This window comes from Amblyraja radiata, chromosome 3 (assembly GCF_010909765.2).
Source record: "Amblyraja radiata isolate CabotCenter1 chromosome 3, sAmbRad1.1.pri, whole genome shotgun sequence".
In the NCBI taxonomy this organism is placed as follows: domain Eukaryota; kingdom Metazoa; phylum Chordata; class Chondrichthyes; order Rajiformes; family Rajidae; genus Amblyraja; species Amblyraja radiata.
The window spans coordinates 78,273,876-78,345,964 of NC_045958.1; the positions used below are offsets into that span (position 1 = coordinate 78,273,876).

The 72,089-nt window shown below is 43.2% G+C and overlaps 3 protein-coding genes and 1 long non-coding RNA gene across 4 annotated transcripts; 3 read left to right on the plus strand and 1 right to left on the minus strand.

Annotated features, from left to right (window-relative positions):
* The first annotated feature begins 2,191 nt into the window (after positions 1 to 2,191).
* dnajc25 (DnaJ heat shock protein family (Hsp40) member C25) lies at positions 2,192 to 27,869 on the plus strand. Its single transcript, XM_033018173.1, has 4 exons — positions 2,192 to 2,542; positions 22,053 to 22,205; positions 23,633 to 24,103; positions 24,855 to 27,869. Exons 1-4 carry the CDS (start codon positions 2,237 to 2,239, stop codon positions 24,975 to 24,977), a joined length of 1,053 nt encoding a protein of 350 aa, XP_032874064.1. The 5' UTR covers positions 2,192 to 2,236; the 3' UTR covers positions 24,978 to 27,869.
* A 16,499-nt stretch (positions 27,870 to 44,368) lies between these two features.
* Positions 44,369 to 55,526, plus strand: gng10 (G protein subunit gamma 10). The gene is made up of 3 exons (XM_033018174.1): positions 44,369 to 44,652; positions 52,851 to 52,991; positions 54,638 to 55,526. The coding sequence occupies exons 1-2, from the start codon at positions 44,572 to 44,574 to the stop codon at positions 52,974 to 52,976; spliced, it is 207 nt and encodes a 68-aa protein (XP_032874065.1). The 5' UTR covers positions 44,369 to 44,571; the 3' UTR covers positions 52,977 to 52,991; positions 54,638 to 55,526.
* A 776-nt stretch (positions 55,527 to 56,302) lies between these two features.
* Positions 56,303 to 56,843, plus strand: LOC116970686. Its single transcript, XR_004411264.1, has 2 exons — positions 56,303 to 56,416; positions 56,563 to 56,843. It is a non-coding gene; the product is annotated as an uncharacterized LOC116970686 (long non-coding RNA).
* A 4,710-nt stretch (positions 56,844 to 61,553) lies between these two features.
* Positions 61,554 to 69,817, minus strand: LOC116971208. The gene is made up of 2 exons (XM_033018175.1): positions 68,728 to 69,817; positions 61,554 to 61,723 (listed from the first exon to the last, which is right to left on the minus strand). The coding sequence occupies exons 1-2, from the start codon at positions 69,776 to 69,778 to the stop codon at positions 61,623 to 61,625; spliced, it is 1,152 nt and encodes a 383-aa protein (XP_032874066.1). The 5' UTR covers positions 69,779 to 69,817; the 3' UTR covers positions 61,554 to 61,622.
* Positions 69,818 to 72,089: the final 2,272 nt, after the last annotated feature.

Consider the following 72,089-nt stretch of genomic DNA (forward strand, 5'->3'; position numbering starts at 1 on the left):
CGAAAGCTGGCTGACCTGCGGAGTGTTTCCAGCATTTTCAGTTTCGATTGCAGATTTTCAGCATTTGCTGTTTTTTATTCAGTAATGCCTCAGCTTAACATCTCAATGAAAAGAAAGCACCACCTCATCACTGCCGTTGGGAGTAGGATTGTCTATTAATTTTGTGCTTAAGTTTAGGTTTATTATCACGTGTACAGAGGAACGTAAACGGCGAGGCTTTGCATGCATGGTTTAAATCAAATCAGATCATTCTAATCATAAATACAATCAAGCCAAACTCAAGTACAATAGGTCGACCAAAGGGAGATACAATTCTCAGCATTGTAGTGCAATAATGCAAGCGATGGTCTTAGCACCATGTTCCATACAGACATTGTGGGCTGAAGGGCTTGTTCTTGTGCTGTACTGTTCTACTTTCTAGTTTCAGAGACAAAGTCCAATGTCCGCAATGAGGTAGAGGAAAAGCAGACTGTACCCTAACTTGTGAAAGGACCTAGAGTAACTCAGCGGGTCAGGCAGCATCTAGATGCCGACTTACTCTTCTTCTTCTTCTATGTAGTTTTATGTATAAACCAGCACCTGCAGTTTCTTGTATCTCCTATGTAAATGGTAATCGTTTTCCCTCACGATGGCCTGACAGCCGGCCAAGTGGCATGAAAGTGTAGGAAGGAACTGCAAATGCTGGTTTACACCGAAGATAGACATAAAATGCTGGAGTAACTCATTGGGACAGGCAGCATCTCTGGAGAGAAGGAATTGGTGACATTTCGGATCAAGACCCTTCTTCAGACTGAGAGTCAGGGGAGAGGGAGACCAGATATATGGAAGGGTGAAAACGACAGGTCAAAGCAGACATTGATCAAGGGCAGTCACGGTGGTGCAGCACTAGAGTTGCTGTGTTATAGCAAAATGCAGCGCCGGAGACCCGGGTTTGATCCCGACTATGGGCGCTGTCTGTACGGAGAGTTTGTATGTTCTCCCCGTGACCTGTGTGGGTTTTCTCCGAGATCTTTGGTTTCCTCCCACATTCCAAAGACATACAGGTTTGTAGATTAATTGGCTTGATAAATGTAAAAATTGTCCTGTATAAAATTGTCCAACTTCCAGTATAGTCCCTGGTGGACTATACTGGAAGTCGAATGGTTCATTGTTAATTGAGGGGAAGGTGACAATGAGGCATACAACCGCAGGAGATGCAACGCCTGTCCCTATACCTCCTCCCACGACACTCTTTGGGGACACCGACAGTCTTTTCAGGTGAGTCAGAGGTTCACTTACACCACCTCCAACCTCATCTACTATATCCGCTGGAGAAACTCAGCGGGTGCAGCAGCATCTATGGAGCGAAGGAAATAGGTGACGTTTCGGGCCAAAACCCTTCATCAGTCTGAAGAAGGGTTTCGGCCCGAAACGTCACCTATTTCCTTCGCTCCATAGATGCTGCTGCACCCGCTGAGTTTCTCCAGCATTTTTGTGTACCTTCGATCTTCCAGCATCTGCAGTTCCTTCTTGAATACTATATCCGCTGTTCTAGGTGTGGACTTCTTATAAAGGACCATGTGGTCTCCACATTTGATCATCGTTGCTGGTTTTACATTTGTCCTTTTGCATATAATAATAATAATGGATGGGATTTATATAGCGCCTTTCTAATACTCAAGGCTCTTTACATCGCATTATTCATTCACTCCTCAGTCACACTCGGTGGTGGTAAGCTACTTCTGTAGCCACAGCTGCCCTGGGGCAGACTGACGGAAGCGTGGCTGCCAATCTGCGCCTACGGCCCCTCCGACCACCACCAATCACTCACACACATTCACACACATTCTCACACACAGGCAAAGGTGGGTGAAGTGTCTTGTCCAAGGACACAACGACAGTATGCACTCCAAGCGGGATTCGAACCGGCTACCTTTTATTCTTTGTACCTCTTCATATCTCTAGTTTCTCTTCTCCCCTGACTCTCAATCTGAAGAAGGGTTTCTCGACCAGAAATGTCACCTATTCCTTCCATCCAGAGATGCTGACCCGCTGAGTAACTCCAGCATTTTTGTGTCAGCAAAGGCCTTTCATTGATCTTTCAGTCTTCCGGGTGTGGGGTTCGACGCATGCGCTCTGTCAACCCAACCGTGGGGACTTGGCGTGATGACGTGTCCTTCCGCCCACGTGGGCGGCGGCTTTGGGCAGAGCGGCCCCAGGCGCATGCGCGCGGCCGCCGCCGGCCAGAGGTGCTGACATGGTGTCCGTGGCGACACCGGCCGAGCTCCTGCGGCCGCTGCTCCGCCTCTGCGCCCTCTCCTTCCTCCTGCAGTCATGCTGGCTGCTGGACTCGGCGCACGGTCTCCTCGAAGGCCTCTACTGCGGCACCGTGTCCTGCTACGATGTGCTGGGCGTACCCAGGGAGGCCGGCAAGGGCGACATCGCCCGCGCCTACCGGCAGCTGGCCCGGCGCTACCACCCCGACCGCTACCGGCCGAGCGAGGCCCAGGAGGAACCCGAGGCCAAGTTCCTGCTGGTCGCCACCGCCTACGAGACACTGAAGGTCAGCAATAGGTGGTGATGGCAATTAGACAGGGGGCGGTGGGGTGAAGAGGGGATGGAAGAGGGATAGACACAAAATGCTGGAGTAACTCAGCGGGACAGGCAGCATGTCTGGAGAGAAGGAATGGGTGACGTTTCGGATCGAGACCCTTCTTCAGACAGGGTGGAAGAGTGGTTTGGTTAACTCTCTCCCACTCCCAACTTTCCTCCCCAATCTTTTCACAGACTCCAGTCTCTGCACTGACTACACTTGCAGACGCGGTGGTGATGTTGCAGTATCTGAGCACGGTGGGAGTGATGTCAACCTCAGCACGCCGGGGAGGGGGGAGAATTGGGGGACGGGTGTTGATCCAAGCAGGGTTAGAGGAGAAGGTTGAGTGCCGGTTGTGGGGTCTGAGCACTACGTGGCAGTGTCTTGGAGGAGGGGAAGGTGGTGATGATAGACACAATAATCTGGAGCAACTCAGCAGGTCAGACAGCATCTTTGGAGAAAAGGAATATAATGTGAATAAATGTGAGGCTATCCACTTTGGTGGCAAGAACAAGAAGGCAGGTTGTTATCTGAATGGTGTCAGATTAGGAAAACGAGAGGTGCAACGAGACCTGGGTGTCCTTGTACATCAGTCACTGAAAGTGAGCATTCAGATACAGCAGTGAATAAAGCAAATGGCACGTTGGCCTTCATAGCGAGAGGATTTGAGTATAGGAGCAAGGAGGTCCTATTGCAGTCGTACAGGGCCCTGGTGAGACCACACCTGGAGTATTGTGTGCAGTTTTGGTCTCCTAATTTGAGGAAGGACATTCTTGCTATTGAGGGAGTGCAGCATAGGTTCATCAGGTGAATTCCCGACATGGCGGGGCTGACATATGATGAAAGAATGGATCGACTAGGCTTATATTCAGTGGAATTTTGAAGGATGATAGGATCTTATAAAAAAGATATAACATTCTTCAGGGATTTGACAGGCTAGATGCAGGAAAAATGTTCCCTATGTTGGGGGAGTCCGTAGCCTCTTTTTACTCTGGTATTTTATTTTTACATGTTTAAATTGCAATGTTTTATTTTAATTTGTCTACTGTATATCATGTTTTTATCCTTGTGAGCGAAGCACCAAGGCAAATCCCTTGTATGTTTACATACTTGGCTAATAAAATGTATTCAATTCTACTTCTTCTTCTTGTAGGATTCTGGCAGTGTAGACGCTGCTAAGCGTATTACTGCCCTCCACAGGTCAAAGTTTGAACTAAATTCTTACATACAGTCCTGTAACTAATGTATTCAATTCAAAAGGGGTATGCCATTTAGTACTGAAATGAGGAAAAACATTTTCACCCAGAGAGTTGTGAATCTGTGGAATACTCAGCCACAGAAAGCAGTGGAGGCCAATTCACTGGATGTTTTCAAGAGAGTTAGATATAGCTCTTAGGGCTAACTGAATCCGATATGGGGAGAAAGCAGGAACGGGGTGGATGATCAGCCATGGTCATATTGAATGGCAGTGCTGGCTCGGGCCAAATGGCCTACTCCTGCACCTATTTTCCATGTTTCCAGGTGACATTTCGATGTTGAGACCCTTCTTCAGATGGTTGTGGATAATGTTAGAATGTGATGCCGAGCCACGTTCTTAATGAATGGCCTGATGACCTACTCCTGCTCCATCACTCTTGGATTATTCCTCTACACAACTATTCTCAGGTATTCATCATTTGACTCCGGCAACTAAAATCCAGCCTGTCCAACTTTTTGGCAGAAGACAACATCCCATTCAGCTATCATTCTAATAAATCACCTCAGTCATGCTTCTAACGGATTGCGATCCTTCCTCAAAAAAACGATACAATGCAAACTGCTAGGGTGGTATCTTGCTGATACCCTAGATATCTAAGACAATCTTCCAACTTTCATGTTAAGTTCCCCTTCCAATAAGCACTAACATTCATTTTACTTTCAGAATATCTTGTTGGACCTGCATAGTTGTTTATAAAGGATACCTGATTCTGTCTGAATCTCAGAGTTCTGCAGTGCCAATGTTAACCCTTACTATTTTTTTTTGGACAAAAAGATCAATTTCATATGTTTTGTGTTTTGCTACATTTGCTAAATCTTTGCCCAGTCACTTAACTATGTAGGTGTGTATATTCTTTTGTGGCTTCCCCATAATCTCTTTGCAATGTAATTTTCTACCTACTTTTGAGTTTTTGGTAAATTTCACAACCAGACTTTCATCCAACTTGCATAAATTGTAAACATTTCAGCCCCACACTGATCCATGTGGCACACCACTCATTACATCTTGCCAACCAGAAAAGTATCTGCCTTTGTGTACTGTTTCCTGTTAACTGGCCAAACTTCTCTCCATGCCAATACACTACCTCCTGCACCATTTTGTTTTGTCTGCAGTAACCTTTGATGTGATGCTTTTTAAATTCCTTCTGCAATCGAAATATTGAACACTCATCAGCTCGTCTTTATCCACTGCACCTGTACATCAGCGAGACCAAGCGCCAGCTCGGCGATCGTTTTGCTGAACACCTCCGCTCAGTCCGTCTTAACCTACCTGATGTTCCAGTTGCTCAGCACATTAACTCCCCATCCCATTCCCAATCTGACCTTTCTGTCCTGTGCCTCCTCTATTGTCAGAGTGAGGACCAGCGCGAATTGGAGGAACAGCACCCCATATTTCGCTTGGGTAGCTTACACCCCAGTGGTATGAACATTGGCTTCCCTAACTTCAAATAGTCCTTGTTTTCCCTCTCTCTCCGTCCCCTCCACATTCCCAGTTCTCCCACCAGTCTTACTGTCTTTGACTACATTCTATCTCTGACCCGCCCACTCCCCTGACATCAGTCTGAAGAAGGATCTCGACCCGAAACGTCACCCATTCCTTCTCTCCAAAAATGCTGGCTGTTCCGCTGAGTTACTCCAGCATTTTGTGTCTACCTTTGATTTAATCCAGCATCTGCAATTCTTTCCGACTCGTATACACATATCATGTACACATACCGTATCACACACTGTTTCCACTTTGACAGAAATCACCCGAAATCGCCTCATGTCTGGTTGAGTGGTCTCAAAATAATGGGAATCGCAGAATGACCTCATTCTTCAACAAATGTATTCTTTGCTTTAATCAGGAACAGCTAATATCGCGGAGTTATGGCGACAACATTATAATACTTTATTCAACTGTGTCCAAGGTGATTTGTATAGGGTGGACAATATTGAGAGTAACGACTCAATGGTGATTATGTCACATGAGGTGTATCATGCCATGAACAAGCTATCCAACAACCAAGCAAGTGGCTTGGATCATATTTCTGCTGAACATCTTAAGTATGCGAGTATGAGGATAGCTCCTCTCCTTGCTATTTGCTTTACTGGCTTTATGATTCATGGCTTGTTACCAGACTCAATGTTGTCTGTTCTGTTAGTGCCGGTCATTGAGGACAAAGCTGGTAATGTAGGCAGCCTAAATAATTACAGGCCCATTGCTTTAGCCAGCATATTGTCTAAAGTCTTAGAAAGAATTCTGCTGGATAGAGTTAATGAGTTTGTTAACTCAACCGATAACCAGTTTGGTTTTAAAGCTAAACATGGCACTGACTTGTGCATAAATGCCCTAAAGGAGATTGTAAACAAATATAGAGGCAAAAACTCTTCAATTACTCAATGTAAGGACGGGATCAGGGGCTGTGGGAGGGATGAGCAACCTGGCTGCAGCACCGTGGATCAGGAGGCCATTCAAGAGGGGGGAGTTAGAAGAAATGCCGTAGTGATAGGGGATAGTATTATTCGGGGGGTAGATAAGGTTCTCTGCGGCCAGCAGAACATGTCCCGAAGGCTGTGTTGCCTACCCGGTGCTAGGGTTAAGGATATCTCTGCGATGCTGGAGAGAAATTTGCAGTGGGAGGGGGAGGATCCAGTGGTCGTGGTCCATGTGGGGACCAATGACATAGGAAGGACGAGGAAGGAGGATCTGCTGAAGGAGTTTGAGCAGTTAGGGAATAAATTAAAAAGCAGAACCTCGAGGGTACTGATCTCCGGATTGCTACCTGAGCCACGGGCCAAATCGGCGAGGGTACGTAAAATTAAAAAGCTAAATGCGTGGCTCAAAGACTGGTGTGGGAATAATGGGTTTGGTTTCTTGGGCCACTGGCACCAGTACTGGGACAGGGGGGATCTGTTCTGTAAGGACGGACTTCACCTGAACGGTGCTGGGACTGGGGTCCTGGCAAATCATATAACTAGGGCAGTAGAGAGGTCTTTAAACTAAGTAGCGGGGGGGAGGTATCAAGGGGGGTAATAACGGCAGGGGTAGAGGAAATAGAGCAGGGTATCAGTGGGGAAGCGGAAAGTCAAAATGTGACAGGAGACAGAATGTGTGAAGATAAAGCTCTAGATGTAAAAGGGGCAAAAACGGAAAGGAAGGGTAGTAAAAATCATCTGAAAGTGCTTTATCTAAATGCACGGAGTATTCGTAATAAGATAAATGAATTAACGGTGCAATTAAGTATATATAGTTATGATATCGTGGCCATTACGGAGACATGGCTGCAAGGCGATCAGGACTGGGAGTTAAATATAGAGGGGTACTCGACAATTAGGAAAGATAGACAGGAAAGAAAGGGAGGAGGGGTGGCCCTTTTAATAAGGGAGGGAATAACGGCAATAGAGAGGAAGGATATTGCGTTGAAGGATCAGGATAGTGAAACAGCTTGGGTACAGATAGAGAATAATAAGGGGAAAAAAACACTAGTGGGTGTAATTTATAGACCTCCAAATAACTGTGACGCTGTTAGTCAGAACATAAATCTGCAAATAGTTGACGCATGTAAAAAGGGAACTGCTGTAATCATGGGGGACTTCAATTTTCATATTAATTGGGCAAACCAAACTGGGCAGGGTAGACTAGAGGAAGAGTTTATAGTATGTATTAGAGACGGGTTCCTAGAACAGTATGTCACAGAACCGACAAGGGGGGAGGCAATCTTGGATCTGGTCCTGTGTAATGAAGCAGGATTAATTAAAAATGTCATAGTTAGGGACTCGTTGGGAACAAGTGACCACAATATGGTCGAATTCCATATTCAAATAGAAGGGGAGCAGGTTGAAACTCAGGCTAGGGTGCTTAGTCTAAATAAGGGGGATTATGAAGGTATGAGGACTGAGCTGATCAAAGTTGACTGGGATAGCAGACTCAAGAATAAGACGGTACATGAGCAGTGGTGTACGTTTAAGGGTATACTGTATAACCTTCAAGAAAAATTTATTCCTATGAAGAAAAAAAGGGGTAAGGGTAAGAACAGTCAGCCATGGCTCAGTAAAACTATAAAGGATAGTATTCGGCTGAAGGCAAGGGCATATAAGGTAGCCAGAGATAGTGGGAGGGTAGAGGATTGGGAAGCATTTAAAGGTCAGCAAAAAATAACTAAGAGATTAATTAAGACGGGGAAAATAGACTATGAAAGGAATTTAGCGAACAACATAAAAACTAATAGTAAGAGTTTTTATAGCTATATAAAAAGAAAAAGGGTGGCTAAGGTGAACGTTGGTCCATTGGAGGGTGAGACTGGAGAGTTGTTGGTGGGGAACATGGAAATGGCAAAGGCATTAAACGAGTATTTTGTATCAGTCTTCACCATAGAAGACACAAAAAATATTCCAACGCTGGATAAACAGGGGGCGGTAGGAATGGAGGAGCTAAATACTATTAAGATCACCAAGGAGGTGGTATTAGGGAAATTAATGAGACTGAAGGAGGATAAATCCCCTGGGCCTGATGGATTACATCCAAGGGTCTTGAGGGAGATAGCGGTGGGGATTGTGGATGCATTGGTGATAATTTTCCAAAACTCCCTGGAGGCAGGAACGGTCCCAGTGGATTGGAAAATGGCCAATGTAACACCTATATTTAAAAAAGGAAGTAAACAGAAGGCGGGTAACTATAGACCGGTTAGTCTAACATCGGTGGTGGGTAAAATGTTAGAGACAATTATTAAAGAAACACTAACGGGGCACTTGGATAAACATGACTTCATCGGACAGAACCAGCATGGTTTTGTGAAGGGGAAGTCCTGTTTAACGAATCTGCTCGAATTCTTTGAGGAAGTAACAACCCGGGTGGATAAAGGGGAACCGGTGGATGTGGTATACTTGGACTTCCAAAAGGCTTTTGACAAGGTGCCACATAAGAGACTATTGCTAAAAATAAAAAATTATGGGATTGGGGGTAATATATTAGCATGGGTAGAGGATTGGCTAACAAATAGGAAGCAGAGAGTGGGGATAAATGGTTCATACTCGGGATGGCAACCGGTAACTAGCGGGGTTCCGCAAGGGTCGGTGCTGGGACCCCAGTTGTTCACAATTTATATAAATGATTTGGAGGAGGGAACCAAGTGTAATATATCAAAATTTGCGGACGATACAAAAATGGGAGGAAAAGTAGGGGATGAGGAGGATAGGAAGAGTCTGCAAAAGGATATAGATAAGCTAGGTGAGTGGGCAACAACTTGGCAGATGAAATTTAATACTAATAAATGTGAAGTCATTCACTTTGGGAAAAAAAATGATAGGGCAAGTTATTTTCTAAATGAGGAGGAGCTGCGTTGTAATGCAACGCAAAGGGATCTAGGGGTATTAGTACATGAATCACTAAAAGTTAGTATGCAGGTGCAGCAAGCAATCAGGAAGGCCAATGGAGTTTTGGCCTTTATTGCTAGGGGGATTGAGTATAAAAACACGGAGGTCTTGCTGCAGCTGTACACAGTATTAGTGAGACCACATTTGGAATACTGTGTACAGTTCTGGGGTCCATACTTAAGAAAGGATGTACTAGCCCTGGAGGCAGTGCAGCGAAGGTTTACAAGATTAATTCCTGCAATGAGGGGATTGACATATGAGGAAAGGTTAAGTAGGCTGGAACTCTACTCTTTGGAGTTTAGAAGAATGAGAGGCGATCTCATTGAAACATATAAGATCGTGAGGGGCCTTGATCGGGTGGATGCACCGAGGATGTTCCCAATGATCGGGGAAACTAGAACTAGGGGACATAGTTGCAGAATAAGGGGGGGCTCTTTTAAAACTGAGATGAGGAAGAACTTCTTCACCCAGAGGGTGGTTAATTTATGGAATTCACTGCCCCAGGGAGCAGTGGAAGCAGAAACTTTAAATATATTTAAGACTAAAATAGATGTTTTTTTAGCTGCCAAGGGGATAAGGGGCTACGGGGAGAGGGCAGGGATATGGACCTAGGTATGGTTAGTATAGTAAGACCTGAGTGATCTCCTGGACAAGTGTCGATCGCCTGGATTGGGGTCGGAGAGGAATTTCCCGGATTTTTTTCCCGAATTGGACCTGGGTTTTTATCCGGTTTTTTGCCTCCCCCAGGAGATCACGAGGTTCTTGGGGTGGAGAGGGGTGATAGCGGTATAAAGGGGAGGGTAGTGTCTTGTGTTCTGTGTCTTGTGTCTACTGTTTGTGGGTAAGTGTGTCTGTTTAGTGTTCAGCCATGAGCGAATGGCGGTGCGTGCTCGACGGACCTGGTGGTCTACTCTCGCACCTACTTTCTATGTTTCTATGTAATTCTTATGTGCTTTATTGATGCTTCCAAAGCCTTTGATCGAGTTAATCATTGAAAGCTGTTTGTTAAAATGAGTCAAAGAGGGGTGCCTAAATAGAATTGAGAGAATTCTGGGTTACTGGTATGCCCACCAGACTATGCAAATAAAATGGGGCAATAGTGTCTCAGCCCCATTTGGGGTTAGCAATGTTTGTGGCTGCAGGAGTCAGTACTTTAGCAACTATCCTAAGAAATCATATGTATAAATTCATTTGCAGGATAGATGACTCTAAAAATGTAAATATCGTGGCTTTGTCAAACATAAGGTTTAGCACTACATGCTACGAATCCCAGTTGTGGAGACACTGGTATCACTGTCTCATTGTAGGACACTGATTTTTCTTTTTTATTCTGGATTTTAAATCATGTATTGTGGCGGCTCCCAAGGGTCGTGCCATCATACTGTCAAACCCCTCGGCACGGGAGTGGTTCAGTCCGGAGGCGGCCCATAGCCAGAGGGTTTAAAGGCAGGGGTTTGGGTGCCATCTTTCTCTTCTTTGGTCTTCCCTACAACCGGGAGGAACATAATAAAAGGTGCCTCTCAAAACACTGGACTTCGTGCTTCCTTTTGAGACCCACGCACTACATTGGTGACCCCCGACGCTCCATTGGCGTCATGATGGAGAGAAGAGAAAGCCCTACCTCCTCACAGGCCGGCCCGGCCCTGTCTCTGGACGCGATCTCGTTGAAACTGCCCAACTTCTGGACCACCCGGCCGCTCATCTGGTTCCAACAGGCGGAGGCCCAGTTCAACCTGCGGGGCATCACGGTCGATGCCACCCGCTTCTATTACCTGGTGGGGGCCCTCGACCAGGACACGGTTGAAGAGGTCACGGACTTCCTCGCAGCCCCCCCGGACACTGATAAGTATCTCGGCCTTAAGGAGCTCCTGCTCCAGATTTATGGCCTAGCGTGCTGCTAGGATCCTGCATATGGAGGGCCTAGGCTGAAAAAGCTACTTTCTTAACTACTAAACCAGGTTCGCTTCTTAATAAACAGACACCACACAAACTATTTGGTAGACCAGTTCAAAACTTTACTTAACATCGGCCGATGTAAGGGAGGGAGAACTCCAGTCAAGTGACCAATACAGACACTTGACCGTCCTCCGTCCACTACACTGAACAACAGAATTACATTGCCTTAAATAGGGTTTTTTTTGTCCCCTTAGCACATTTCACAGACATTAGTCATGGTCAGAGGTACAGGAAAAGGTTTCCACAGAATGCATCACATCAAAGGCCTTTTGTTTACATGTTACAAGATAACATTGGCCATTTGGTTTACAACATTTTATCTTTCTACTTCCCTGGTTCCTCTCTCGTCCTTCATAAACATTGGCCATTTGGATAATGCCATTTTATCTTCACAGATATCACCCTAGCTCTTTTGCTGCTTCCTCTCTGTCATTTGGTCCCTCATAAACATAGGCCATTTGGTTTATGGCATCTTACTTCACAGATATGACTAGCTGTTTCTCTCTTCCTTTCTCGCCTCCTCCCCCATAACATTGGCCATTTGGTTTATGGCATCTTACTTCAAAGATATCTCTCTAGCTTCTCCTCTCTGCTTGTCACTTGGGAGACAATGTTATAGGATTTATTATCCCACACACTGCAACCTGAGGCAAGCCTAATTTGACAATAAATATAAGCTGTAAGCTAGCCCAGAAGCCAATTTAATATCTTCTTATATTTTTAACTAAAATTCAGCTTCATCATTCCATCCTTTTATCAACATTTTGATAACAACTACAGTCCTTGCTGAGTACATACGAAAGACCATAAGCATCTCATCAGACAAATTAATAGTACACTAGTAACACAATCAATTCATAGTGGACAATCGTTCCACAAGTCCCTCCAAACATTTTAAATGGCCACCAACCTCCCCCGAACGTGACACTAAGACACTACCATAGGACAGGAAAAGGATCATAAAAATTGCTCAGCCTTTATTCGGCTTCGCTTGGAACTCCCCGTGTGCTGGTGTAACTGGTTCATACTTCTCTTGTGTGGCACTGCATTTGCAACATAACAATGCCCTGTCACAAATATACTGTTTCCTTAAAATACACCAGTGCCTTGGTTGTGGCAAAAACAGGTAGATTTAACTGGCCTTTGCAGACCTCTTACTGTCTGTAGTCAGGCTATCTTTGCTGCGCTTGTCATGTTTGACTTCAATCTTGTTTAAAAGGAGGTGTGTACCATCCTTTAAATGTGGGTTAGTCCGCAAGTTTGCCATTCTGAAGAAAGTTCAGTCCATGTGGGCTGGGCCACCCCAGAATAAAGGGAGCATCAATAGCCCATCGTCCTTGTTTCCACAAACTGTTCACAGTCAATCAAATGTATCCAGCGACGATGATCTTCAATCTTTACAGCAGTTCATGTTGTTAGCAACACTTGGTTGTTCTTTTCAATACAGTCTCAATTTCTTCTTGTCCCAGCACCATCATCGTATAGTTTTTATGGCCTTGGTCACTGGTTTCCAGCAAAAACTCCTCCAACCTGGGAATGTAGATCTGGCAAGACATGGGTTAATTGCCGTCCATACATAATTAGTTAATTGCCCAGGGCCTGTAAGTGGCTTTTCCTGTATCAATAAAAAGTTGTAAATCTTGTTCCCAGCTGAGTTTCTCCAGCACTTTTGTCTTCCTTTGATCCTCCAGTATCTCAGTTCCTTCTTAACACTTCCCTGTGAACTTATTCTTTAATCCAATTATATCCGAAGAGGCTCTCTCCACCTGAATATTCAATTCTCCAAATATGTTCTCTTCCCCAATCTACTTTATCTTCTCACCTTTAATCCCTCATTGTGAGTTCCCTCAAACCCCCTTTTGTAAGTCATAATACAATTTTTCATCTACCATCATTTCCCTCAAACAGCCCATGCTTCAAAATCTTTTTGTTTGCTTGAAAACCGTAATCTTGCTTCATTTGCATTTTAAAAGACAACCTCTGTTATCATATCAAAACAATCTTTCCCAAAAGAACTCACTCAGAATCAGTAATCAATAATACATTTTCTTTTTCTCTGTAATTTTGACATTTCCAATCTCATTTAACACTTTAATCGGGATGAGTCTTTTTTAAACTTGGTTCAAAAGATTTATAATCAACCAACACATTTTATCATTCGAGTATAGCTCCGCCCCCCATTCATGCCTGTTTCTTAACGGAGCACACCATAAACTGTCCATTTGCATTTTAAAGGACAAACTTCTTAAAGTGACACACAACTTTGCTCATTGCTTTGAATTTCACACATTCCACATACAAAAAACCTTGTTTTACAAGCAGTACATATACAAAAACATTGTTTTACCAGCAGTATATATACAAAAACATTGTTTTACCAGCAGTATATAATATTTCATCTTCAAAGACATCTCTTTGTAATTTACTTTCCCTTTTTCTGACAAGATTTCTGTTTACCAAAATCCTGGTTACCTAACCCTAATTGGACATTGATCCAGATCATGATTAGTCAGACTACCCGTGACTTTTCAGTCTCCCTAGCTCTTTCCTCATTTCTCCATCAAATTTCCCTTCATCCCCAATTTTTTTATAACATAGTTGCCTGTCAGAAAAAGGATTTACCTCCGGGGTAATTTTGTTTTGCAATCCCCATTGACTCTTTCCACCATCCCAGATGCCTGTGGGTGGTGTATACAGTGAAATTGCTGTCGGATATTAAAATGTGCACATTTTTCCTTATTAATAGTGGCAATAAAATGAAGACCATTGTCTGAACTTATGACAGTAGGTAGGCCAAACCTGGGAATAACTTCTCTTAACAACAATGTTACCATAGTTTCAGCAGTATTATTAGTGGTTGGTAGAGCTTCACTCCACCTGCTAAATAAATCTAAAATCACTAAGCAATATTTATAACACTGGGCCCTTGGCATTTCAATAAAATCAATCTGTATGCATTCAAACGATCGTGATGGCATTGGCGTCACCGCTGAGGGTATCTTAATTAGTTTGCCTGGATTATTTCGTTGGCAAATTTTACATTCAGAGGCCTGCCACCACGTTTCCTTTGTTATTCAATCATTCCCTCCTTACCAGCATGGGTAAGACGAGTAAAAATGTATCGAATACACCAACTTGTCCAAGCGGGGTGTGCTGAATCAATGGCACAGCCCTCTTGTTTCCATAGTTATTATTATATATGAGAGGCGTCCCTCTGTAATGTACATACCTCCCTCATGTTTGGCAGGACCGTTCTATTTGCTAGCATCTGTTTACCTGCTGTCACTACGCATTTGGATGTACAGGCTGCACTGTTTGGATACACTATCGGCAACTCATTGCCTTTTGCTATAGGGTCCCCAGCACCAGTGTGTGCAGTACATTTAACAATGACCAGCTGTTCTGGTAGCATCAATGCGACAATCCTGGGGAGCTTTGTAAGGTCAGAACTTCAAGGTATAGGGATGTTACTGACGGAACTGTCCCAGGTAAAGATGCCATTGCTACTGGTAGGGCATAGGTGGACATGTGGACATCTCCCAAAATTATCTAACTCCTCATCTTCACTACCAAATAGGGTCGTCGTGCCAGACATGAAGTCTCCTCCAGAGGATTTACCAGTACTGGGTTTATTTTTTTACTAACCATCACCTGTTTCTCACCTCCTGTCTGTCTTTTAATTATTTCCTCTTGTTCCTCTGCCCACTGGCATTCTAGTTGCAATACGTTCCATCCTTTCCGAGTGCTATCCTCGTTTCTTAACTCTATCCCCTTCTTACATGCAGTATCCATCCAACTTCAAACGCTATACTCTCCTCATGCTTCTTCACTGCGTCTGCGTCCCATGTTTTAATCCCTTTTTTCCATTTCTTTCCTGCCTTCCTTTCCCATATAAATGTCTCTACATTCCATGTTCCCCCTACTGGCCAGGCTTCATCCATTAACCATTTGGTCAACTTGTAACTTAACATTCTAAATTTCTTATTATACCTAGGATTCAAATAACACATATGTTGGACTGTTATCCAGAGCATTCCCCATAGATAGATAGAAAGAGAGAGAAAACAGACTTCTTAATTCCGAATCGTTCCAAATATATCAACCAGGCCGACTCGCTACTCGAGACCCCAGTTTCTCAATTTGGCTGACTTTTTAACTCTTTAATATACGACCCAAGTGTCTCAACGAGGCCGACTCGCTAACCGAGACCCCCTTTTCTCAACCTGGCAGACGTCTTATCCCTTAAAATAAGCCCCAGGTGTCTCAACGAAGCGGACCCGCTATCCGGGACCCCCGTTTCTCAACCTGGCAGACTCCTTAACTCTTAAAATAAGCCCCAGGTGTCTCAACGAAGCAGACCCGCTATCCGGGACCCCGTTTCTCAACCTGGCAGACTTCTTAACTCTTTAATATACAACGCCACTTATTTCTCAATCCGACAACTCTTCGGATGTCTCAATAAGCCAGACGCAAACCTCAACCCCCGTATCTCAACCCGACAAATCACGGATGTCTCAACGAGGCCGATGAGCCCTTAGTAGAGAGAGAGAAAAAGAGAGATAGACAGAGAAAGAGAAACCGCTCAAGTCCTTCTTAAAAAGATACACAATTCCTTCTTAAAAATACATACACATTTCTGTCTTAAAAATACATACACAATCCCTTCTTAAAAAAAAAACCATATAAAGCCCAACTGGTCTTACCTTTGTCTGTTTCTAAGAACCTCGGCAGGGAACCAATTCAATGTCTGATGAAGGATCACAGATGTTCCCGGGAGTTTCTAGGGAGTCGGTCTTACAAGGGGGCCGATAGAGCTCAGTTAGCTCCCTTCCAATCCCGGCAACCTCTGCAACCTCTTGCACAGTCAGCCGTTGATGTGGTCCCAGCGAGGCCTGCATAACTACGCCAATGAAAAAGCTACTTTCTTAACTACTAAACCAGGTTCGCTTCTTAATAAACAGACACCACACAAACTATTTGGTAGACCAGTTCAAAACTTTACTTAACATCGGACGATGGAAGGGAGGGAGAACTCCAGTCAAGTGACCAATACAGACACTTGACCGTCCTCCGTCCACTACACTGAACAACAGAATTACATTGCCTTAAATAGGGTTTTTTTGTCCCCTTAGCACATTTCACAGACATTAGTCATGGTCAGAGGTACAGGAAAAGGTTTCCACAGAATGCATCAAATCAAAGGCCTTTTGTTTACATGTTACAAGATAACATTAATAATAATAATAAATTTTATTTAATGGGCGCCTTTCATACATCTCAAGGACACCTTACATAGTAATCGGAATAAAAACATATAATCGGAGTAAAACAAGTAATTAAAGACATCACAATGACACAAATTAAAAACAGAATTCAATCCAAAAACAGAAAATCAAAAACACAGTGTGAAGAGAGAGCAGCGGCAACCAAATCGTGCCAGCGTCCACTCTCTCTTCACGGCAGCCATCTTGGACACAGACCTACAAGACTACAGTTAGACAAAAAAAAATCATCCCCCCACAGTGGATAGCACTGTGGAGGAAGGCACAATGTCCAGTCCCCACCCCATGTTCACCCCAAAGTCAGGCCTATTGGGGCCACCGCAGTTGCCTCTACGGAGGCCCGATGTCCCTGGCCGTTCTCACCGGGTGGTCTTGCCCCGGCGTCGGGAGAGTCCTTTCGGCGGCTGGGCCACTTGGAACGGCCGCTTCTTGGTTGGAGCCCGCGGCTGCCGAAGCCGACAAAGCCGCGTCGGTTTGGCGCTCCTAGGCTCCAGATGAAAAAGTCGGCGCCCGCTCTCCTCACTGCCGCCTTGCCGCCTCTACGCACGCCGTCTCTCCGCACGTCTCCGCTCCGCAGCCCGGAGATGTTGCTCACAACATTGGCCATTTGGTTTACAACATTTTATCTTTCTACTTCCCTGGTTCCTCTCTCGTCCTTCATAAACATTGGCCATTTGGATAATGCCATTTTATCTTCACAGATATCACCCTAGCTCTTTTGCTGCTTCCTCTCTGTCATTTGGTCCCTCATAAACATAGGCCATTTGGTTTATGGCATCTTACTTCACAGATATGACTAGCTGTTTCTCTCTTCCTTTCTCGCCTCCTCCCCCATAACATTGGCCATTTGGTTTATGGCATCTTACTTCAAAGATATCTCTCTAGCTTCTCCTCTCTGCTTGTCACTTGGGAGACAATGTTATAGGATTTATTATCCCACACACTGCAACCTGAGGCAAGCCTAATTTGACAATAAATATAAGCTGTAAGCTAGCCCAGAAGCCAATTTAATATCTTCATATATTTTTAACTAAAATTCAGCTTCATCAAGGCGACCGACGGCCATCTAGCCTCCTAAAGGAGATGGTGGCTCTCCTGGATGGGCACACGCCATGCCTGTTGTTCGAGTACACCTAGCTGCATCTGCTGCCGGCCTACATTCGTCTGCAGCTCACATACGCCTCGTTTGCCGACCTCAGGACCCTCGGGAGGCGCGCCGACGCGCTGTGGATGGCGCGCCCTGATGACGTCAGCGCGCTGGCCATCGGCAGGCGCGCCGATGACGTCACCCCGGCAGCTCCCGATTTCCTACCTATGGGGCGGGGGAGCTGTGGAAGGAGTGACAGCTCCAGCCTGACGGCCCGTACGATCGCTCCCCAGCGGCAGTGAGGGGTACTGCACCTGCAGTCCAGCGCCAGCAAGCTGCAGGCACCACCAGCAGGAGCAGGCAAGCTCCAAGTAACACAAACTTGCGGCGCTGGTGCTATTTCCATCAGCGCTGGGGTGCTGCAGCACGACAATGCCGCCAGCCGTGCACGTTCCCGGGAAACGCCTGGGCCGGCTGCCAATAGTCCCCGCGGCGGCCAGCCAAATTCACCGCCTTTTTGCCTGGGATCAGCGCTCCGGGACCCGCTTCCTCGTGGATACTGGAGCGGAGCTCAGCGTCCTGCCCCCTTCGCTGGCCGACATTCGTTCCGGTAAGCGGGGGCCCGTCCTCACCGCGGTGAATGGCAGCCCCATCCGCACATATGGAGTGCGCATGGTTCAGATCGTGTTCGGCTCCTGCCATTTCTCGTGGCGGTTCACCATTGCCGACGTCTCCCAGCCATTGCTCGGGGCCGATTTCCTCCGGACGCATTCCCTCATGGTGGACGTCAGGCGTCAGCGTTTGGTCAACGCCGCTACGATGGAGCCGATCACGTTGCGTTTGTATCAACCGGTGGGACGGCCCCTGGCATCCGTGGACTCCCGCTTCGCACGGATCTTGGCCGCGTTCCCAGACATTCTGACCCCGCAGTTTCGATCATCGACCCCCAGCCATGGAGTGGTGCATTTTATCCAGACTACTGGCCCACCACTCCATGCACGAGCACGCCGACTGCCGCCGGATAAACTGCGTCTGGCACGGCGGGAATTCCGCACAATGGAGACCTTGGGGATCATCCGCCCTTCGAGCAGCCCTTGGGCGTCCCCACTCCACATGGTCCCTAAGTCGAGCAGGGGCTGGCGACCTTGCGGGGATTACCGACAGCTGAACGCCGCAACAACAGCGGATCGATACCCCGTACCCCACATCCACGACTTCACCGCCCATTTGGCTGGGGCCACAATATTTTCAAAAGTGGATCTGGTACGGGGTTATAACCAGATCCCGGTTCTTACGGATGACGTACCCAAGACGGCGATCATCACGCCATTCGGACTTTACGAGTTCACGCGGATGCCGTTCGGCCTCAAGAACGCTGCGCAGGCCTTTCAATGCCTAATGGACGGGGTTTGTCGCGACCTCGATTTTGTGTTTGTGTACCTGGAAATCTTGAGCACAAAAAATATAGCTGCTGGAGTAACTCAGCGTGTCAGGTACACTGGTGGCCAGCCGCTCGCAGCAGGAGCACTGCGCCCACCTTCGGCAGCTCTGTCAGCGGCTCAGCGAGCATGGTTTGGCCATCAACCTCGACAAGTGCCGTTTTGGTGTAACCGAGATTGACTTCCTCGGCCACCGCGTGACTGCGCAAGTTGCGGTTCCCCTGCCTGACAGGGTCGACGCCATCCATCGGTTTCCCCGCCCACGCACGGTGAGTGGCCTGCAGGAGTTTGTCGGCATGGTGGCTTTTACCATCGTTTCGTGCCATCCGCGGCCCACATCATGCGGCCTCTGTATCAACTTCTGGCGGGTGGGCAGAACAAGAACGTTGAATGGACCCACGAGGCTGGGGCAGCTTTTGACGGCGCGAAGGAGGCCCTTGCTCGGGCCGTAGTGCTGGTGCACCCGCGGGAAGATGCCCCTACTGCTCTCACGGTGGATGCCTCGGAGTCGGCGGTTGGTGCTGTGCTGGAGCAACTGACGGGCGGAGGTTGGCGGCCCCTGGCCTTCTTCAGCCGGCACTTCAACCGTGCGCAGTCGAAATACAGCGCGTTCGATCGCGAGCTCCTGGCAGTGCGCCATTTTCGCTACTTCCTGGAGGGCCGCCCGTTCACCGCCTACACGGACCACAAGTCGTTCACTTTCGCCCTGGCGAAGGTTTCCGACCCCTGGTCCGCACGACAGCAGCGGCAATTGGCCTACATATCGGAGTATACAACATCTATCCGCTACATCGAGGGGAAAGAGAACCGGGTGGCCGACGCATTGTCCCGCCCTGCTATCAACGCCGTGTTCGAGGTGGCGCCCGGAATTGACTATTCTGCTCTGGCAGAGGCACAGCTCACGGACGATGAGGTGCCCGCCTACCGGACTGCCATCTCCGGCCTCCGCCTTGAGGATGTCCCTCTCGGTCCTGGGGGAGTGACAATCCTGTGCGATGTGTCGTCCGGTCATCCGCGCCCCATCGTCCCTGCCACCTGGCGCCGGAGGGTGTTCGAGATGATCCACGGACTGGCTCACCCATCAATCCGGGCGACAACGGCACTAGTGGCCGCTCGTTTCATGTGGCACTGTCTGCGCAAGCAGGTTGGCCATTGAGCTCGCACCTGCATTCCTTGCCAGACGGCAAAAATCCAGCGCCATGTCCGTGCGCCTCTCCAGGAGTTTGGTCTACCTCACCGCCGATTCGACCATCTCCACGTAGACATTGTAGGGCCTCTCCCGCCGTCCCGGGGCATCACCCACCTTCTTACAATGGTAGACCGCTTCACGCGGTGGCCGGAGGCCATTCCGCTGGCCAATACTTCAACGGCTACGTGTGCTCGTGCGTTGTCCGCGCACTGGATTACTCGCTTCGGGGTGCCGGCGCACATCTCCTCAGACCGAGGGCCACAGTTCACCTCCGAGCTGTGGTCAGCCATGGCTCGCTTGCTGGGGGTGCGGCTACACCACACCACGGCTTACCACCCGCTAGCTAAAGGTCTGGTGGAGAGATTCCACCGGCAACTAAAGGCAGCACTGAAGGCACGACTCTCCAGCCCGGACTGGATGGACGAGTTGCCGTGGGTCATGCTGGGCATCCGGACTGCTCCCAAAGAGGACTTGGCCTCATCATCGGCGGAGCTCGTGTACGGGTCACCACTCATGGTGCCCGGGGAGTTCGTGGTGTCGGGGCAGCAGGGAACGCCCTCATCCACCCTAAAGCGCCTTCGCAAGCGAGTTGGCAGGCTCGCACCCGTCCCGACGTCCCGCCATGGGGCATTTCGCCCACACGTGCCATCAGCCCTCAGGGACTGCCCATACGTCTTCCTGCGCCGTGATGCCCACCGGACGCCACTCCAGAGGCCGTACGAGGGCCCGTTCCGGGTGCTAGAACACAGGCAGTCGACTTTTCTCCTGGACATGGGGGGGCCGGCCGGAGGCAGTGTCGATTGACCGTTTGAAGCCGGCACACCTGGACATTGACCAGCCGGTGCTGGTTGCCCAACCTCGGCCTCGAGGGCGCCCCCCTTCACGGCTCCCTCCGCCTGTCCTCCCGCCGGTCCCTCGACCTGTCCCTCCACCTATGCCTCCGCAAGCCCCACGATCGGCTGACTTCCGCACGCGGGCTGGCTGGGTCGTGCGCCCGCCGGTGCGTTTCGTGCCTCTGGTTCTGGGGGGGGGGGGGGGTTCTGTGGCGGCTCCCAAGGGTCGTGCCATCATACTGTCGAACCCCTCGGCACGGGAGTGGTTCAGTCCGGAGACGGCCCTTAGCCAGAGGGTTTAAAGGCAGGGGTTTGGGTGCCATCTTTCTCTTGTTTGGTCTTCCCTACAACCGGGAGGAACATAATAAAAGGTGCCTCTCAAAACACTGGACTTCGTGCTTCCTTTTGAGACCCACGCACTACAGTATTGTGTTTTTTAAAATATATAATTTATGGTGCTTTTATAAGTGATATACTAAGATTTTATGTGTATTTTATGGTGTTTTTATATGCAATGTATTTTTATGTAATGTTGTCCCTTGTCTGGGACCTCGAGTCCAAAATAAAGTTGATTATTATTATTATTAATCGACAGGAATATTTATCTTTGACTTTATTTCATTAAACGAGATGCTGCGTTGCAAAGGCCAATAGTGAACCAACTTGAATATTTTATTGGAAGCTGATGCTGAAATCTTGAGCACAAAAAATATAGCCGCTGGAGTAACTCAGCGTGTCGGGTATGATCACTGGAGGGAAAATGAACAGTCAGCATTTCAGGTTGAGCCTTCATCTGAATGATCATCAGTCCAAATGACCTTCTGAGTTTCTCCAGTGGCTCCCCTCCTTTTCTAAGTGCTTTTGTTTATTATTAGTAACATTAAATATGAAGATTGTAAATGGGAACACAGCTTATCAATTTCTTGCCATACCTATATTTCTGTTACTCTTTGCAACAACGTTTTGATATTATCAGTGATAAACTAATTTATCACAGTACTTGTGGACATTTGAAAACAGTTACTAGCTTATATTATGAATTGAAGCAATTTTGTTGATTTTTGCAACTCTATCCCATGTAGGATGATGAAGCCAGGAAGGATTATGATTACATGCTTGATCACCCTGATGAATTCTACAGACACTACTATCATTATTACAAGAGAAGGCTGGCACCCAAAGTGGATGTCAGGATAGTTATAATAGTCACAGTCTGTGCTATTTCACTCTTTCAGGTAAACTATTTATTTGTAATTATACATTCTTACATTAAATCATTGCGATATTTGATAGATTAGACTACACATTCTCAACTGGTTTGCCCAGTTTCTGGCATCATCAGGCCAATGAGCTTTTCTGTTTTAACATGAATCATTACTTATTTTTCAATACAATCTAGCTGACACCCAGTTTTTCATTCAACTGTTTCCCTTTTTTGAAAATTTAAATTGATTGGTGTAGTTTAGCTTAGATTTGATTTTTGGATTCTTGTTTCAAGAAACTAGAAAATCTGGAATTGTTTTTGATACTAATATTATAGAGACCTTCAAATGAGAGGGATCGTGATTAGGTAAATATATTCCACTGGCCTGAGGATGGTTGGTAATGTAGATAAAAGACAAAAATAAAATCCTGTGAACGAAATGGGAATTGTTCATTGTTATTATTGGCAAATTGTTGAGATCTGTGTCGCCTGGACACTGATTCGGTAATTCCATAAGGTGTTTGCAGGGTTATGAATAATGATCCATAAAGTGGCCCTTGTGGCTAAGGGGATCAGAGGGTATGGAGAGAAGGCAGGTACGGGATACTGAGTTGGATGATCAGCCATGATCATATTGAATGGCGGTGCAGGCTCGAAGGGCCGAATGGCCTACTCCTGCACCTAATTTCTATGTTTCTATGATCAGGAAAATGAGATAATTTGTGATTGACTCCTAATCTTCTCAGTGGTTTTGTATAAAAAGTGCAATGCAATGCAAAGCAAAAAGAAAGTTAAAGTACTGGGGGGCACAATGGTTTTATAAGAACAGGCTATGGGAAGATTATGAATCACATAGTAAATAAGATATGAACGAGCAAATCAACTGAAAATATATATATTTTTGTGAGATATTGAATGTGGGTTGATTGTTCTGTGACAGCATGTCATATTGATAAGTTACTGGGAACTATCATTCTGGACGCAGAGTTACAGTGGTCTAAATGACCTTCCCAGTCTGGTAATGTCACACGTTGTTTGTCACAAATATTTACATTCTGGTGAGATGTAGCAATGTGATGATAACTGTTCAAATATATCCGGAGACATTGGATTCCATTTAGATTAAGGTGGTCAAAAGAAATAGTTTGCAAACCCATTGGGTTCATTTTTATAAGGCATTTGAAATACCAATGACAGATAAATGTCCTTTCACTTCCAGACTGAGTAAATCTCATGCAATTAATGGAAGATTACAAATACAATATAATGCAATCAAAAAGATTTTTTCGTTAAATTGATTTTCTGGATTTTTTTCTTGGGCGTAATGATTTGGTACTGAACATTGTCTTGAGACTTGTGTTTGTAAAATATTACACAACTGGTTTTGTTCTGTTCAGCTTCTGTTATTTCTTTGCATTGTGCTGTTGCAAATGTGTTGAATTTCTGTTTGTGTTGCAGTACTACAGCTGGTGGAGCAGTTACACAGAAGCCATTAATTATCTCACCACGGTGCCAAAGTATAGAATCCAGGCAGCAGAAATTGCTAAGCAGCAAGGTCTACTTAATAAAACTAAAGAGAAAGGAAAAAACAGACGCACTAAAGAAGAAATCAAAGAGGAGGAGGAGGAAATCTTAAAAAACATTATCAAAAACAACATTGATATTAAAGGAGGTTATCAAAAGCCAAGGTTATATGATATACTTCTGTTCCAAATTGTTTTGGTTCCTTATCACATATGTAGGTACATTATCTGGTACTGTAGGTGGATCTATCGCTTTCACATTCTCAGAGAAGAATATGGAGAAGAAGAGAAGTTGTACGTTATCCGAAGAAACATGAGTATGTCACAAGGCCAGTTTGATAGTCTTGAAGATCATCAAAAAGAGACGTTTCTTGAGAGGAAACTGTGGTTAAAAGAGAACTTTGAAGTAAGCATTGCCTATTGCAGTCTAAATCACAATGAATTATGTGAAGTAAGTTCAAAATTAAAATTGAGATCTTATAATTGCGGTAGTACTACAATGAAGATGTAGTTTTAAATATTTTCAGTATTCTATATATTGTATCCAAACAAAAAAGGCAAACGGCATTGGGGTATAATATTAGGATAATGGTTTTTATAATTTAAAAGACTTTGAATTCCTCTGTGATTTGGTATAAGAATGACCAATTTTATAATTTGTCCTTAAAATTATCTGATTTACATTTTGTCTTCAGGAAAAGAATTTAATGCATGGCTTTCCTACAATAATTCATCATGACAGCCAATTTTTCTTACCGGCTTTGTTAACTAATTGACTTCAGTGTTGAGTTTTAGCCAGCACGTGACAATTATATCCATGTAATTTGTCCCAAATGGCTACAGATGCTGCTTGCAGCAGGGATGCAGATCAGCCTTGATCAGGATAGGCTAGAGACATTAGCCTACTCCTGTTCTAAGTGATTGGGTTACAGTACGATGCGGACCATGTGCTGGCACTTCAAGCATGATTTATTGGATTGTACGCGAGTGGGGGACTAAATGTTTTACTCCACAACCAACCTTTATTTGTGATCATATAACTCAAGCCAATAGTCTTTCTCAATCTTAATCTGACTCATTTACGTGACTAACTTGATATGCCTAGAGGAACCCGCATACATGAGGTTTTAATCATGTCTGTGATTATTTAATTTTAGGTTTATAAGCTGGAACAAGAGGAAGAACTTAAAAAGAAAGTAGCCTCTGATCCACGATGGAAACGATATCGTCGGTGGATGAAAACTGAAGGCCCAGGGAGGTTAACCTTCATAGACGACTAAATACCTCCATCTTCCCTCGCTATTTATAGTGTACTTTTCTACAAAAAAAGTTTATTTTGATAACAGTATTGAATATCTTTAATCTAATAGCTCAGGATTCAGTTTATGCAATGGAATTGCAGTCCTAATACAACTTGGGCTCTTTCAAAAAAGGGGTTTGTTCTGAAATATTAGTGGGAATGTGCACTGATATTTAATGAAGAGACTCAATACATTATTACTGCTCAGATTATATTTTTAAACTGGTAGAGGAATGAGCAGTTTTTTTACAAAAAAAATACTGGTTTCTTATTTACATAGATATATTAATATATAGGCAAGATGAAAATTGTCAAGACTTAGTTATGTCATTCATTGATCCTTGGACATTGTAGAATTTGTATTTATAAATTAAACATGTCTTGAAATTGAAAAAAATCTATGTGAGATTTAAACATTTAATGGTTAATTAGCTTTCTAGATGGAATTTTACATGATGTTTCTGACTGAGGCAGACATCTTGGGGTGCCTGCAAGTTAGAATTAAGATTGTATATTAAATTTTCAGCTGCTCAATTGCATGCACTTGGCTTGTAAACAGATGCTGGATACAGTTTATATTAATTGTATTTATTGCTTATATTCCTGTTATTTTCACATTTGAATGCAATCGTTTTTGTGTTATTAGTTTGCAAAATCAACAGATCATACTGTTTTTGAACATTTAATTTGACAAGAGTTTGCTGCATTTGATAGAGTAACATGAGTTATCTTAGCTTGGGAACAAGCTTGATACGATTTACAAATCGATTAAATAATAGTTTCCTCTGAATTAGATATTTTTAGAAGGCAATTGCTATTGTTTGATATACAGCTATTAAAATTACTGTTTTGCTATGTACTTAATGTCTCTTCCTACCTGTTGGAGTATTTTGAAGTACATCTTCATTTGGCTTTTGATGTGCATCATACTCTGAAACTTTAATACATTTAGCAACATTTCAGTTTGAATGAATATCATAATTGTGCTCTGGTATGAAGCTGCAAAAATTTTCACTGTAAATATATAGATTGCCCCATTCACAGCTGACCTATTTTCTTCATAAAGATAGAGCTTGGTTCTTGCTGTGCTGTGTCTATCTAATACCTCTGAATGCAGTCTTGTTGTAATGGATCAGGAAAAGTTAGTCACAGACTAGTTTTCTAGAAAATGTTACATTATGTGAATATTCTTAAATAATGCAATCGGTGGATTATTTCAATGTATTGCAACTAGATATTTGGTTTAGGATTTTCCCTTGATGTACCCATTGGTATTACACTGCATTAAAATAGATTTTCAGTTACAGAATGCAACTTGGAATATCTATTCTAAACCCAATAACATGGCAAAACATGAGATTTTTCATTTCTTTATTTTCAGTCATTACAGATTTGGCAAACAATGTCAAAATCTTACACTGTATTTTTAATTAATTTAATATACAAAAAATTAAAAGCTTGATTTTTTTTTGCAGTTTTGTAGATAATTAATCCTACCTTTTTCTATTCCAAAGCTTTATTTGGAATAAAATTTGCATTCAAATAATATAAAGAATGATTCATGTCAATATGTCACCCAGTGCTCAATCTGTTTATATGTAATTGCAATTTTATTCTTTATAAATGTATCTACCCTTTAAGTGGCTAATAGTGCTTGCAACGTATTAGTAACATCACTACTGAAAACTGACAGGCTTCTCGTTTACCAATTATGTTGAAAATATTTTATCAATGTGGGAAGCTGTGTTATGTTGGCCACATGCATTTTTGTTTTGCTGGCAAATGTTAACTACTAAAAACTTTTCTTTCAAAAACTGCCTCAAGAATAAGTTTATATTATAGACATAATACATTGCATGGATTGTTTTTTAATGTCCCAACAATTGTTTCATACGTGAAGATAATTTGAGTGATTGCCTACCTCAAGTCTGAGATTTGATAATAAAACCTCACATTGATGTAATGCTTTTAATCAAATTGATTGCCCTGTTACAAAACTGGATACCAAATCACCAAGAGATGGCCAAAGTGTTAGTCATAGGGGCTGCTTCCAGATCCTATGAAAATGGGAATACTGGACTTCACTGAATATCTTTTGTTTAAAGAAATAATTGGTAACTTTAATGCTGCAGTGTGTTTTGGATGAAAAAAATAAAGTTCAGTACTCAGTCTTTGTAGCTTTCTCAATTGGGGTTTAGTATTGTATATTGCTAAAGACTAGAGGAGCACGTCAAATGAGCAACCAACTTTGAATGCCAGGCCACTATTTATCTTTCAAACCATTATCTGGTCACTGTCGCATTGCTGCTTATGGAAACCTGCTGTAAACACATCATCTGCAACTGCACTGCCAAAATATTTTCTAAAGCATTTTGTGATCTGAGGCAAGCACTACAATAATTCAAGATCATACTAACCACACTGCAAGGCATCAATGCCTTGGGCTGAGGAGGAAAACAAAACCAATAAGAATAGGATATCCAAGTCTGTTGAGGCTGCAAACCATACACTGTTTGGGAAAACCTTCAAGAAGTGCCATTGCTTTATTGTTCATGATGGCATTGCTTTGCTTATCTGTTTTTATGATGCAAGCACGTGTTTACATTGCTAATCAGGTTTTGGATGTTCGGCTAAGAATGAGTTTAAATTTGGATCAATCTCTTCCCCCTTTCAAAATATTTCCTGAATGTAATTAACTTTTTCTCCACTTTATACTCATTTTTAATTACCAAATTACTGCCAAAATGTATTATATAAAACAATGAAGTAGGAAAATGTCATGATTGATATTTGTTAAAATATTAAATGACCACACTATCCAAAGTTATTTTTTCTGGTGACTAATAAAGAACTTTGAACTTAGAGTACACTATTTGAATGTGAAATTGTGAATACATTTAACTCATTTTGTGTAATGTTATCTGAATTTCCCAGTAGATAATACTTTAAAATTGCATTTTTGACCTTTTTTAAATTAAATTTAAAAAAGGAACATTACATCTTCTATGCTGCCACCCTGCATGGTGCAATTGGAATCACAGAGATACAGCACAGATCCAGCTCAACTAGCCCACATCAAACATTCATTTACTCCCCCAGTTTTATTCAGAGTAGGGCAATTGAGAACTAGAGAACCTAGGTTAAAGGTGAGAGGAGAAAGACTTAATAGGAACCAGAGGGGTGATTTTTTTTTTTTTAACACAAAGGGTGGTAGATATATGGAGCAAGCTGTCAGAGGAGGTAGTTACTATCACAACATTTAAGAAAAATTTAGACAAGTACATGGATAGGATAGGTTTAGAGGGATATGGGCCAAATGCTGGCAGATGAGACTAGTGTAGATGGGGCATGTTGGTCAGTGGGCAAGTTGTGTTGAAGGGCTTGTTTGCACACTGTATGACTGATACTTCTAAAGAATGATTGTAGTGGGGAGGAGAAAACTAGAAGAGATAAGGTCAGGACAAAGCCTGGCAAATGTGAGGTGGATCCAGTTGAGGTTTGACAGATGCGCAGAGTACGTGACAAAATCTAGAGATGAAAAGGAGACAAAAGTGAGACAATGAGAGTAGAGGAGTGAAATGTTTAGCCAGAGAGATGGAGGGGGGAAACACACGGTGGGATGGCAGTGGTAGAAAGGTCACCTATCCATTTCCTTCACAGATGCTGCCTGACCTGAGTTACTCAAGATTCTAACATCTGCAGTTCTTATGTCTCGCTTTCACTCCTCTGCTGATTCCCAGTCTCAGGATCCTGCCTCTGCCCAGACTGGGACACATGCTGACAACTGAACCCATCATGGCCAGTCCAGCATCACTGAGTGTTGGGCAAAACCACTCAGCCCCTCCTAGTGCCAACCATTGTATCCTGGATCACTCCCTCTCCTATGGTTATCCAGGTCCCCCTCCTACTCTCCACCTTCCTCAGGGGGACCTCCACAATCTATAAAGGCTCTTAGTATTTATGGCACCATTTTTTGTGCACATTTAAAAATATTTCCTCTTTAAGGACTCAACATGTCCCAGTCCTAATTAAATTATTTAAAGTGTAAAGAATATATTATTCAATAAGATTGTTAAGGGCTTGGACACGCTAGAGGCAGGAAACATGTTCCCAATGTTGGGGGGAGTCCAGAACCAGGGGCCACAGTTTAAGAATAAGGAGTAAGCCATTTAGAATGGAGACGAGGAAACACTTTTTCTCTCAGAGGGCAGTGGAGGCAGGTTCTCTGGATGCTTTCAAGAGAGAGCTAGATAGGGCTCTTAAAAATAGCGGAATCGGGGGATATGGGGAGAAGGTCGAGCAGTTAGACTATGTGTGACTCAGAGGTGTCTCATTTCAAATCGATCCGTTTGGTTTTATTCCTAATCCTGGGACCCCAAAGAACAAATAAGGGGTCACTGTTAATTGTTCAAGTTTATTCAACCAGGGGGAGACTCGTTCCAAGTATCTGGGATTAGGGAGGTTCGTACAGTATATAATTCAGTGTAGTGCATTCGTTTATGTTCATGGCTGGTTTTAACAAGATACTGTAAATACTGGCCGTTTTTATTTGTGTTTATGGCTTCCATTTACCTAAAGTCTTGCAGGACATCCAAGTTCATACTTCCTTTTTCCAGTTTCCAATTATTTCACAATAAGTTAGGTTAGATTGGACCAGAGCCATAGTAGACAGATCCGCAGTAGGCAGCTATTGCTTTTCAGTGTCCCATTCCTTTCTGACCCATGTGATATTTCCTTCTGTGCAATTGGCAACTTTAAAACATGTATTGCCTGTTTATCCTTCAGCCATTTATCATTTTACCTGGGAATGCCCCAGATGGCATGGACTAATACCTTTTTGACCATGAGCTATAAGTTTTCTCGAAGGGGGAATGGTAGTAACTGTTCGGTGTGCACCTACATTCCCCACAACAGCGTGGTAGGCATACCATTGGTACCAGACCGAAGTTATGGCCGTATACTGCTTTCACAATGGAACTTCTACTAGCAGGTGCAGAGAGAACAAAAGGACAAATGGTGGGAAGATTGTGTATAACGACTTTAAAGATGGTACACTCCCCCATTTGAATCAGGTTGGAAGGAAGATGAGACCAAAAGTTGGAAAATACCCCGACTGAAACTAGCAAGCAATCCCTGTATCTCTGTAAATAGCACCTGTCATTGTAACAACAAAGGAAAAGGAGTGTATTTGGGAAACAGTTCTTGCACTTCATACCTCCCATTCTCTATTATGAGACCACCACGAGCAGTAAATGGACCAGACTTTATATGTGGATCATGGGCATACCCTTGGCTGCCAGGGATGCCACCAGGAGACAACTCCACTTTTGACATGAGGTTGGGTAAGAACGACAACTGGAGAGGATGCTGCTATCTGGCTTTACGTCGTTCCCCACATGCGTATGGTGCAACAACTAACTGAGTTGTCCGTTCCCTTAAGAACAAGATGGGGCATATCAGAATCAGAACTTCTTGCGTATGACGTGCACAGCCTAAAGTTGTAGGACAACTTGTTCTATTTGATCTTATTTGATTGTGCACGGTGGGTTGATTGCATTCGTCGAAACAGGGCGGACCACGTGAAGGTTGCAATCTTCCACCCCAGAATCAGAACAATTTTGGATGATTGCCTTCTCATTCTGGGGGACTGCTCGTGCCTCTCGAGAATTGATCAATATGGCCTCCGCCATGGAGACGTTGGCAAATGTAACCGCTAGTGCCTTAACAGATGTAAATAAGGCCATGACGCCTATTACAGCAGAGATGGTTGCCATCCGCACTATGGCCGTACAAAATCACATGGCAGAAAAAGGAGGCATCTGTACTATCATAAACCGTGAGTGTTGCACTTATAGCCCCGATGACACTACCAATATCACCGACCCTGCTGCCCACATCTCCCAAGCAATTGAGAAAATCCGTAAGGTTGACAGTGACAAGCATGGGTACAATTAAGTAAATGGGAGATGCTGGCCATTCAGTTGGCTTGATGGACTTTGGGATACTATATTACACTATGGCTCTTTCGTTTTAGTAATCATTGCTCTAATTTTTTATTGTTAATTGCTTGCGACCATTATGTACCTACCGGGGATTGTGAATGTTATCATAAACTGATAAAGAGGAAGGAATGTGGAAGTTAATAATGATTTAAAAATACAAAATGGATTCCGATGAAATTAAGACAAGCTTTAAACCTTCTTCTATTAAATTGCAAGGCCAGCGAAACGCACTAACCTTTGTTTTCAGTACATGAATAAAGCTAGCAGACTGTTCCCTTTCCAATAACATAAGTGAGATAACAAGCACAAGTTTCACGAATGTCTCCTCTATAACATAAACATAGGAGAAAATTCAGACTAATCCTTGTTCCACAAAATTATGATTTGCGTCATAAGTAGAAAAAAACCAAAATGCTTGTTCTGCAGAAATATAACCTTCTCATATAACCATATATGGCTAACCCTTCCTCTGTCAGAAGAACCAGTCAATCTTCTGTCAATCTTCTGATGCTGTCAATATTAAGGATCTGTCAATCTTGAGAAGCAAGAGGCTGTACTAAACTTTATAGATAACGTATTGCTGAATCGTCAAGTAAAGGGGTATATATACATGTACTGAAATCATTGTCCCTTTGTGTGGGACTTGGCTATATAGTATGTAATCAGCATACTGTTAAGAGTTTTACCACACCCGCCTGGCGAAATAAAGAGATTACAGCTTATACTGATTTTATTTGAGTTTCTGTCTGTTTAAACATATTTTGGCCACAACAATTTGACAGCTTGATCCTCAAACCCCCCCCCCTTTTCTCTGCTGGTCAAAGTGCTGGGATGTGGAGATCATCGACTTCTGCTTACACTGAAAGATAATTCCCAAGATATCAAGTTCAAATTTACATTTATTATCACATGCACCAATTGGTACAGTGAGATTGGAGTTACCGTACAGCCATACGAATAAAAAGAACACAATACACGATAGAATTTAACATGAACATCCCCACACAGCGGAATCAGCGTTTCCCACTGTGAGGGAAGGCAATAAAGTTAAGTCGTCTTCCTCTTTGTTCACCTGTGGTCGGGGCCTCGAGCCCTCCACAGTTGCCGCTACGGCGGCCCGATGTTCAGGCCCTCTCGCCGGGATGATCGAAACTCCGATGTCGGAACAGACGAACATTCTCAGCGGCTTGCAGTTTCCGAATCGGCCACTTCTTACTGGTGACCGCGGCTCCCGATGTCTACATGCCGAGCGGGGCGGAGATTCAACACTGGCGGCCCTCGGCAAAGGGATCCCAGGACTCCGTGATGTTAAAGTCAGCGCCGCCTGCGGCTGGAAGCTCCACAGACCACAGCTCCACGGTGTTAAAATCAGCAGTCCGAGCGCTCCGGAGCTCCACACGGCGACACCAGTAAGGCATCGCCCACTCCGCGATGGTACTTCAGTGCTGCGCTGCTGCTGAAGCTCTGGCCGGTCTCCAGCAGGATAGGCCGCGCCAATCCAGATCTTAGGCCGCGAGGAGGGGCGAAGATGCGGCTCGGAGGAAAGACGCATCCTCGACCAGGTAGTGACTGAGAAAAACAGTTTCCCCCTTCCCTCCCCCCCCCCCCCCCCCCCCCCATTCCCCACGTAAAATGACTAAAAGACCTCCAAAACAAAACTTTTTGACAGAAAAATTTAAAAAGGGATGAAAGGACGAACAGTTGCAGGCGAGGCTGCCATACTCAACGGCGCCCCTATATGTGGAATGGTCAATATTTCTCCCCATGGACCATATTTTGAGATCATTTTTTACAGCAGGTACATTTTTATTGTGGACCTTTGTTTTGTGGATGGTGATTATAAGATGCTACCTCTGGTATACCTCAGTGAACGAGTCCAAAATGACTTGAAACTTAGCCTCCAAATGTCTACAAATGTAAGTGTCATCTGCATAACGCCTCTCAACTATTAAGGCTAGTCTGGCCCTGGTTCCAGTGGTGAAAATTACATGAGTTAAATTGTTTTCCATTAGTCTTGAGTAACGTGTAAAATTCTTGGTATTTAAGGAAGGATATATTGACTTCAATACAACGTAGTGTAGTTTTACCAGGATGATCCCCAAACTTTAAGACTTGCAGAATGAGATTACCCAAACTAAAATTAAGTGCTGTATTATCTGAAGATTAGGGAGAGATTCGTTAGAGTTGACAAGATATTAAAGGGAGCTGATAAGTGGATGGATCGTTAGGGAATCCAATATTGGATTAGAGATCAAAAGTACCAGGCCTTCTGGTAGAGATGTCAGGAAACTGTTTACAGGCACAATGTGGTGCAAGTTTGTAACATTTGCAAATAACAATTTGTAATGGATCAAATGTTAATCAAACGGTAATTATAAACCTGAAGATTATTTTAACCAAAGTTTCAGTAAATATGGAGTTGGGTCTCAGATTACCCATGTTCTTGTTGAATAGAGGAATAGACCTGTATGGAAACATCTCTTACTCCAATGGACCCCTACATGCCATCCCTGGGTTACGGACAGCTGACCTATGGATACTCCTACATACTAACAAACTACCATAATATTATTCAATTCAGAAATCGGACATTCTGTACATACATTTGTTCATATGAAGGACAGAACTTACCAACTCTACTTTTAATAATTCATCTTTCTTATCACTCTGCTTTTGATGCTGTTCAATACAATTCTGTGGAGGTATCGTCACACCGAGTGATATTTGTGTACTTTTTGACAAAAATAGACAAAACTGATCTGGACATCTATAAGAACAGAATCTGTTCATTACTTGGTATAGGATTGTACTTACAATTAATAAGTATAGGAGCTGCCTCAAGAGTAATGTACAGCAATCAGACAGTTAAATGTTGGTGTTTCACTGATTATTATCTTTACACAGATTTTGCAATCTCAGTTTAATTAAGAAATACAACATGGAAACGGGTCCTTTGGCTCACTGAGCCCGCGTCGACCAGCAAGCACCCATACACTAGTTCTAATCTACACACTAGGGACAATTTGCAGAAGCCAATTAATCAAACCAACATATCTTTGGAATGTGGGACGAAACCGGAGCACCCAGAGAAAACCTACGCAGGTCACAGGGAGAACATACAAACTCCTGTACAGGGAGCACCCGTAGTCAAGATTGAACCTGGGTCTCTGGCGCTTTCAGGCAGCAACTCTACTGCTGCGCCACTGTGCCGCCACTAGTTGGGTGGTGACCGTGACAGTGCCTTGTGTCTCAAACATTGCCTGATGCGCTGTTTTTCCAGCATTTTGTGTCTATCTTCAGTATATACCAGCATCTGCAGTTCCTTTCTACACACTATCATTCTTCTGATTGGCATCAATAATACAGTAAATTGTATCCTTCTTGTCAGCACCCTAATGCAAATTCTCTATAGTTATTTTTAATGAAATTATCTGTATCCGAATTTCTGATTTGGTCTGTACAATATTTTCTTTGTTTCTAAAGATTATTAATTTCCTTTGCTAACAACCATTAATACCACACCCTGTTTTCCACTAATGCACCATATCTTCAGGAATACTTGTAACCTGAAAATTTAGACCCAGAATTCTGAAATATCCTCTATTTTGAAGATGTACCATTAACTAGTTTTGAGAGCCTGTCTTAGGTGGTTTGTATGATGTTAAATACTCATGCATATGTTTTAATCAGATCTGCTGCAAACTATTCATTTACCAACCACTAATGATGCAGAAATAATCAATAACTCAATATGATTATGCATTTCTAGGAATGTGGAAGCAAAATATCTAATGAAAAATAACTCCATTAATTGCTGTTGTACTCTACATGTACAGTACTAGTGCATTTCTGTTTCGGCATTTGAAATACAATCCAAAATGGTCAACCATTCCATTTTACAAATTAAAAATTTGTGGATATTGCTACTTTCACAATACTGTTTTTTATAAAATAAACCATATGAAGTATCAACATTTCAAAACTAAGATAAAGCAAAATGTGAACAGTACAGGAGTAATGCAACTGTTAATTGAAACAAAAAAGCCACTGGTGTCTTTGCAACGCATTTAATCTCCTAATGCAGATAGAGAACCCAAATTGCTGGTTTATAACGATATCCAACTGTAAAAGGAAAAGGAAGCTTTGATTGCTGCACCCAGATCACTTAATATTATTGTACTGGGTTACAAATTTAATGTTTCCTTTAGCAAAGGTTTTACCACATGTTCTTGTCATTTTGGTTCTGTAAAGAATATATAATATTCTTGAATATATGTTTAAAATGAAAATGCTCGATTAATGGAATTAATAATACTGAGCCGAAGATGCAAAGTCAAGTTTGGGAATGGTAAATAGGGAAATTATTAGGTCATCTTCTTCTTTTCGGATCCATCTTGTTATAAGTGTTAACCTCGCTGTCATCGTCTGTCCAGAAAAGGACACAAGCTTCCGGCGACAATCAGTGGAAGCTATCACTTGTCGCAATAGATGATGGTGGTAGCAGAATTAGCTCAGGATACTTCCAGTTTCCAGCTGCGTGATGTGGACGCTTCTGCTATGGGCCATTAGGTAATACAATCGTTTGGTTTATCCTCATAAGGAGAGAGTTCTGAGTTAAGAAATTCCTTGGATTACCAATTCATGAATGAATAAAATGGGAAGTGTCATTAATTTCAGAATCAGAATCAGAATCAGATTTTATTCGCCAAGTATGTTTTGCAACATACGAGGAATTTCACTGGCCAGGTCAGTCATACAATTAAAAGCAACAGACTCAAAAACACATTTTAACATGAACATCCACCACAGTGACTCCTACACATTCCTCACTGTGATGGAAGGCGAAATAAAGTTCAAGTCCTTCCTTTTGTACTTCCTCGGTCATGGGCCTTGAGCCCTCTGTTGAAAGGATGGTATTGACTCCCGTAGCCGGCGGCGTTCGGGCCTTCCGCGTTGAGGCGATCCGCTCCCGCTTCAGGGGGGGTGTCAGCTCCCCCTGCGCCGGGCAATCGAACCTCGCTCCTGACTAGCCTCTCCCGAGACTGCGAGCCATTGATGGTAGGTCCGCAGGCCGCGGTGAGAGCGATCCCAGGCAAGGGATCGCCTCCGATGTTAAGTCCACGCCCTGCGGTGGGGCTTACGACAGTCCGAGGCGGCTTCCAGCTCCATCGATGGAAGGCCGCAGAGCCCGGAGAATGTGATCCGAAAATTAATCACATCTCCGGGAAGGTAGGAACTTGAAAAAAAAGTTCCCCCCCCCCCCCCCCCCCACATAAAACAAACCGAAGTACATTAACTTAAACTTTTAACAAATGCTACAAATAACAAAAGATGAAAAAACGAACAGACTGCCGGCAGGGCTGCCATCTCCCTGGCACCCCTGGGGGTCAAAATTTGGACTTACAAATATTGTAACGTGCGTGGGAAGTTACTGGGTGCCAGCTTTAAAGGTGCAGTAGAAGACACTGGCCATTTGGGGGCAGATGGAACAAGGTAATCAACCATCTGTTATAAAACACGATGAGTTGGAAGAACTCAGCAGGTCAGGCAGCATTTGTGGAGGGAATATTTAAGTTTAGTTGAGAGATACAGCATGGAAACAGGCCCTGTGGCCCACCGAGTCTGCACTGACCAGCGATTCCCGCAGATTAACTCTACCCTACACACACTAAGGACAATTTTACAGTTATACCAAGCTACCTGTACGTCTCTGGAGGGTGGGACGAAACCCATGCAGATCATGGGGAAAACACACAAACTCCGTACAGACAAGCACCTGTAGTCAGGATCGAACCCGGGCCTCTGGCACTGTAAGGTAGTAACTCTACCGCTACGCCAAGGATGCTGCCGAATGGACAGATGATGTTTCAAATTGGGACATTTTTTGGATGGCTGTGGATCTTGTCTTAGATCTTGACTTAACTCCATCTTATTGCCTGTGATAACGGTGTAAATCCTCCTTCAAGCGGTGACAGGCACTACTTCCACACCATTACAGTATAAACTTTATTCTCTAATGAAAAGTAATTGAAAAACTGAACTTATGTCTGATCGCCCGGTTACTCAGTACTTCCCCCTCCCATTCCCAATCTGATCTTTCTGTCCTGGGCCTCCTCCATTGTCAGAGTGAGGCCCAGCGCAAATTGGAGGATTCCTTCGCTCCATAGATGCTGCCTCATCCGCTGGGTTTCTCCAGCATTTTTATCTACCTTCATATTTTGCTTGGGTAGTTCACACCGCAGCGGTATGAATATCGACTTCTCTAATCTTAGATAGCCCTTGTTTTCTTCCTCCTTCCACTCCCCCTTCCCAGTTCTCCCACGTCCTACTGTCTCCGTCTACTTCCTTTCCTTTTCCCGCCCCCCCCCCGACATCAGTCTAAAGAAGAGTCTCGACCCGAAACATCGCCAATTCCTTCTCTCCATAGATACTGCCTCACCTGCTGAGTTTCTCCAGCATTTTTGTCTACCTTAGATTTTTCCAGCATCTGCAGTTCTTTCTTATGTCTGATGTGTTGATTTTTTTTCCTCTTTAGCATCCATGTTGTATTACTCAATAGCACCTCTTCATCTCTGATTTTCAGACAGTATTTTGCTCTGGTGCAGATAACTTTCACTGTAATTCGGTGGGACCGAGTTGACCAAGCCGGCGCCCTGTCAGCAGCGTGTCCGGTTTTTTTCTACTTTTTTTGTTTTTTTAGTATGTTTTAATGTATGTTTTTAATGTTCCTCTGTGCGTTTTGTGTGGGGGATGGTGTGGGGGGGTGAGGGGGAAACCGCTTTGGTCGCCTCCTCCATGGAGAGGCGACTTTTTCCAGGTCGCCTCCCCCGTGGCCTAACATCAAGGATCGTTAACATGAAGCCCCGAGCGCCTTTCCAGGAGACGCGCCCTGGGCTTCAGCGGTGGGTGCAGCGTGGACTCTCGGCATGGAGCGGGCGAGCCCTCACTGGGGCTCACCGGTGGGGAGCGCTCCGTTTCGCTGGCCCGCGGCAGCCGGCAGCCTGAAGCCGCGGTCTGCAGAGCTCCAGCTGGCGCGCCGTCTGCAGCCTGGGATCTCACGTTGGGGACCCGGGTAGTAGAAGCTTCCACCGCCGGCCCACGGCCAACTTCTACCGCGGGCGTGGTGGCGACTTACCATCAGGAGCGGGGTCCCTAGCCAGGGATCCCTGGAGGGGAGCTTCGTCTGTCGACCCTGCGGTCTGCGGTGCTTCTGGCTGCGGCTCGAACTTAAATCTTCGACCGCCGGCCTGCAGCCTACACCAGCCTGAAGCTGCGGTCACCGGTGGGGAAGAGCCGATTCTGGACTTGCCTTGACTTTTACCTTGTCCTTTTACCATCTGGACGCCCGCAGCAACGGCTGCGGAGGGTTGAGGTCCCGACCACGGGGGAAAATGGAGGAGGACTGGCCAATTTTTGTGCCTTCCACCACAGTGATGAATGCTGTGGTGGATGTTTGTGTTAAATTCTTATTGTGTTTTTGTGTGTTCTTTATCATTGTACCGCTGCTGGCAAATTCATTTCACTTGCACTTTATGTGCAATGTGACGAATAAAACCGTATTGTATTGTATTGCAAATGCATCTACAGTATCTGAACAAGTGCTACAAATAGTTTGTTTTTTGATTGATTGAATGATACAGCATGGAAACAGGTCCTTTGGCCCACCGATTCCATGCCGGTTATCAATCACGTCTTCACACTGGTTTTATGTTATTCCACTATGTCATCCAATCTCTGCGCACCAGGGGCAATTTACAAACCTGCATGTCTTTGGGATGTGGGAGGAAACCGAAGCACAGGGAGGAAATCCATGCGGTCATTAGGGCATAAGGAATAGGAGTAGAATTAGGTCATTTGTCCCATCAAGTCCATTCCGCCATTCAATCATGGCTAATCTCTCCCTCATAACCCCATTCTCCTGCCTTCTCCCCATAACCTCTGACACCTACACTAATCAAGAATCTATCGATCTCTGCCTTAACAATGTCCACTGAGTTGGCCTCCACAGCATTCTGTAAAAACAAATTCCACAGATTCACCATCCTCCGACTGAAGACATTTCTCCTCATCTCCTTCCTAAAGTAACATCATTTAATTCTGAGGCTGACCTCGTCTTAAACTCTCCCACTAGTGGAAACATCTTCTCCACATCCACTCTATCCTAGCCTTTCACTATTCTGTATGTTTCAATGAGGCGCCCCCCCTTATTTTTCTAAACTCCAGCAAGTACAGGCCCAGGCCAAATTAGATTGATAAAAGTGTCAACAATATGATTTTACTGATTTGTACAGTTCTGAGTGTGTTCTGTTTGATCTGGTCTAACATAGATATATAGGTATGCCTGGTTTCATTCTGCAGAAGTGGTAGGAGCCCCACTCTCCCTGCAAATTATAGGGTGTTATATATTTGTTTGAAGATAGAAGAGCACAGTACAAGAATAGGTCCCTCAGGTCGCAATGTTTGTACCGAACATAATGCTAAAATAAACTAATTTCATCAGCCTGCACATGGTCTATATCCCTTCATTACCTACATATTCATGTGCCAATTTAAAAGCTTCTAAATTTCATCAGATCTGTCTCCACCATCATCCTTGGCTGCACATTCCAGTCACCGACCGTTCTCTGTGTAAAAAAACTTGCAGCACACATCGTTAAATGTTGTCCTCACATCTTAAACTTATGCCCTCTAGTCCTTGACATTTCCATCCTCTTCACACTTCCTTTTGAAGGCCATTTCCCTGTCATTATCCAACAATTCTTCCCAAGCTATTTCAACGCTTCACTCCACTGAGCCTTCTTCATTGCTTTACCTCCATTCTTTTCACAAAACCAATTTCACAAAACCAATGCTACATTGAAATACTTTTCTGTCGGGAATATCATTTTCATTACAAATTTTAAAGGTGTACAATAACACAGAATCTGGACTGGAAACACCGACTTTCCCTTTGCCTTCACCGATGCAGCCTGACCCGGTGAGTTCTAACAGCTTGCTTTTGGCAACGTCTGAAAATCAGTTCTTCAGAGATAAATGCAACAAAGCGTGAAAGGGTTAACAACACAAGCACATCTGTCGAGGGAATAAACAAAAGGACAAAAAAATGGAAACACTCAGCAGGGCAGTGACATCTGTGGAGGGAGATACAGAGTTAATATTTCATATCATTTTTTTGTCTTAATGTGCTGGGAGCAAATATTAATATTTTAGATCAATGGCCTCAGAATCTGAAACTGCAGGACTAGAGTGAAGGAGACAACAAACGTTGACAAAGTAGATACAAGGAACAGCAGATATTGGTTTACAGAAAAGAGACATAAAGTGTTGAAGTATGGACCCATCATTAGACTGAGGGGAGGGGGGTCGAAAAAGGCCGGTGTGAGACAAAAGTTGTGAATTGTGAAGCCAGCGTAAGGAATCTAGGTGGAAGGGGAGGGATGGGGAAAAATAGGCGCGAGTGCAGATGGGGCACAGGAGAGAGGGGGGGGGGATAGGGGGGTATTGGGGGTGGGGGGTGGGGAGAGGGAGAGGGGGAGGGTTTAGTAGTTACCTCGCTCTGGCAACGGAGACGACAGAGGGGTCGGTAAGGGAATGGGAATGGGAAGGGCAGTTAAAATGGTGAAGAACCAGGATGATGGAGTAACTCAGTGGGTCAGGCAGCATGTCCAGAGATGCTGCCTGACACGCTGAGTGACTCAAACATCATTGACATTGTGTCTGATTTCATGAGTAAAGAACTGGTGATAAAAGGTTGGGTGGGGGATAATGGGATAAACATGAAAACAATAGAAAGTTTGAGGTGGTGTACATTTGGTATAAGTACCTTCCAACAGTTTCCAGAGATTTGTTACCAAGTTTGTCAGCTGGTGGGCAGGTATAAATGTGGTCTTACAGTGGTGGTACAACTAAAAATGTCAATATATTAAGAAAGCAGGCTCTTTAAAGGGCTGGAATCAAGAACAACTGCACGCACCATAAGCAAGATATTTTCACCGGGAACACAGGGAGTGGAGGATTAAACATGAAATTCGTGTCCCATTCATTCTGAACCATTTACATAAAGTAGGTAATGAAAATATGGAACTGATGCACTACAATGCTGAGAACTATATTCTGCACTCTATCTTCCTCTTTGCTCTATCAATTGTACTTGCTTTTGACGTGATGGTATTTATGTACGGTATATCTGATCTGATTGGAAAGCATGCAAAACAAAACTGTGACCCGTGACAATAATAAACCCAAACCTAAATGTGTGTCTAATGGAGCTTGCCGGAGTCTGATCACTGTTCCTGGATGACATTGCTACCACTTCCAGCATTATCTATTTACGATTTAGATTTTCAACTACTGTGGTATTTTTTAACAATTTTATTTCCTTGTGCATGCTATAAAATTATAGAAATAAAACAAAGTATGGAAATGGAAGATTGACACAAAATGCTGGAGTAACTCAGTGGGACAAGCAGCATCTCTGGATAGGAATGGGTGACGTTTCAAGTCAAGACCCTTCTTCAGACTTCTCGACCCGAAACATCGCCCGTTCCTTCTATCCAGAGATGCTGCCTGGCCTGCTAAGTTGCTCCAGCATTTTGTGTCTATCTTTGGTTTAAACCAGTATCTGCAGTTCCTTCCCACAACGTGTGGAAATACTTTGGATAGAAGAAAATATTCAGGTCAAGGGTCTTTTTAATTGATTGAAAGATACAGCATGCAAACAGGCCCTTTGGCCCACTATGTTCATACTGAACATCAATCACCTGTTGACATTAGTTTTATTATCTCACTTTCGCATCCACTCCCGACACACAAGGTGCAATTTACTAAGGGCAAATAACCTACGAACCTGCATGTCTTCGGGGTGTGGAAGGAAACTGGATCACCCAGAGAAAACCCATGTGGTCACAAGGGGAATGTGCAAACTGCATGCTAACAGCACCCAAGATCAGGATCAAACCCAGGCATCTGACGCTGTGAGGCAGCAGTTCTCCCAGCTGCGCCACTGTGCTGCTTTAAAGCGCTTTCTCACGGGGTGACTTGACGCAAGATGTAACCAGAGTGAAGTGGTCGTGGTCTAGCACGATATCACACAATATAACGGGGGGTAGATAAAGAGTTCCCACGGGTACTCGGCATTTCTGTTATTTGTGCGAGTGACTTGTCCGTCTCCCGAGCTTTCCCGTTAAATCTTGAATGAACATTGTGAATCCCCATTTATAAAAGAGAAGGTAATTGCGCGGGAGGGTTAATAATTGACAATCTGCTGCTGCCTGCCCGCTGAGTTAAAAAGTTCCCACGGTCACGATATACAGTGTATCGTGAGTCTTGCATGGGAACTTTTTAACTCAGCGGGGCAGGCAGCAGCAGATTGTCGCTCCCTTCAGTTTCACCCAACCTACACCCCTCTGCTTCCCGGCCATGTGTGTGACCCCTTCCCTCCCCTCTTCAGCTCCCCGCCCATTGCACCGGCGCGGGGGCTTTGCACTGTCTTCACGTCGGCGATGCCAGCAGGTCAGTGCCAGTCACCGGAGACGTCAGGACCAACGGGACACCGACCCCCAGGCCCACTGCAAGCACGGAGATCCCAGAGACCCACAGCCAGCAGCAGCGCAGCCCCGTTCCAACTCCAGAGGAACACGCTCCCCGTAGGGACAGAAGCTGATGGTGTGCAAGGTACGTCTTGTTCTTGGGGTTGCGGATGAGGGGGCGCAGCTCGGGCTGTGACGTCTCCGGCCACCCCCCTGTACAGGAGCTGAGACTGGGAACTGTGGGGTTGTTTGCAGTTGCAGAGGGAGGGGGCAAGGGCGGTACAGTTCACAGTCTCAGCTCCAGTCCAGGGGGGTGGCCGGAGATGTTAGGACGAACGGGACACAGACTGCAAGCACAGAGATCCCAGAGACTCACAGCCAGCAGCAACTCTAGCCCAGCTCCGCCCCAACTCCAGGGGAACCCGGGTTGCGGATGAGGGGGCGCGGATTCCTCTGGAGTTGGAGGGACAGGGAGACACAGCGGCTTTTGAGAATGGTGGGCAATCAATTCCAAAGTTCTGCCCACACAGTCAGTACACCTCTCCTACACATGTCTCCCGCACTAAGATCATCTCGCAGAGAATGATCCCAGCCTAACAGCATGTTCATTCCAGATTACTCACCTTCTGTCCCCTCTGTCCAGCTTCCGGGTTCACCGTTCGCAGGAGTTCCCACGGTAAACGCAAGAGTTAATACGGATATCGCACTGGCCACTACGTGCATATGATGTTGCAATCTTCAACCACAAGTGTACAAGTCACTCTTGGAGAAATTCAAACTTGCTTGAATTTTCTCCCGAGTCACCAAGTTACACGAGTACCTGCCGTTAGCGCCACGGTGGTCCACGAATGCTGTACGGTTATCGCACGGGGTTCCCACGATGTTCAACTCTGGTTAACTCTTGCGTCAAGTCGCCCCGTGAGAAAGCGCTATTAATCAGAACTATCAAATTGACACCCCATCAAATTTTATGCATCCAGTGATTAACCTTTTGGTTTAAATTTAAGTTTATACAAGTAAAAATTATAGATATTTATCTTTCCAAAATAGAAATGTTATTTGACTACAATTAGAATTTCCGGGACAGCTTGAGACATATTTGACATTTTCTCAGCTCTGACATTTAATGATGTAATTTTTGCTCATCACTGATTGATCTTTCTGTACACCTTGAAAGGAAAAGAAGGCCCTCACTTTCAGAGGCACAGTGGCGCAGCTGATAGGGCATTACTCCAGCATTTTGTGTATATCTTCGGTGTAAACCAGTATCTGCAGTTCCTTCTTATACAAACATCTTTAACAGTTCGGCATGTCTGTATGTTGTGTGACCAGTGCCAGGAACACACCAGGGTATAAAAACAAAAAGCAGATACGGGTTAATACACCCAAATGCTGGAGTAATCTCATCGGGTCGGGCAGTATCCCTGGAGAACGAGGATAAGTGGTTTCAGGTCGAGACCCTTCCTCCGCCAGGGTCACTGGAAACTTACAAGCTGCAACATGCTCCTGCAATTACTCCAAAGATAGACACAAAATGCTGGAGTAACTCAACATCTCTGGATAAGAGGGGTGAGTGAAACGTTTCAGGTCGAGACCCTTTGCAGTTCTTTTTACAGTTATACTACTCTTCTACATGTTAACAAAAATGTAATTTTGTGTATTAATAATAACCCAATCCGGAAAATGTGACACCAGCATGTCTCGAGGGTTCCGGACTATTAGGGGTATTATTGTGGTGTAATTAACATATTTCCCCAGGCTATATTAATTCTCACTGTTGCAAACCTTGCAATCGGCCAGTAGGAGACACACTCAGAGCCTTATCTTCCGTTTGCTAGCCGGGAGAAACTCGGCATTTGCTCTCGAAGCCCCAGCCCTCTGGTGGTCCCCGTGACATCAGTTCCGATAGCGGGAGCCTTGGGTGTGGAGCGCAGCTCAGTTGTAGACCGAGAGCCACGGCAGCAACGTTTGAAAGAGAGAGAGAGAAAGAGGACACAAATAAAGCGCGTTTTCGTTTGAGAGGGAGTGAATAAAGATAGAAAGCATGACTTCAAACTCCAATCTCTCGACCATGCAGCGGACGGTGGAGCAGCTGAAGTTTGAGGCGGGAATCGAGAGGATTAAAGTGAGTTGAATGGGGGCGCGTGGGCACAATGGCTGCGTGGCTCGTGCCGCTCCGACAGGGTTCCATTCCCGGGACTGACCCGGGACTCGCGCTCCCCGGGACCCCCCCCCCCCCCCCCGGGTCCCAGCAAAGCCGTCCCCAAGCATGTATGTGGAGGAGGACTAAAAGCATTTGGAGGCACGGATGGTAATGGGTTGGGCGGCGGAATTAACGGATTCGCGTTGTGCATCGTGGGCTCTGGATTGCAATCGGCTACTCTGATCAAATGGCCGTGGGTTCAGTTGCCCCGCAGTTGTACGAACTTGAGTCAAGTGGTTTGCAGTCTCCGGATCGTTGTTCCAACCGGACAGTTATCGGTTTACGACCTCCTATCCGGAAGCTTCGCCAGCCTGATCCGAGGAGAGCGCCTGGCATCGCTGGGTTTACACAAGTGCACGCTTCTTCCAACAGTTTGTAACTCATATGAGCGGCAACATAGTGTATATTGTATTCACACAGCGCAATTCACACTCCCAGGGCGTCTTCCAGTCAGCGAAACACTTTTATTTTTGAATGATGGTCGCAGTTGTGCAGTCCTGTTCGGAGTGGTCCAGTCCTCGACCACAGGATGTTCTGGTTAATTGGAAATGCCACAGCCACGACGTGATACGGGGATTGAACCAGAAAATCCTGGGGTTTAACCTTCGCCTGTAAATCTTAAAAACGGATTCAGTAGTTTAAAACAAAGGCTTGGATTAGACACGCGTGCTGTGGAGAATGGGTCAGAACAAATGTAGTTAGACTCAAAATGCTAGAGTAACTCAGCGGGACAGGCAGCATCTCTGCAGAAAAGGAATGGGTGACGTTTTGGGTCGAGTCGTTTTGGGCTGAGTTACACCAGCATTTTGTGTCTACCTTCGATTTAAACCAGCATCTGCAGTTCTTTCCACTTGAGGGAGAACTTAGGTCAAGAGTAGCCAGTGGGACTGTGGTTCACATTGCAAATTCTTGGCCTAAGTGATCCTTCAGCCAGCTGCTTGCTCCAGGCATCCGCGGGTATAACATTTAAACCAAGAACCATTTCAACCATCACCCACCTGACTTTTTAGGATCACGATTTCTTTTTCTGGTATGGTCTGGTGTGCTGTGCATGTCCTCCACTCTTGCTGTTAGCAACACTACACAAAGAAACAAAGCCTCTCGACCCGAAACGTCACCCATTCCTTCGCTCCAGAGATGCTGCCTGTCCCGCTGAGTTACTCCAGCATGTTGTGTCTAACAAAGAAACAGGCACAACATACTGGAGTAACTCAGCGGGACAGGCAGCATCTCTGGAGATAAGCAATGGGTGACGTTTCAGGTCGAGACCCTTCTTCGGACAGAGTCAGGGAAGAGACAGTCTAGAGATACGAGAAACAAAGAAACAAAATCTGAATCTAGCTGCCTCTAACCCCTTTGGTCTCGCCCTATTGAAGAAGTGGGAGGGGGGAGGGGGAAGTGGCGCAGCTAATAGATCCGCTGTCTCTGCTCCAGAGACCTGGGTTCCATCCTGACCTTGGGCACTGCCTGTGTGGAGTTTGCATGTTCCACCGGTGACCACATCGCTCTCTTCTCGCACCCAAAAGCCAGGCAGGTTGGTAGGTTATTTGACCACTGTAAATTGCCCCTGGTGTACAGGTGAGTGGTAGAATCTGGATGGAGTTATGGGGACACAGGAATAATTAAAAAAGTGGGTATTAAATAAGATTGATGTAGAGAAGCCAAAAGGTTAGCATGGAAGTGGTGTGTTATGCGACAGTGTAACTGTTGTACCACTCTGACTCTAGTGTAACTGGGCAGTTCATAGTTGGCATAAACTTGATGGCCTGAAGGGCCTGTTTCCCTGCTGTATCTTTCTGTTAGATACTCCAATGGTTCATCCCTCCCCACTCCCTCTACTGAAAACAAATTTGTTTTCTCACTCTGGGTTGCTTTTCATAATTTTAAGTTTGGAGTGTGCTGGTTATAATAACTTTATAGGAGGTCATTGAAGCAGGAACACAATCTAAAGCTTGTCCGGACTCTTCTGCCACTTCCAGACACCCTGCCCTCTCATTTGCATGTCTCCCTGTTCCCTAATTCCTGTGCACAGCGAGCAGGGTAGGTTTGCAGTGTGGTCACTGCAACTTGTGGAGGAGGCGGCTCGTGTCAATACTGGGTGTGTATTGAGTTTGCCTCTGCTTTAGGTAAAAATTAAGAGCAATACTGCAGTTGCTAGCAATCTTAAATGGAAGCAGAATTTGCTGGAAATAGTCAGCAATCGCAGGGGAGAAAAAGAGCTAACATTTCAAGTTCTAATGAATGACATATATCTGTTTCTTTCTTCAAAGACTACATGTCCTGCTGAGTAATTGCGACATTTGAATTTTTGTTAAGTTTGTTTACCCTGTAAATCCTAATAGTAAAGCTGCAATCAAGATTCTTACCAGTTTGTAAACATTATAATATATGGTGGAAATTGAAGGGGTACATGGGAAAATGTCAGTCAGAATCATAGCCATGTTAATCATGCTTAACATCTTCATTCCTTCATCTCCCCAGGCATCTGTCCCAGAAAGGAGTAGGACTTGCCAGCCAATTACAAAGGGCAGCATTGGTTACTCTAATATTAGATATTAATTTGCTAATATGTTATCCTGAGGGCATACCGGTGAAAATTTTAGCTGCTCATTAAAAATCAACCACTTGTTGATGGGGGGAACTCTCAGCAGGCCAGCAAGCTAGGAATAATATAATTATTTCCTAAATTATGAGTTTGGCCCATCAAGCCTTATAGGGATAATAATCTCTTTTCATGGTTTGACTTGTTAACTGGTGGTCTCCCGAAACAGTTGCTGACCTGAAAACTAGACTTTGATGGAGAATAAGGCAGAAACCTCCACCGTTGCAGTGCCTCATCATTGTGCATGGGGCATCTCAATGCAACAATTGCCAGGTTGGTTCATAAACGTTGGCATTTTCTAACAATCAGGCACTTCACAGGAAATAGAAACATATTTAGCAAAATGCAATACATGTAATCTTTTGGTGTGTTTTTTCACTACTTCAGATTGACGGAATTTGAATGCATCTTATTGGGAATAATCCAGATCAATAACCCATTGTGCTGGTGCTGGGTATTTTGCAAAAGCTGGCAAATTAGTCTACTCCCTGTTCTTCCTCCCCCCCCCCCCCCCCCCCCAAATCCTTGCTCCTCAAATCTCCTGATCCTGTTTTGAATGTTATTCCGGAATTGGTTTCCATTTTGCTTTTGGGCAGCTCATTCCAGGTCAGTTTGGGAAAATACTCTAATTTACTCTTTTGTCCAGCCATTTACTATTCCTACTTGCCAACCCTCCTGCAAGGATCACTTCCTCATTTATGCTATCATGTTATTGAAAAATTATAATTTAATATCCCTTAACTATCTCTGCTATGACTCTGCGGAACATTCTCTGTTTCCTTAAGTTCCAAACATAACGGAAGCCCCTCATCCCAGGTAATGTCCGAGTAAATCCTTTGAGTACGAAGTTCGACAATAATATCCCTTCCAAGATGTGGCTTCTGTTAAAGGGCTGCCTACACTTTGTAAATTTAACAACCAGAAAGTATTAAAGGTGTTTTATAAGGTAAAAGGCCTTCTGAATTTGACTTGTGACTTTCAAAGCCTTGCGGATGTACAACACCAAAATTAATTCCCTTTTTAAACACCATACGACTGAGAGCCACAAACAACTGCATGGCCAGCTGAAAGGAGAGAAACTTGAACTTTTATAATGCCTTTTGCAAAGTCGGGTCCTTTCTAAGTGCTTGCCAGTTAATTAACTGTTTTTGTAGTGTGGTCATTGTAATGTGGGGAACATTGCACGCTTGCAGCAAACATTGTGTTTGTCATGTTGATTGGTGGGTAAGCTTTGGGCAAGTCGTGGGGGAAAGTTCCCCAGCTCTTTGAAATAGCAAACTGGGATCCTTTGTACATTTGTAAGATCTGGGTTTAACGTCTCAATGGTTATTGTCTGGTGCAGTATTCCCTTGTGGGAGTACTTAACTGGGTTTTAGATTTCAGGTCCCGAGAGTGGGTTATAAGGTCGAAAACCATTTTGCAGCGAGGGGAGGGATTCATAGCTGACGTCTGACTGATTGTGAATTGGTAATGCAGATACCAGCATTTTTAAATACAGTAGATTGCAAGGGAACAAAGAACTTCTGTCGTATATAAATTCTCGTCAATCTGACTGATACCAAGGTTTATCTCGCTATGTGTTGAGCCTTATAACTTGATGCATCATTTTTAGCACCGGAAAGATAACACACCCTTTATCAGGCTTAAAAAACACACACATTGTATTTGTAGCGAAGAAACAATGTTTTTTAACTCCTCTCCTCCCCCCCTCTTCCTCACACCCTGATTATGTTTGAACGTTTCAAGTGGGAAGTTGTAAGTTTAAGAATGATTTAGTTCAACTGCTGCACAGAATGTGTGTCACTGAGAGCACAGCACTAATGCGCCTCTCCCACTTAGGCGATTTTTCAGGCGACTGTCGGAGTGGAACACATACACACATCGCTTCCTTCACCAGCCAGTTATGCAGGCGGGGGACAGGGCAAGTGGGGAGCGCTGTCTGAATGAAATTCACATGGTGCAAGGTCAATGTGATACAGACACACACCACGATGAACAGGAAGGTTGGCGCTGTGATTAAGACGGTGAAAACACAGTGTACAGGAAGGGTCACGTAAGTCCTTTAAAAGGGGGGGGGGAAGGGGGGAGATGAGGTGGGGAGAAGGAGTGGAGACGGGGTGGGGAGAAGGAGTGGAGACGGGTGGGGAGAAGGAGTGGAGACAACTTTTAAGAAGCCAGAGATACGGCTGTGAAGCTCGGTGGACATTAACATTACCGGTCAGTTATCCTTGGTTCCGAAAACTACTGTTTACGTTTTTTTCCCCATTCAGCCAATGAAATTCACCGGTCAGCACCGGCAACAACCTACTACAACCTTCGACCTCTTGGCAACCCATTACCACTGCACCTACGGCATGAGAATTCTCGCTATTCTCCATGGCGGCTTCATTGTGTTCGCCGCTATTTTTTCAACAGGGAACTACTCACAACCATAACGGCCACTCCCCGGCAACTACCCGCGAACATGTGACAACCGCATAATCTCCTGTAGTCGCCAAAGTGGGGCAGGCCCATTAGTGTCTGTTTTTAATGGTCCCTGGGAGGATCATTGGTCCAGGATGATGTGAAGACCAGACTGGGTAAAGCTGGCAGATTTGGGATTCTATTGCAAACCAGCAGTTTCACGGCCACTTAAAATTGTAATTATTTTCTAGTTAAATGCACTGCTGTTGTGATGGGACTAGAATTTGTGTCCCTGGGCCATTAGTCTAGGTCACCGGGTAACTAATGCGGTTGTATTGCTGTGTCTCGGTATTTGAAAAGGGCAGCAATGAGCAGCATTTTGGGGGTTTCATTATAAATCACTTGTATTTATGTGCTGCCTTTATTGCAGTATGACACTTTGACCAGTGTCACAGGAGTGGTTGTTTAACAGCATTTCACACCAAGCCCTCAGGAAATCTTGCAACAAATGGTCAGCAGCTTGCTTGATGAGGGAGCTTTTAAGGAGCGTTGCACAGGAAGAAAACAGTGATTGAGAGTGGGAGTTCTGAGAGCTAGAAAACTCTATTTTCTTCATCGTATTATCATTATAGACATTTCTAGTACTATGATTTGAGCTTACAATGACAACCTTTTATCCTCCGACTGCCCATTCTAAACAAGTGTTGTAGAAAAGATGGCAATCAATTTATGCACAGCAATATCTCACACAGCACTAGTCTAGTGATGGCTTTGTGCCTGAATGTTGCTGGATGGATAGATATAGAGGAGGATACTGGTCCTGTTTTGCTTCCTGATCATGTGTAGGGTCTTTTGCATCCAGCTGCAAAGGTTGATGCTCGGCTGACAGCTGTGCTGGGGAATTCGTCTAGATTTTGGCACTGAAGTCTCTGAGGTAGGACTTGAACCCAAAACTTGTGATGAGAAGTGAGAGACTTCCCCTACAGGCCCAGCTGATATTTTGGGGAAACAAGAATCCAGAACTGCTGCTGCCCAAGGACAAGGCGGTATTTTTTTGAAGGAGTGGTACATCTGCCACAACTATCTGCTGAAGCTCAGATTGGGGAAGTGAGCAGCTCGAGACCAGTCTGTTTTGTGACACCGAGCGCCAGGGTGAACGGAGCTCGTATTACATCAGCCTGGTGCCCACAAATTGCTGTTGGAGAAAGTAAAGTCAATCGAAAACTGACATAACGTCAATTTCGCAAAAAAAAAAAGCACAATTGAAAACGGAGTGAAACTGTTTTGATGATTTATCACAGGCCTACAATGGGTCAATTGTCAAAGAATGAGCTATATCTATAAATTCCTTCATAAAATCTTTGAGTGATCCAAGAACTGCTGGTGGGGTAAACAGTATTGTGGAAACACATTAGCTCATTGCTTACACTTTGAAGGGCATTCCGACTCGCTATTCCCAGTGAGTAATGTTTATCAGTTATAATTGGGCAACTAATGGATTCTTCTTGCATACATGTTGCTAGTTTACCAAGAGAAGATTTTTAAATATAACTGTATGAAATGAACAATTGTGCATAACCTGGGGAGGCTGAAAACTAAATCTTTGGGAGATTATTTTAATTTGGTTATTTAATCATAATCATACTTTATTAGCCAAGTAGGTTTTGCTACATATGAGGAATTTGATTTGCTATACAATCGTACCAATAAAAAGGAACAAAATACATTTTAACATAAACAACCACCACAGTGACTCCTCCACATTCCTCAATGTGATGGAAGTCGAAAAAAAAGTTCAATCTCTTCCCTTCTTTGTTCTTCCGCAGTCGGGGGCCTCGAGCCTTCTGTTGACAAGACAATCTTGGCTCCCGTAGCTGGCGGTCAGGCCCTCCGCGTTGGGGCGAACAAGCTCCCGCGTTGGGGGTATCTCTGCTCCTCCAAGCCCGGCGATCGGACCCCGGGTCGGGGCTAATCGAACCTCTTGCGACTTTGGAGCTTCCCGACATCAGTCTCTACCCGAGACTGCGAGCTCCTCGATGTTGGAATCCGCAGGCCGCGGGTTGGAGCGTTGATCCCAGGCAAAGGATCGCAGGCTCCGGTGGTAAGTCCATGACCCCACAGTGGGGCTCAAAGTCAGTCTCGAGCAAGGCCGCCAGCTCCATGATGTTAGGTCGCAGAGTGACTGGAGATACGATCCGGAAAACAATCACATCTCCGGCATTGAGGAAAAAGTTTCCTGCTGCCCCTCCCCCACCCCCACATAAAACAAACCAGAGAACGTTAACACAAACTTTATAAAGCACACTAAAAATAACAAAAAATATGTAAAGACAGACTGTTGGTGAGGCTGCCATCGCTGACGGCACCACCCGGTGGAATATTAAAATAGTGACATGAAATATTCAAGATTAATTTGGTCCAAGTGGACTTCCCCTTTCTTTAGCTGGATCATGCATTTAATGTACTAAAACCTCCAGAGGTAAATATTGACACCAGGAAATCTGAGCAAAGGTTTGGTCAAAGGAGGTCATGTTAAAGGGAAGATAGGCACAAAATGCTGGAGTAACTCAGCAGGTCAGGCAGCATCTCTGGAGAGAAGGAATGGGTGACAATCCAGAGATGCTGCCTGACCCACTGAGTTACTCCAGCATTTTGTATTTATCTTCAATTTAAACTAGCATCTGCAGTTCTTTCCTACTCGTGTTAAAGGGAATCTTTAAGGAGAGAGTGAGATATATGGACGGCATTCCAGTGTTGTGCTGGATTTGGAAGTGTGATGTACAATGGTAAAGCAAGCACGGTCCGAACATACTCAAGGTTTTAATTGATACAGAAAGGGGAAAATTGATACATCAATATTTTTCAGGCAGATGGTCACCTTAAAACATTTTGGAAAATGACAAAATGTTAACTTTGTTTCTCTACTCCAGAGATGCTGACTGACTTGCTGAGTGTTTCCAACGTTTGTCTGATTTCAGCATCTGCTGTCCCATTTTCTGTTTCTTTTTCAGAGATCTGAAAGTTTTTTTTTTTTAAATGTCCAAGTTTTCCTGGTCAGGGAAGTTGATAGCTTTTGTAATCAAGTGCATTTCCTGATGAGTGTTTTCAAATGCAGGTTTCACAGGCTGCCACTGAGCTCCAGCAGTATTGCGTCCAGAATGCCTGCAAAGATGCTCTGTTGGTGGGACTACCTGCAGGAAGCAACCCCTTTAGAGAACCCAGGTCATGCACCCTTCTCTAACACCAGCCATACCAGGTAACCTTTTAACGTTAGTAAGTTTTGTGAAGCTGTATTTATGTTACGTGCTGTGGATGAGAATGGGCTAGCCTCCCATATCCACTTATCCCAACTTCGACAGACATTCTCTTCCTCATCCCTCATCACCCTTTCCCTTCACCCCCCCCCCCCCCTTCTTCCCCCCCCCCCCCCCCCCAACCCTCGCCCTAACCCCTAACCCTCCACAATGCAAAGCACAGAGCACCCCAATGCAAGTGGTCGTTGCCCAAACTCTTGCCTGCTTTCAGTTGTAGTTTTGAATAAAAATCCCACATTGATCATTCCCAGCTGTTCTCTGCAGTTCTTTTACTGATCAATCACCAATTGAAAATCTGGCCACCCAGCACATGTGTCCCACACAGTATCATTATCTGTTCTGAATCATATCAATTTCATGTTCACAATTTTGCGACAAATCGTAAGTCGTGCCAATGGTCTGACCTGGTGTACCTGGGTTAGGAATTGTTTGAGCTTCCCTTCTCTATACCTTCTTCAGAGGAAAGGTTCATTAACTACTTGTGAGGAAACGGGGTTTAGGGATTAATAATAATCTGCTGGAGGAGCTCAACCAGGGTTGGGAGAGACTGTCGATATTTGGGCTCAAAACGTCAGGACTGAGAGTACAGAGGGAAGATGGCCAGTATACAGAGGAGCGGAGGAGAGGTGAGAAAGGGGCCAGTGGTTAATAGGTGGATTCATGAGGAAGGAATTATTAGGGGAGGAATGAAGGGCAAATAGAAGCAGATTCGGGGAGGTGTGGAAATGGAATATTAAAGGTACATTGCATTTCCCAGTAAATTTCTCAACTTCTTGTGGAAGATCAAGTCAAAGGCTAACAATCCTGCGGCAAGTAACACTGCCTAATTCCCCACTCTATCCATCCTGTGCAAGGCTCAATTAATGGGTGTGTTCAAATACTCTCTAGATGCGTGGGTGAGTGCAGCTTCAACAATATTTAAGTCATCATAGCAACCTACTTCATAGGCATCCCATCCATATCCATAGGTTTTGGAAAAATACAACCTGGAAGTTGCTCTCCAAACTGCCCACCAATTTCCTATCCCTTCATTGTCACTGGGTCAAAATCCTGGAAAACTCAAATAGCATTGTGAGTATGTCCATACCTCAAGGACTGTCGCGGTTTATGATAGCAGGATTACGGGATGGGCACTTAAATGCTGGCTCAACCTGCAAGACCCACATCTCTTCATGAATATATATATATATTGCCCCATGGCCTGTGTAATAGGATTAGGACCAATGTGCTTTGGAAGCAGTTGGCTCGCATTTTGCGATTCCCTTCAGGGGGCTGAGATAAATTAAATGTGGCCTTAATTCAGTCTGTACCTCTGTGTGCAATACATTTCTTAACTGTGCTGCAGGTGGGAGGAACAGATGGATGCATAATTGCAAGTCTTTGTTTATAAAGCAACATTTACAACCCACTTACTTCCACTGAACATTTACAAGATGACACATTACCATGTGAAATATAGTGCAGGAACTTTCTCGTATTCTCCTCATGCTTGTAAGTCACTTTCTGCCTTAAACATGTATCTGTAATCAAGTAGTTATTTATTTCCTGGGTTGTATGTTTAGTTTTCATGATCTGTTTTCTCTTGCAGGATATTGGCCAAGCTTGACCTCGATTAATGCTGCCTTGTTACGAAGAACATTTTTTTCTTACTCATTCTTTTTATGTCAAAACAATTTTTGTATTTATTAGTGTCTTAGGATAGTTTTCTCCTAATGTGGCTGTATGCTTCATTTGGAGAAAGGGTTTGTACTAAACATACCTGGGTTATGACCAAAAGACATACAAATATTTCATTTTTAATTTGTAGTAATCTTCCAATGTTTGCAGAGCAAATTGGTGTTTACATGTAAATGATTGGGAATTTGTTGCAATCTAAAACAGGACATTTAACATTTTCATGGTTAGTTCTAATACTCGAGCTAAAACCAATGTGATTGGGGGAAAGAAAGGTCAATCACAATAAAATTTCCTATCAGCACTGGTTTGTTTGAGTTTCCACACTGCATTATTAGTGATGAAGTAACTTGGTAGACCTGGAGTTAACTGTACAATATTTTTTGTATATATCTGTATTGGCAATGCGTTTCAGTCAGCTTTTAAAACATTTTTTTAAAAGGAAAAGTGAAGCCATCCTTGAATGGCTGCTTTGTCCAGTCTAGACACTGAAGCACTGTTGATTACACTTTGTATATCTTCCCTGCTTATTTTTACTGCAATGGAAAGAAAATAACAGGTTACAGGCTCAGCTTTACAGTATTTATTTTACTTTTTACCAAAAGTAAAAAAGGTCATTTTTGAATTAAAAATGCTTGCATATATATCACCCTAAAGAAATGTAAGCAAATGCTACGAGTTGGATGAAAAAGTAACTGCCGCTAAATCTTACAATTTCTTTTCAATGTTTGTGTGACTAAATATTATGTAACACATTTGGATGTTTTAATTAAATATATTAAAAGTTGCTTTTTAAAAATGTATCCTATTGTTGTGTGTGAATATTCAATGACCGATAAGTACAGCCTGGCTTTTAAATTATATATGTTTTAAATGCTATCTAAAGATCAACTGGTTACCTTATTGTACATGGACGCTTTATTGTGTGTTACTGGACCAATATCCAAGATGCAGGTTCAAATCCAATCGCGGCTATAGGGGAATTTAAAATCCACATAATTAAGTAAAATAATACTAAGCCAGTGTAGGTAATGGTGATTTTGGAATTCTAGTGCTCTTTAGGAAATGGAAAATTTCTATTCTAACCTCTATATCTGGCTCCAGTTCATTGATAAAGCATTTGATACATGAGCTGCCTTTTAAATCATAACACATATGCACAGAATTAGGCCATTCTGCCCATTGAATTTGATCTTGGCATATATTTTTACCTCTCAACCCCATTCTCCTGCCATCTCCTGTAACCTGTGATGTACTTACTAATCAAGAACTTTTCAATCTCCGCTTTAAAAATACTCAATGATTTGGGCTCCACAGTTGTCTGTCGCAATGAATTCCACAGTTTCGTCACCCTCTGGCTAAAGAAATGTTTCCTTGTCTCCATTCTAAACGTATGTCTTTTGGTTCTGAGGCTGTGTCCTCTAGTCCTAGACTCTCACACGACTGGAAACCTCCTTTCCACATCCACTCTAGGCCTTTCATTATTTGGTAGGTTTTAATGATTCAGCATGTTTCTACCCTCATCCTTCTAAACTCTAGCGTGTACAAGCCCCGAGTCATCAAATGCTCTTCATATATTAACCCAATCATTCTCGTAAACCTCCTCTGGACCCTGTCCAATTCTCCGCAGATTTTTCAAAATTGATTTTTCTCCTCTCAAAATAGCTGCTCACTCACTCCTCGACTATTGAAGGTAGAGGGGTGGGAGATTGCAACCTTCACGTGGCCCGCCCTGTTTCAACAAATGCAATCAACCTGGTGTGCACAATCAAATAAGATCAAATAGAACAAGTTGTCCTACAACTTTAGGCTGTGCACGCCACACACAAGAAGAAGAAGGTAGAAAGAAATCTTAGTTCTGGTCCTTTTATCAGTTGGTGGCCTGATGTGTTGCCCCATTGAAGAATCCATAAAGATGTACCATAACATTGGGCCACTGATGCCTTGACCTCATTCCTTCTATATGTTTCTCAACATTGGAGGCCATTGAGGCTCTCGACTCAATGCTGGCTGTAGGGCTATTCCTATCAGGCTTAATCTCTCACTTATTTTCCTGTAACCTATTCTCTCACATGGCCATCAACTTCAGTTTAATGATTAAATGTAATATTTGTTCCATTCACAATGTATATGATTTTTAATTGCAAAATATTCAGTCGTTTAATGAATCTGTTTTTGAGTTTGACAGTTATTTATTAAATATTTGAACTGGTAAGATCAAACTATACTAACACCACTTTTTAATTAGCTTTTGTCTGTTCGGCTCCAAGCTCCTTTCATTGTGTGGATATCACACAAAAATATTTAGCTATGCTGTTGATATATAGGTCTGTTCATCCACACACTTCAATTGCACATTTAGTTATTCCTCCTCAAGGTCATCTTAACTTGTTCTTTTTCAACTAACTAGTCCATGCTTTTCCATTATCTTTTACAGTGATCCTCATTTTGATCAAATACTTTTTGAAAAATTGTTTTGCTTCTTATACCGATTTTTTTTCAGCGATAAACTTGAACTTTTACATTGGATTTCAGGACATCCTGAAGTGCATTGAGAACAGTGATTTGCATTTATAAAATGATGTAATAGAGATCCTGTGGGAGCAAGACTGGTATCTGGCATTATCCCTCAACAACATGTTGGCTGTCGGGGCCCTGGGTGTTTGGTTCTCGTTAGTTGACCAACCACCCCATCATTGGGTGTATTTGTTTGTTTCTGGACGAGATAAAACCTTCCGGTCGCCAACAGCACTGCTGTGTTTTCCAAAATAGCCTGGCCTGAAGCTGTGGTGCAGAGCAACCTGTGGCATTAGTGTATGAGTAACCTTTGGCCAATTGCCACCACCATGGCTTAGCGAATTTGCAAATGGTAGATAAGTAAATGTAGGAAACTGCAACCATTTTGCACACTACAATGGTCCAAACATAGATGAAATTTATTCTTCAAGATACCATCTGAGAGGATGAGCATGCCTTTGGTTTGCCAGATCTTAAACATTTGCACGTCTAAGTTTGTAGTCCTGCAATGGAACTTTGACCTTGACTTGTGCGACTGAATTGAGAGAAGCCAATGTGTGTTCACCATTGAGAAGTAGCTAACATTTAAATTTAAGTCATAGCCGTCCACCCCTATGCTGCTGGTAAGATCTGCGCCATTTAAATTTAAAGGGAACGGGGTGAGAGGTGGGAAGGAGAGGAAGTAAACAGGATTGGCTGTACACAAGGAGTCAATCTTAATGCTATTTTTAAAACTAGAATAGACGCTTAATTTACTTGGGATGATGGAATATGTTAAGAATACAGAGGAATGCCGGAATAGTACAGCTGTGTATTGGAATGTAATCGTTACAGACATGAACGATAATGTGCAAATGGCAGAACATGAATTATAATAATAATAATAATAATACATTTTATTTATGGGCACCTTTCAAGAGTCTCAAGGACACCTTACAAAAATTTAGCAAGTAGAGGAAAAACATGTAAGGGGAATGAAATAAATAGTAGAGACAAGACTAGTACACAAATTAAAGACAGAATTCAAATTCAAAACACAAGAATAGAATTTATTTGCCACACAACCAGGGTCGGTGGAATTTGGGTTGTCAGCAGCGATACAATAATAAAGAACACACAACCACAATAAAAATGTAACACAAACATCCACCACAGCATTCATCACTGGTGGAAGGCACAAAATATGGCCAGTCCTCCATTTCCCCCCCGTGGAGAGGACCAAAGTCCAGAGTCAGTCCAGGATCGGCTCTTCCTCACCGGAGACCGCGGCTTTAAGTTGGTGTAGGCTGCAGGCCGGCGGTCGAGATTTAAAGTCTCCGCTGCAGCCAGAAGCACCGTAGACTGCAGGGCCGGCGGTCGAAGCTCCCCTCCAGGGGTGATGTTAAGTCCACGCCGGGCCCGCGGTAGAAGTTGGCCGCGTGCCGGCAGTGGTGGCTTCTTCTTCCCCCGGGTCCCCCACGAGGGATCCCGGGCTGTAGACGCCGCACCAGCTGGAACTCTGCAGACCGCGGCTTCAGGCTGCCGCGGGCTTGCGAAACGGAGCGCTCCCCTCCGGCGAGCCCCAGCGAGGGCTCACCCGCTCCACGCCGAGAGTCCACGCTGCGCCCGCCGCTGAAGTCCCGGGCGCGTCTCAGTAGAAAGGCCGCGCCGATCCTTGATGTTAGGCCACGGGGGAGGCGACCTGGAAAAAGTCGCCTCTCCATGGAGGAGGCTACCGAAGCGGTTTCCCCCTTACTCCCCCACACCACCCCCCACACAAGACACACCGAGGAACATCAAAAACATACTTTAAAACATACCAAAAAATAAAAAAATTGAAAAAAAACGAACGCGCTGCTGACATGGCTGCTGCCAGAGCAGCGCCCCCTCCGAAGATCTGAGGCAATATGAGGCAATTCATGAACAGATGAAAAGGGAGGGGGACGTGGGGCTAAGGATAGGCAGAGGTGAAGAGATGGGTCTTGAGGGGGGACTGGAAGATGGTGAGGGACACGGAATTGCGGATCAGTTGGGGGAGGGAGTTCCAGAGCCTGGGAGCTGCCCTGGAGAAGGCTCTGTCCTCAAAACTGAGGAGGTTGGACTTGTGGATGGAGAGGAGACCGGCTGATGTGGATCTGAGGGGACCGTGAGGGTTGGTAGGGGGAGAGGAGGTCAGTGAGATATGGTGGGGCCAGATGGTGGAGGGCTTTGTAGGTGAGGACCAGGATTTTGTAGGTGATCCGGTGGGAGATGGGAAGCCAGTGAAATTTTTTGAGGACTGGAGTGATGTGATGCCAGGATTTGGTGTGGGTGATGAGTCGGGCGGCTGCGTTCTGGACCAGTTGGAGTCGGTTGATGTAGGTGGAGCTGATGCCAAGGAGAAGTGAGTTGCAATAGTCCAGTCAGGAGGAGATGAAGGCATGGATGAGTCTTTCAGCATTTAAGTTATTAATATTATTATTATTCCTACACATTAACTATTAATACTGATTCAACTAAATGGCACAGATTTTACTTCACAAAAAGAAGCTCACACTAAGTTGTGTACAGTCAGGAGTTTTAATTTAACACCCCTGAAACCACACTCACTTCCTTTTATGAGTCATGCTGCATAAGGACATTTTTTAACAATAAATAAAAGGAGCCAATCATTAGATCGTTAGATCACAGCTACGATAACTATTTTGCATCTGATCCAAATACTTGGAAAAACATTTGCATTCAGCATGGTTAATATTTTCTTAATCATTTTTTTAAACAGTATTTTTAATTATCCTGCAGAACATGCAGATTTGTCAAATGTGAAAGATATTTGGCTGCATTGCATCATAAAACTATGTTGCTGCTTTCATTTCTTCAGTATTTATTCCTGACCTCACCTGAATGGTCAACTCATTCATGTAAACCGCAAGAATTTTAATGGCGTTACTTAAGTTACATTTCGCAGCGGTGAAATGAAGGGCTAGTTCAACCTCTGGCAGTTTAAAGAGGAATTGGGCTCCAGAACCCTGTTGATTCACAAATGGTGCCTTGAGGACTGTACTGAACCACCAGAACATGCAGCTAAGTTCTCTCCATGCTATGAATGACAATGCCAATTATGTAGCCAGCCTCAATATTGCACTAAACTATTACCCAAAAAGATACAGGGCTTAAATGTTAAAGATACAAGGCTCCAAGATTCACTGGCCCCACTTCTAGTAAGGTTGGATCTTTTCTGATGTTGGGTCTGAATCCACACTGAGTGATACTAAGTAAATGTGGATGATGGTTACAGTGAAGTTGTCTATATAATTAGGGGGCAGACACTCCCCTGGCAGTAAAAGGAACTGGGATCATTCTGGTCTGGTTTTGAGTTTGGATCATAGACGCAGCAGGATAGTGTGCTTGTGTTTCTTGCAATTTGATTTTCCAGATGTTAAAATGCATCAATAACTCATCGGGAGTCTCGGCATTGCACATCTTTACAGTCCTGATATCAGTCAAATGCTGTAACTTAATGTTTCAGGTTTTGCCAATTTGTCAAGTTCCAATGAAAAGTAATTCACCTGAAAGTTTAACCATACCTTCTTCTGGATGTGCCTAATCTGCTGAGATTGAACGCAATTCCTTCTGGTTAAGATTTTTTTTAAATATCATATTTTATCCATTAAAACAAAACTATCTGGTTCTGGTTCCTAGCAAAATTAAACTCTTTTGATGTAATGGCAAATTAACAAGTGACATGTGGAAGTCACAAAAGTGATATGGATTCTTCGTGAAACGTGCAAGTAATTTACAAACAGTCCCTTTGATCATATTGCCCAAAGTGGAGATATGGGGCTGTACTGTTTAAGGCCTGAAAGGAAGAATAACGATGGATAGTCCATGGAATGCTGGGGATGTAGATGACAACAAATCATTGGTGTCCGTCTGATTATAATGATTGTTAAGTGAAATCAGATTTAGAAATATGTTATAACTCTCTCATTCTAACTCGGCAGAATATTCTATTCATGCAAAGAAAAGAAACTAAGTAAAGAAGGAAGTGATTTGAATGGAATTTTTCAGCGCTAAAAGGCTGAAAGAAATTTGTATTGCATTGTGATAGATATTTCAAAGTTTCTATAATGACACTCCTGGTAGTTGCAAAGGCATAAGTATCTCCAAACAACCATGCAGAATTATAATTTCATAACTTATTTACTTACATTTACATTACATGCAAAACTTAAAGTTCAATATGATGACAGAAAAATGGAATGTGTCATGAAAAGGTTCAACATACCTTTCAAAGATAATCTAATATTTTAACTGGTAACCTATTAGAATACAGTATATTGGTTAAATCTCAACTTTAAATTGCATTAACATTAAGTTAAAATGAATCTTGAATAAAAACTGAAGTTCGCTCCAAAATTGCTTTAAAAGAATATGAGTCGTGTCTGCCCGTCAATTCTTCCCGGGACCTTTTCGTATGTGAGTTTTCTTTTCTTCATTTCAGGTAAAATTCTGTATTTACGTTCTAATAATTGAAAGGAAAGTCTCTGAAATTATGCCAAAGGGTACCATCGTACAAATAGTTACACTGTACTTCAGCTACACTTTAAAAGGCGTAAATACTTTGTTACAATAGTGAAGGATTTAACAAAAACAAGTCTGTCGGGTCAATAAACATTATACTATTAAATAAATCCGTATCAATTAGTTAGTGGAGCATCTCAAACATACCATAAAATATTTAATAATTTATCTACATTTCAAATATCCTAGTCATCCCTCATTATGCATAGTTAGAGCATAGCTCACTACAACACAGGGACAGGCACTTTAGCCCACAATGTGCCAGTCACAATGCCAATTTAAGATAATCTCCTCTGCCTGCACATGGCACATGGTTAATATCCTTCCATTGCCTGCCAATTCATGTGGCTGTCTGGTAAGTGCCTGTTAAATGTTGCTATTGTATCTGCCACCACTTCCCTTGGCAGTGAGTTCCAGGAACCTACCATTCTCTGTGTAAAAACTTGCCTTGCATATCTTCTTTAAACTTTCTCCCTCTTCCCTCAAACTATTCAGAGAGCACTCTAGTATTTGACACTTCCACGTTGCAAAAATGACTCGACTATCTATGCCTCTGACTATCAGGTCAGCCCTCAGACTCCAGCATTCCAGAGAAAACAATCCAAGCTTCAAATGTCCTAATTAGTTCTATCACAAACAGCAGAGGGCCCAGCATGATTCCTGTGGAACACCACTGGTCACGGACCTCTATTTAGAATAACACCCCTCCACCACTACTCCCTGCCTTCTATAGCCAAGACAATTTTGAATCCAATCTACCAATCACCATGCATCACATGGGCCTAAAACATCTGAATCGGTTTAACTGGAGAGACCTTGTTAAATGCTTACAAAAATCCAACATCCACTGCCCTACCTGTATCAATCATCTTTCTCAAAATCCTCATGTTATAGAACATGACCTCCCCAACAACAAATCCATGCTAACCCTAATAAGTCTACACTTTTACAGATGTGAGTAAATCTTATCCCATGCCATCTTCTCTAATAATTTGATGTAACTGATTTAAGACTGACCAGCTAATAATTTCCTGGTTTGTCCCTTTTATCCTTTTCAAACAAAGGAACAACATTGACTGTTGTTCAAAAGGGAACTGCAGCATTGACTGTTTTCCTATCCTGTCGGAACTCACCCGTGGGTAAAGAGCATACAAAGATCTCTGTTAAAGCACAAGCAATCTTCTCTCTTGTCTTTCTCAATAACCTGGGAAAGATTCCCCAGGCCTAGGCACTTATCCACCTTCAAAAGACCCCACAGCTCCACATTCTTGATATCAACATGCTCTAGAATATCAGCTCACTATCATTCATGTCCTTCTCCATGGTGAATACCAATTACCAATGCAACTTACTCATTGAATATTTTTGCCCAGTTCCTCTGGCTACAGGCATAAATTCCCTCCTTTGTTCTTGAATGGCACTACCCTCTCCTTAACTAGCTTTATTTTTAAGTGCGTAGGAAATTCCTTGGGATCCCTCTGGCCAAACAGCTGGGTTTGCTTTTACATTACATTAACAAGCTAACTTTATATTCTGTCATACCTCTTGTGGCAGACTTTTATATTTTGTTGCTTCAACGTTTTTCTCAATGTACTGTTAAAAATATTATGTGATGAAGGGCAAATATTTTGCATTAGATGCATCATCATTTTTTCCCCACACTCTCCCTATTATCATCAGGCTGAAGAGGGGTCCCGACCCGATACATAACCTATTTGTTTTCTGCAGAGATGCTGCCTGACCTTCTGAGTGACTCCAGTATTTTGTGTCTATCTTTGGTATAAGCCAGCATCTGCAGTTCCATTGTATTAGAATTATAAAACCATTGAGAGGGTTAAATAGGAAAGAGTTGTTTCCTCGGGAGCATTTAATAACTGGGGCAAAGATTTAAACTAATTGCCAAATGTTTTTCTCAATGTACTGTTAAAAATATTATGTGACGAAGGGCAAATATTTTGCATTGGATGCATCATCTAACAATCTATAAACATTGAATAATTGGTATTTAAATATTTATAGCATAAGACTTTATTTAAGAAGGGCAATATTTTGCAGAGGTACTTTGAACTAACCAATATTTAGGGAACAAAACCCTTTTTTTCCTTTGGTAGCTAATACTTTTCATCTCCTGTGACGTTGGCATATGAAAATATACTTTTGCTGTTATATCATAATGTCTAAGTCTCCATTTTATGTGCTCTTGAATGTCTTAATACTTAAAGCTAACTTCTCAAACTGGATATTTTTACTTCGAGCCTTTCACCAGATACACTCTGGGCAGAATTTCTGATGATATAAAGTGCATTTTAAGTGTGATTTAAGCAAAACTTGCTAGAAGTGCTATAAGATGAATAGATCTGAATTATATCTTTAAAGATTTTTAAGATATTTTATATTTTGAATGAAACTGTTTTTATTGCTGCTTAATAAAAAGAATCGGTGAGTTGTGATGTGGTTCTTTTCATCTGTCATAGAATGACGTAGAACACATTGGCCTTATAACAGTGAAACTTATTGAATGTATGGCGAGTGGTACATAATGGAAATTCTAACCTACAGTGTAGAAGGGTGCAAACTTAGGATTTGAATAATAATACTACAGTGTGCCCTAACCACAGACTCTGAGCAACACCCTCCACTATAGTACTGAGCTTCTGAATTGTTTCATGGCAGCTTTGTGGTTTCTTCAATGCAAAATATAAAATTTAAATACGTATTTACATATTACACATATCACTGTTCAAAGCCACGAATAGGTTTGACAGTAACATCATATGAAAAACGAACTCACAGGAGATTCACTGCTGTGGATCTGAGTTTGAAACCTAGTTATTGAGTAATAGTTATGGGACATTTTTATGGTAGGGGACCATGGACACTTCTCAGATTCCAGGATCATGCTATGTTGTTTCCCTGGTGTCAGGATAACGGATACCGCTGATCAGGTGCAGAAACCACTGGGGCACAAGGGTAAACAGCCAGAAGCTTGGTCTATATCTGTATCAATAACAGGTGACAAAATAAATTATGTCCTGCACACATCTTTTAAGGAGTTGGGCAGGAGATTAAAAAGCAGGTCTTCAATTATGGTAATCTCCTGATTATTCCCCATTCCATTGCTGTTTGATTTCTATATACACACCTAATTTATAATGGGATAGGCTATTTAGCACTAAGATAAGGAGAAATTATTTCTGCCCAAGCATGATGACTCTTTGGAATTCTCTATCTCTGAGGGGGAGGAGGATCAAACATGGAGTTCACGCAAAGAAAGATTTCCAATATTAATGGGAACAGGATAAGGAGATGGTGCAGAAAAATAGCGCGAGTTAGAACATCTTGATGAATGCTGTTTGGGAGGTGGGAGGGAGCAATGTGCTCCTAATTCTTATGTTTTTATATTACATTATGTTAATTCTCTCTCCCACTTTTACCATCGTCTGGCTGTTGTGTTCCCCTCTACAAATGCATTGCAGTTACTCACCCAGACTAATCCAACAAAACCAAAGGGGTACAGTAGCATTGTAGTAAGGCTAATGAACTAGTAGCAAAATTGTTCAATTCATTAAACACATTAGGACCATGACAGTACCAGATTGTTTAGTTCTGAAATACAACAGAGAAACAGGCTCTTTGGCCCACCAAGTTCACTCCCACCATCAATCCCTAGTTCACACTGGTTGTATGTTATCCTACTTGCTATTTTCTCTACACCTTTGTGGCAATTTTACATGTCAATTAACCTATAAACTAGCACATCTTTGGGATATGAGAGGAAACTGGAGCATGAAGAAACCCATATAGTCACATGGAGACACCACACAAACAGTACCTGAGGTCAGGATCAAATCCAGGTCTCTGGCGCTGTGAGGCAGCTTTATCATACGGGCAACTGTCATGAAAACTATTTGATTCAATAGTGATATTCAGAGAATGTAAAATGTCTCTTTTGCCAAAGTTAATCTATGTATGATTCCAGACCCACAAATGTGATTGACTCTGTACTGTCTCCTCAGTTCAGAGATATATAGCATCAGAAAATAAATACCAGACTGCCAGTTATACCATAAACTAATAAATAAATGTTTAAAAACATCCCTAGCAACACACTGCCTTCTACCACCGAGGGCAAGGGTAGCAGCTGATCACCACCTGACCACATACCATCCCAACTTAAAAATTCCTTCATTATCACTGGATTTAAATCTTGTAAATTCCTACCCAACCGTTGTATGTAAGTACTTTCAGCAGAAATACTGCCGTGGTTCAAAAAGATGGTTCAGCACCATTTTTTCAAGGGAAATTAGGAATGAACAATAAATAATGGGTTTCCCAAGTTCATCCTGAAAACATAAATAGAAACAAAATCTTTTGAATGGAACCTAATGAAAGTCCAATGAAAGATCACATGGAAATTACCCATTAACCTTCCATCTACTTAATCACTGATTTCCTAAAAACATTCAATTAAAGCCACTCTGATCTGTCATCAGCTTTTTCCTTTGCTGTAACCACACTCTTAAACTATTCATACAAACAATGTTTATCATTGTCCAACAAAGGAATCATACATCAGCAATTTTGAAAAATTACCAGAGAATGTTGGGTAACCACGTTTATGTCAAATTAGAGAGAGCACATTATTATACAAGAAAAAAAGAATTATAAAACAAGACACAAAATGCTGGAGTAACTCAGCGGGTCAGGCAGCACCTCTGGAGAAAATGGATAGGTGATATTTTGGGTCGGGACACTTGATCAATTCAAGGCAACTTGTCAAGACCTTGTAGTCAAGATAGTTATCTCCCAGCCTGCCTCATGCAAACATTCTATCCTCTACTCTCAATCTCTGCCTCATCTGCTCCAAAGATGGGGCTTTCCTTATGAGGACATCCAAGATGAGTGATCGTGGCCATCATAGATGGATCCCTCACCCGCATCTCTTCAGTGTCCCAGAGTTCAGCTCTTGGTTCCTCTCCCTCCAGAACCAACAAGGACAGAGTTCCCCTAGTCCTCACCTTTTGCAGAACCAGCCTCATCTCCATCACATCATCTTCCGACATTTCTGTCGCTTCCAACATGATCCCACCACTGATCTCATCTTCCCGTCTCCACCCCTTTATGCCTTCAAGAGATTCCACTCCATCCACAACTCCTTGGTTCACTTACCTCTTCCCACCCAAACCACCCCCTCCCTGGGTACTTTCCCCTGCAACCGCAGAAGATGTAACACCTGCCCTTATACCTCCTCCCCCAACTCCATCCAGGGACACCAGCAGTCCCAGATGAGACAGCGGATCATATGCACCTCCTCTAACTTCATTTACTGAATCTGGTGTTCCCCATGTGGGCTCCAGTACATTGGCGATACAAAATGTATACTCAGCAACCGTTTCTCTGAACACTGACGCTCAGTCCACCAAGACCCACTGGATCTCCCGGGTGCCAACCACATTTACTCCTCTTGGCATTTCCATACTGACCATTCTACCCTGGGGCTCATACATTCCCAGAGTGAGGCTACACACAAATTGGAGGAACAGCACTTCATGTTTTGTTTAGGTACCTTACAATCCAATGGTATGAATATTGAGTTCTCAATTTTAGGTAACTTCTACAAATACTTCCATCACCCCTCCCCTCCCTCTTCCCCTCGTCCCTCCACTAAAAGTCTGTCAACGTTTGCAACTATGTGTCCCTCCTGGGCTCACATCTGACACTATCCAACAATCGGCTTATCAAGAAGCCAGCTTGCCCAAGGTCATCTGTAACCAGCTCTAATTTGTCCTGTTTTCTTTTGTTTCCAGTTTTTCCCCCCACACTCTCCCTATTACCATCAGGCTGAAGAGGGGTCCCGACCCGAAACATCACCTATTTGTTTTCTGCAGAGATGCTGCCTGACCTTCTGAGTGACTCCAGTATTTTGTGTCTATCTTTGGTATAAGCCAGCATCTGCAGTTCCATTGTATTAGAATTATAAAACTATTGAGAGGGTTAAATAGGAAGGAGTTGTTTCCTGGGGAGCATTTAATAACTGGGGCAAAGATTTAAACTAATTGCCAGACAGATTAAATGGGCAGAATATATATTTTTTCAATCCTTCCTCAAACCCTCTTTGTATTTATAACTAGTTGGATGCATCGTCAAATACAATACATCCAATTCTATTATTTATAGTATGTAATAGAGTATTATTCTGCTGTCAAACTCGAGGCTTGAATGTTCCTTTAATGGTTTTGGCCAAAACTGATCAACTTTCCAAACATTTATTAATTTTAAGAAAACTTATTTACAATTTATTATTTGGTCATATGACTTTATAACATGTGAAATTATTGTAATGATCTGACCTGGGCCAAAAGCAGCCATCATAATTTTTTTTTATTAGGATAATTTATAACAATCTTTTACTGTGAACAAGCATTCCTCTATTATCCGTGGAACTAAAATATTTTCCTTTTTAAATGTTACTCAGGATGTGTTAAGTTTAAGGCTCACTCACATTCATCCCTGCCCACAATTACTAAACAGCTTTAAGTTACTTAAGTGAATTTTCAAAAGCTGCCTTTGTTTCAAAATGCAGGACAATACATGGCCTTTGATAGTATTATGCATCTGCTGAAGGCTAATTCTTTGATTTCCCTTTAATAAACCTGGGCAATTGGAAATTTGGAATAATGATAGATGAAAATTTGAAACACAGGGCTCATTTTAACATGGAATTTATCGCATTCTGGATCTATAATGTCAGGAGGACATATTTGAACTGGATCTTGCAATGCTGTTTGCTATACTTCTAGAACATACTTAAATTTTAGTTAATGATATTTTAAAAAAAGAAAGAAGAATGAACAGTCAAATAGCAATATTTTTAAAAGACGGTCTTTTTGTTTTTGAAGAGTACACCAAAGTTACCGTCTACCATTAAAGCAAACAAATTGTTACCTGGTGAGCTTGTTGAGTGTCTATAAAATGCTTCAGTATCTGAAAAGGATTCCTCAATACTTTTTGAAGGAGACCTTGTCCATTCATTCATGTCTGTAGCTGTGTGCTGTCTTTTCCGTTCTTTTCTTCCAATAGATCCTTGATTGAAGGCCTGCTGATCCACGGGGTCATTGCAGAAGTCAGTTTTACGGTTAAAATAAATACCATTATAAATGTGAGAGTTATCAACCTGTGTACGCTCATTGCTAAGCAAGTTGTAATCAGTAAATTTAGGTCTAACAACTCTCTCTTCAGCTCTGTTCTGGTGACAAAAAGATTCATCAAATCTGTAAGATGAATTATCCAATTGTTTTCCAGGTAATAATTGGAAAACTTGACTAGAGTTCATTGGATGATATGTCTCGATCAATTTATTCTGCACTGTTACAAGGTTATTAGACTCCCCACTCAACCCATGGTGAAGAAAACCCATAGTTTGCTCAGGAAATAAGCCGTACTGTGAATTACTGCATGCTTTTTCATCGATTCCATATTTTCGTCTTTTCTCAAACATGTTTTCTGTTGTCTGTGTGTGGCCACCCGTGTTAAACTGATCCACTGGAGGCACTTCAGTCTTTTCAATGTAAGTGTCAATATCCCTAAGATCAGAGCTGTTCTTTGATACTGAGTGATTCGGTGGATCAAATAGTTTATTGTTCAGTGCACCAGACAGGTGAGAACTTGCAAATGGAAAACTGTTCCCTGAGACTGTGCTGTCCAAATATTTTATTTCGTTATTATAACCCAAACTTTCAAAACTATGATGTGGACCATCTTCCTCATTCATTAGGTTCACTGCCATTCCCCTCCTTACTGACTGCTTGCAATTATTCAACTGGTAGCAAGGTGAGAGGGCAGCTGTCCTTACTTTGAAATCTGGCTTGAAGTTCTGAGGTTGCATATCCAAGGAAATGCTATCAGATTCCCACCGATTCCTTGCCCCATGAATATTAGTCATTTTCAGACCTGATTCATTAGGTCTGTCTTTGGTAGAATGGATATTCCTCACCATTTCATTGTCCGAGTAGATATGATGTCCAGCTATTTCAGATGTGGAAGAGGGAAAGCTTAACATATTTTGTTCAGAAGGCAATTCTTGTAATTTTCTTGAGTCCTGGGATGAACTAAGCTGGTGTAATGCGGTGATCTCACTGAAAAGCTAGAACATCAATTGTCATTACAAATATACTCGACAAACACTTAAGAGAATTAAAATAGAAAATAAAACTACAGGGAGCATCTCAATTACAACTTGTCGCTTGTGATCTCTCACCTAATATCCAACATTACTATTCTTGATTTTTTTCAAATTTAAAATTAGTCATTATATTTTCAAATACATAATAATTATAAAATCAAAAAAGTAAAAGGTCACTAGCAGAAAGGCAATAGCACATGTGGTTTACATAATCCTGGCTCTTTCTTTACATTACAGTGTTGGTGGAGCAGAGGCGTCAGGAATGGACCCAATCTTTAAATTGTGGCAGTCATCTTTAGAGGTCGGTGTGGTGATCGACAAGGGGGTCGGTGCGGCGGCTGTTGAGGGGGTCGGCGGTTGAGGATGCACCATGTGGAGTAACATGGAAATGCTCCCCCATCCCATTGGCGGTAAGCCATTAACTTGGATCATTTCTAATTGGTATCAAGGTGACACAAGCCTTCATCCAGTTTGTTTAGGAAACAAGATTAACTGAATAACACAATCATGTAATAATATCCTGATACCATGTGCGCCTTTATCTGTATGATGTATTGCAATATATCTTTCAATGTATCTGAAGCCCTTAGCTTTAGTAAGTTTCTCAAAACTAAATAAATACCCAACCTTCAGAACTTTTCCTGGCACCTCAGGAAGGACTTCCTGCAATTCATTTAAAGATGCTGACAACAGCCTCGACATGGATGGAATTCTTCTCAACATTAATTGTGCCACAAGTGAGTTTAAACTAGGGAAATTAAGTAGCTGCTTCTCATCCTATAATAAAAGAAATGTATTTTGGAATGCAAACATATCTGGAACAGTTACATGATAAACATTTCTTTAAAAATCACAAAACACCATTTATAAGATTCATCTAATGATTCATGTAGCAGTACCATAACATGTAGAATCAAACTAACCACTAAATCTAGCAACATATTTATTTTATTAAACATAATTAATATAGAAATGTCACTACTATCATGCAAGAGATAACACTCCCTGTTAAACGTTATTTCCAACGTTTACTCATTGGGATATCATGCATCAACTATACTCAGTGCAAAGAAAAATTCGCCCTCATAAATGTTTATATTCTTTCACTGGGATATTATGGGCAAGATTGTATTTTACTATTCACTATCAGCTACCATTAAGTAATTTAGTTAAGGCAACCAGTTGCTGCCTTACTTTATAAGGTGGGCAATTTTTTCCATAAAGAGTGAATCAAATGAGCTTTTACAACCATCCAATTGCTTGGGTCATCATTAGTTTTATTAGTTGAAGTTAAATGTCCCAGCATCCAAAGTGTAGTTTAAACTCCTGTCTCCGGATTAATGGTCCAGGATACTAATGCTGTGTGCAAGAAGTTCCATCCGTGTGAGGATAACGTCTCACCAGCTTATGAACAGTTGGTATATATGGTTGAGTGTATGGAGATGGCGAGTTGGTTTGCCGGCTGCTGCACGTGCTGCAGGTGACTATTCTTGACACTAGGTGGCATTTTGCCACATTGAACCCAAGAGGAAGACATTCATGTTGATGTGCATTTTGTGAATCCTATTAAGAGATATACTAACTTGGTCAGCAGAAGGGTCCCCTTTAAAACTATCAATAGCATTTAAAACCTTGTTTGCACTAAAATGTTTCAAAAGAATATCATTATTAGCTTGAGATGGACTTGGGCTAAATTTGTTAATATCAGCTTTATATTATTAAGAATGGTAAAATGAGATTTAAAATATTTCTCAAGACTATCTACTCCTATCGGACAACCCAACACTGCAGGCAGCATCAACTGTGGGGGGAATTCGGTTGGCAGCCACATTTCCAACTTGGGAACTGTTCAGGTTATGAACAAATCTCAGGAACGGAACCCTGTCGGAATCTGAATGGGACCTATATTCCACATGACTGGAATTTAAATTAGAAAAAGGTATAGATGACAAGGACATATGATGAGAGTAGTGTGGTTATATGCAATTTTAAATGGTATTGATAAAGGCCACGTCATAGATCAGTCAGCAAAATTGAAGTCCATGGGATGAAAAGAAGAATTTCTACATGGCCACAAAATAGAAAAATCATATAAAAAGAGATGGGCAGTACATATTTTTATCCT

Coding starts and splice junctions, on each gene's coding strand:
- gng10 (XM_033018174.1), top strand. CDS start 44,572: ATGACTTCAAACTCCAATCTCTCGACCATGCAGCGGACGGTGGAGCAG. Junction 44,653..52,850: donor CGGGAATCGAGAGGATTAAA/GTGAGTTGAATG, acceptor TTTCAAATGCAG/GTTTCACAGGCTGCCACTGA.
- dnajc25 (XM_033018173.1), top strand. CDS start 2,237: ATGGTGTCCGTGGCGACACCGGCCGAGCTCCTGCGGCCGCTGCTCCGC. Junction 22,206..23,632: donor GTGCTATTTCACTCTTTCAG/GTAAACTATTTA, acceptor TTTGTGTTGCAG/TACTACAGCTGGTGGAGCAG. Junction 24,104..24,854: donor GGTTAAAAGAGAACTTTGAA/GTAAGCATTGCC, acceptor ATTTAATTTTAG/GTTTATAAGCTGGAACAAGA.
- LOC116971208 (XM_033018175.1), bottom strand. CDS start 69,778: ATGGTGAGGAATATCCATTCTACCAAAGACAGACCTAATGAATCAGGT. Junction 61,724..68,727: donor ACACTCAACAAGCTCACCAG/GTAACAATTTGT, acceptor TTCAATTATTAG/AACGTAAATACAGAATTTTA.